Below are 72,089 nucleotides of genomic sequence, written 5' to 3'. Positions count from 1 at the left end.
TCTTCGTTGAGGTCTCCTGTGTGGGAGAAGACAGGTGACAATGCTGCAGATAAGGCGACACATCTCAGTGACTTAAGTGAACGCACTTACCGTACTTGAGAGTCTTTAGACACACCGCCAGGGAGGGGCTGCCCATCGGGAGCAGCTCACAGAGCACTGAGTAATGATCGTACCTGCAGGGACAGACAATGGGCAATCAGTGACATGAGCACTATAGGTCTGTAGGTAGAACACCTTCATCTCAGCCATAATGTCATCAATCCAATACAGCGAATCAAACCATTATACTCCTCAATGCAGGTAGTGAATGCACAGACCACTGAGCAGTAGAGTAATCCCAGGACAGCATTTACATTGACTGACGTACCCCAGAATGGCAGAGGAGGTACATGCCGTAGATGTGGATGCATTTACAGTATGGGGTCTCTTACAGCAACTGTAAGTAGCCCGAAGCTCTGCAGCCGTTCTGAAGCTTTAAGACAATGTGATGCCACTCTCCCTTATTATACAACTAGCTGATATACCCGGCTTCGCCCGAGTTAATTTGGTACTGGTGTTTATCTGGTGTTCACACGGAAAATCTTATGAAGTCGTGGTTACTTTAGAGATACCGAGGAAAAAAATATGTTCACCATTTTGCATGGTTCTTTGCGTTACCCAGAAAACACCACGTGGAGGTAACCATGCAACGTTTCCTTTATATAAAATGACATCAGGAAGTGAGAGAATTAGATTATATACATAAAATTTGGACGCTAATTCTTTTGCGCTTAGAATTGAATAATCGAGTTGGGACCCATTAACTTTTCCTATTTATGACAAAATCAATGCTCATGCCAAATTTCAAGTTTCTATGACATCGGGAAGTGAGAGAATTAGATTCCGTACGTAAAATGTGGATGCTAATTCTTTTGCGCTTAGAATTGAATAATCGAGTTGGGACCCATTAACTTTTCCTATTTATGACATAATCAATGCTCATGCCAAATTTCAAGTTTCTATGACATCGGGAAGTGAGAGAATTAGATTCCGTACGTAAAATTTGGATGCTAATTCTTTTACGCTTAGAATTGAATAATCGAGTTGGGACCCATTAACTTTTCCTATTTATGACATAATCAATGCTCGTGCCAAATTTCATGTTTCTACGACATCAGGAAGTTGAAGAATTAGTGGCGAGTCAGTCAGTGAGTCAGTCAGTGAGGGCTTTCGTCTTTATATATATATAGATATGCAGCTGAAGCTGACAACTGCATGATTTATAATAACTGCTGCCCCCTGCCTGTGACTTTTGAAACTGCAGTTGTAAATTTACTCATAGATAGTCCAAGGGGATGTGAGGTCAGAAGACACATTTAGAAAGTGTTCCTTTTCCAGCTGAATTGCGCTGCGTACTGCGCATCTCCTTGTGTATTGTGTGCCCATTTGCACCCCCTCCCCCCATAGACTTCTATGGGGGCATTTGGTGCGCACAAAAATAGAGCATGCTGCGATTTTCCACCGGATTGACATCATACTGTTCACGTACATTTTGCACACGAGCAAATATGCCCGAGTGAGGGAGCACTTAACCTGACTCTAAAAAAATGCCCCAGTGAAGAGGGGCCGAGCTGCAATACCAGATATTGATTCTAATGGACATCCCATGTTACTAATTTAACTACATGGATTTTTCCTCCTGCAGACTTGGAAAAAAAGGGACTTATCACTTCTTGATGTTAGTTTGGTGCCAAATTGTCTCATTAAACTCATTGGAAGCTCAAAATTCGCATCAAAATCTACATACAACATTGAAAACCGTGTTAAAAATCCCTATTTAGGATGCATATTTAAAACGTGGTTCCATGTTGGACTTTTCTGGTTCAAATGGGCAATTCCGATCCATGGAAAAACTGACCAATTTTCCTTTTGATTTTCATGTGTTTTTGCTTTTCTCCACACAAGAGTGTCATCCAAGTGTCATCTGTGTTTTCTGTGCATTAAAAAATGGAAGGTGGCTCAACTGATCTAATTGAAAAGTTCTATTAAAATCAATGGGTGCATGAAAAAAAATCAGAACGCACTCATATGTCATTCCGTTTTTTTAATGCACTTGTTGATTTGAATGGACAATTCTTGCCCAAGAATCAGACCAAGATAGGACATGCTGCATTTTTTTTGCTCAGACTGTCTGATTATGAAATCAGTGCGTTCTATTTCCGTACAATTGAAAATCGGACCATACTCGCACGGAAAAAAACTCTTGTGTTAAAAAGCCCTTAAATCACCACTGCCAACAATCTAATACATGTACGGGGTCTCCTGACTGACCCCCAATGGAGAAATCTTATGCATGGCCTGCTCATAGATCTGGCATCACTATCCCTTGCTCCTACCACTACCTTTAAGGGAACCTGTCAGCAGAATATAGGTATATTACCTGGCCCCACAGTGTAAAACAGCATAGCAGCAGGATAACATTGATGTTTTAAGCAGAATAGAGCAAATCAGCAAAAAAAGTCAAAATCCTACTTTTATTGCAGAGCGCCTGTTAAGTCAAATGCCCTGCTTCAAGAGGCGGCGCCATTACAGCTCTAAGTAAAAATGTCACTTGTTAAATCCCTCCTCTTCAGCCTCTCGCTGCCACCCACTTTCCTTCTGACGTCAGTACAAACCAGGCTGAATCCCATGTAAGTGACGTGCTCCTCTCATGTCTCATCTTCCAGCACATACACCGTAAAGCGAGGCTTAGATGACTGGAATTCACCTGAGGATTCGGCATGGCAAGCGCTGACTATCCATGCATATTAATGCACAGTGTGCCTCAGGTAGTCAGACCAGCGGTGCGGCCATCTATGTTTCTTCAGGACCGGAGGGTCACTTTAAATCATGTCTATGGCCTTCTACTTGTCTCCACTTTGCTGACACATCACATTCCGTCCTGTCCTCACTAACACAACCACAGATCACTTCCTGATCTAAGATACTCTGTGCTGCTGTAGCTTCTTGTAACCTTTTGTATGTCCCCCTCCGTCACTGCTACTGTCTTACTAACATACCAAAGAAAGTGGACAGGTCATTGCCCCATATGCTCAGCATACTCATCTGCTGCTACTCTCATCACTGCCAGGATCTGATTGGCTACACTGTGTTATAGCCCCACCCCACCTACTGATTGGCTACCGTTTTTGCTAAAAGGAAACAGTAGACAGACGGCCACTCACCTAGTATGCTCTCTCTGCTCAGCTTTCTCAGCCTGTCATCCCACATCAGCAGTTTCTTCTCGGGGAACTCGGTGTGGAGGAAGCCAACCACATTCTCCAAGTGAGAGAGGAACATCTTGCTCAGGTCTCCTTTGTTATTGTTTAGCCAGGACGTGGAATCCTGACCCTCACCCAGGTGGTAAACCTACAATTATGGAGGACATCGAGACAAGATAAAGCACAGCTCCACTTACCAATATCTCTTTATATCTTATACGTAAGAATCTGTTCACATTTCCATCATAGGAACAGAAAAACTTTAGTAACGGTGTGACAGATCCGTCATATGAGGGACATCAACGGAGCCAGACAGATCCCATTGACAAGAATGGGTTCCGTCAGGTTTTCATCATGGTGTTTGTCATTTTACCAGAAAAAATACCAGTGTACTAGTATACTGTTCTAATGGAAACCCTGGACAGAGGCTCCTAATGTAAGTCTGAGTAGAGTCTAACATTGATACATCGTATTAATACTTTTTTTACATTATACTCCGTGCATTTCCATTTCCCTCATCCATAAGGCTCTCCACAGACCTATATCTCCTCCCTCTTCTCTGTCTACCACCCTACCCATGCTCTCCGCTCTGCTAATGACCTTAGACTAAATTCCTCTCTAGTCTGGACCTCCCACTTCCGCTTCCAAGATTTTTCCTGAGCTGCACTAGACAATCAGGTTAATTCCCAACGCCCACAGCTTTAAAAACACATTATTTAGGGAGGCCTACAATACAACCTAACCTAAACTCTTTTCCATCTACATTGCTATACTCTCCTTTGGAAGGAAAGCTGCGCTCCTTCTCACTTCAACCCCCACGCACCCCACATCACCTCTTATCTGCGTATTCACTAACAGGGCTGGGGATCAACTCACACACCTTTAGGCTGGGTTCACATAGGTGACAAAGTCTCATGATTTTGTAGCGTTGCTATGATGCTACAAATCACAGGTATGTGAAGCCCATGTTTTCCTATGGGTTAATTCACACGTGCGATGTTTTGTAGAATGCAACAACCCGACACAGAAACCTTGCAGGTCCGGCGATATGCCCGCGACATGCAAGGTTTTGTACCCCATGTTTCCTTATGGAGCCTTTCTCTCTGTTGCATTGCAGGAAACTAGATTTTCGACGGTGCGATGCAACTTTGACATTAGGAACTCCTACTGTCAAAGCCCTAATCTAAGCCCTGGCTGCAAACCCCCCCCCCCCCCCCAAAAACATACATCACCTCTCTGGTGCTGTCAGCCCAGCTGCATCTTCTCCCGGGGTCCTCGGCACTATTCTCCTTCATCTCTTCTGGCCAGGGATTGAAAAAGTCCTCGAAGTGCTGGCTGTGATTGGCTGACGCTTAGCCAAGCACAGCAAGCACTCGATGAAACAATCACAGCCATTCATCGAGCGCTGGCTGTGATTGGCTACACATCATCCAATCACAGCCAGCGCTTCCGGGAGGCAGGGATTTTCAATCCTGGCCAGAAGAGATGAAGAAAACAAGTATCAGGGACCCGGAAGAAGCTGTAGCGGAGCCCTGGACAGCGCTTCTAGGTGAGGTATGCTTTTTTTAAATTTTAAATCGTTAGATCTGACTGCATCTGTAAGAAATCCCCAGCTGTGCTAAATAGGAGTTACCATATAATAGTAAAGTCCTCAGAGTAACGCTTGTAGGGAGAATGCAACCGTAATATGGTGTACCGTGGCTAGTTGTCCTGCCGATCCTGTAAAAGACATAAGAAGGGGCAGGACGGCGAGGATCTATAATTATAATTAGCAGACCCCCATTACCATCAGCAATAAGACCCCCGGCTCGTACTCACAGTTTGCTGGGTAAGGGGTTCTGAATCTCCAATATTCCTGATTGCGAGCTGCTTGATGCTGAAAAACACTGGCCAAATCCAGAGAGAATGTCAGAGAGGGGTGATATGGAGGCATTATTACTACTGGGGTCACTATGGGAGTATTATTACTATTAGGGTCACTATGGGGGCATTATTACTACTGGGGCCACTATGGGGGTATTACTACTACTGGGGACACTACGGGGGTGCTTTTACTACTGGGATCACTATGGGGGTATTATTACTACTAGGGTCACTATGGGGGCATTATAACTACTTGGGCCGCTATGGGGGTTTTACTACTACTGGGGACACAACGGGGGTGCTTTTACTACTGGGCTCACTATGGGGGTATTATTACTATTGAGGCCACTATGCGGGTATTATTTCCACTGGGGACACTATGGAGTTTATTCTTGCTTTTGGGACCACTTGGCACAGTACTGACAACTGTAGCATCTCATTTGTAGTCACAGGAACCTGCCACTTCAGTCACAAGAGAACAAACTGTACGTCCTGAATAGTCTCTTTCCAACAGAAGGGAGTGGCCATATTTGCTGTTACCAAGCCGAGTTATCAATGGAAGAAAATTACAACAAAATGGATGAGCAATGTCCTCCTACCAGACCAGGCATTACCAGTGAGACTGGAACCTTCTGGAAGCTCTAAGGGGCCGTCGGAGCGGTCAGGCTGGCCCAGTCCAAAGTGAGGAGATGACAGGAGGGCAGGAGGCTCCCTGAGTGCAGCAGACTGTCTCTCCTGCTGTGTCCCGTCACCTCACTGTCCTTCCTGCTGTGTCCCATCACCTTACTGTCCCCCCTGCTGTGTCCTGTCACCTCCCTACCCCCCCTGCTGTGTCCTGTCACCTCACTGTCCCCCCAGCTGTGTCCTGTCACCTTAGTGCCCCCCTGCTGTGTCCTGTCACCTCACTGTCCCCCCTGCTGTGTCCTGTCACCACACTGTCCCTCCTGCTGTGCCCTATCACCTCACTGTCCCTCCTGCTGTGTCCTGCACCTCACTGTCCCTAGTGCTGTGTTCTGCCCCTCACTGTCCCTTGTGTTGTGTCCTGTCACCTTACTGTCCCTACTGCTGTGTCCTGTCACCTTACTGTCCCTCCTGCTGTGTCCTGTTACCTTACTGTCCCTCCTGCTGTGTCCTGTCACCCCACTGTCCCCCTGCTTTGTCCTGTCACCCTACTGTCCCCCTGCTGTGTCCTGTCACCCCACTGTCCCCTTGCTGTGTCCTGTCACCTTACTGTCCCTCCTGCTGTGTCCTGTCACCCCACTGTCCCCCTGCTGTGTCCTGTCACCTCACTGTCCTTCCTGCTGTGTCCTGTCACCTTACTGTCCCTTGTGCTGTGTCCTGCCCCTCACTGTCCCTTTTATTGTGTCCTGTCACCTTACTATCTCTCCTGCTGTGTCCTGTCACCTCACTGTCCCCCCTTCTGTGTCCTGTCACCTCACTGCTCTTCTTGCTAATATGTCCTGTCACCTCACTGTCCCTCCTGGTAGTGTTTCCTGTCACTTCAGTGTCCCCCTTCTGTGTTCTGTGACCTCACTGTCCCTCCTGCTGAGTCCTGTCACCTCACTGTCTCTCCTGCTGTGTCCTGCCACCTCATTGTCACCCCTGCTAATCTGTCCTTTCACTTAACTGTCCCTACTGCTGTGTCCCTTCACCTCACTGTCCTTCCTGCTGTGTGCTGTCACCTCACTGTCCTTCCTGCTGTGTCCTATCACCTCACTGTCCCTACTGCTGTGTCCTGTCACTTAACTGTCCCTACTGCTGTGTCCTGCCACCTCACTGTCCTTCCTGCTGTGTCCTGTCACCTCACTGTCCCTACTGCTGTGTCCTGTCACCTCACTGTCCCTACTGCTGTGTCCTGTCATCTCACTGTCCTTCCTGCTATGTCCTGCCCCTCACTGTCTCTACTTCTCTGCCCTGTAACCTTTCTGTCCCTCCTGCTGTGTCCTGTGACCTCACTGTTCCTCCTCCTGTGTCCTGTCACCTCACTATCCCACCTGCTAATGTGTCCTGTAACCTCACTGTCCCCCCTGCTGTGTCCTGTCACCTCACTGTCCCTCCTGCTGTGTCCTGCCACCTCACTGTCCCTTCTGCTGTGTCCTGCCACCTCACTGTCCTTCCTGCTGTATCCTGTCACCTCACTTTCTCCCTACTTTGTCCTGTTACCTCACTGTCCCTCCTGCTGTTTCCTGTCAACTCTCTGTCCCTCCTGCTGTGTCCTATCACCTCACTGTCCTTCCTGCTGTGTCTTGTCAATTCACTATTCCTCCTGCTAATGTGTCCTACCACCTCACTGTCCCTCCTGCTGTGTCCTATCACTTCACTGTCCCTCCTGCTGTGTCCTGCCACCCCACTGTCTCTCCTGCTGTGTCCTATCACCTTAGTGTCCCTCCTGCTGTACCCTGTCACCTCACTGTCCCTCCTGCTGTGTCCTATCACTTCACTGTCCCTCCTGCTGTCCTATCACCTCACTGTCCCTCCTGCTGTGCCCTGCCACCCCACTGTCTCTCCTGATGTGTCCTATCACTTCTCTGTCCCTCCTGCTGAGTCCTGTCACCTCACTGTCTCTCCTGCTGTGTCCTGCCACCTCACTGTCCCTCCTGCTGTATCTTGTTACCTCACTCTCCCTCCTGCTATGTCCTATCACCTCACTGTCCTTCATGCTGTGTCTTGTCACTTCAATATCCCTCCTGCTAATGGGTCCTATCACCTCACTGTCCCTCCTGCTGTGTCCATTCACTTCACGATCTCTCCTGCTGTGTCCTGTCACCTCACTGTCCCTCCTGCTGTATCTTGTTACCTCACTCTTCCTCCTGCTATGTCCTATCACCTCACTGTCCTTCCTGCTGTGTCTTGTCACCTCACTGTCCTTCCTGCTGTGTCTTGTCACTTCAGTATCCCTCCTGCTGTGTGAGGTCATTTCACTGTCCCTCCTGCTGTGTCCTGCCACCTCACTGTCCTTCCTGCTGTGTCCTGTCACCTCACTGTCCCTACTGCTGTGTCCTGTCACCTCACTGTCCCTCCTGCTGTGTCCTGTCACCTCACTGTCCCTCCTGCTGTGTCCTGTCACCTCACTGTCCTTCCTGCTGTGTTTTGTCACTTCAGTATCCTTCCTGCTAATGGGTTCTACCACTTCACTGTCCCTCCTGCTGTGTCCTGTCACTTCACGATCTCTCCTGCTGTGTCCTGTCACCTCATAGGAGTATTGGGAGGGTTACTAGTGAGCTACCACAGGGGGTAGAATTAGAGGGGTCATTGTTACTAGTGGGGTACCACAGGGGGCAGTATTTGGCCCTCTTCTTTTTAGTATATTTATTAATGACCTGGTAGAAGGATTGTGCAGTAAAATACCCATATTTGCAGATGACAAAACTATGTAAAGAAATGAACACAAGAGAAGACAGAATGTGGTGACAAGAGGATCTGGATAAGTTGGGGGCAGAAAAGTGGGAAATGAGGTTTAACATTAATAAATGTAAGGTTTTGCACATGGAAAGGGAAATATGTGTCACAATTACACACTACATGGGAAACCACTGGCTAACACTGATGTGGAAAAGGACTTGCGGATTTTAGTGATCTCTAAGCTAAAATGAAGCAACCAGTGTCAGGCAGCTGCTGCCAAGGCAAATAGGATCATAGGGGGCATCAATAGAGGTCTAGGGGCACATGAAGAGAACATTGTTCTTCCTCTTTACAAGTCACTGGTCAGAGCACACATGGAATGTACAGTTGTGGGCATCGGTAGTCAAGAAGGACATCAAAGCTGGAGCGGGTACAAGGGCGGGCAACTAAAGTAATAAACGGAATGGGCGGACTACAATACAGAGATTTTTCCCATCATTTATTTATGCCCAGGACTGTCACAAAGGGGCGCTCTCTACATCTAGAGTAGTGGTTCTCAACGTGGGCGTTATTGCCCCCTTGGGGGCGTTTTTACTTCTCAAGGGGGGCGGAGGAACGAAAAGGCACAACTGGGGGCGTTGGAACAGAAAAGGGCCGGTAGGGGGACGTTCTCTGTTTGTTTTGTTGATTTTTTTGTATAGTAATTACATTTTTCTAAAAATTAGTAGCAAATAAACTGTCCGAAATCAAATCGGGGAAATCTGAAACCAACAAAAACTGAGGCAATGACTTCCATATGAATCACTTCCAAGTAATGGGAGTTGTGTGCAGCCTGCGCGCCTCTCATATAATGTATGACTTTATAAATGTATACTTACAGCTGCTGCAGGTAGGTATCAGCTGTGAAGGACTGCCGGCGAGTATGAAGCTAGATCGACTTCTGATCCCGCTCCGTACAAAGTCTGCACGCTCAGGACGTAACTGTATGCCGTGGAGCATGAAAGGGGTAAGATTTTCATTTTAGCTGATACTCAACCATTATGTGGTCTTGTGACCGTGAAAACTGCGATAGACCTTGTTCACACAATACTGAAAGCGTCGCGTCCGTGTTGGAGAAATACAAGGCTGAGCCGCAGCGTTCTGCCACAGATGTTCATGCAGACCCACATGGAGATTTGGCTCCAGTCAATGGGGACAGCGTGTGTGCGGCCGACTGACGCAGGTGTTTCCCCAGCAATGTGTATCTCAGAACTCAGGCACGGAAAATCTGCCCCGTATGAACTGCAGCACAGACTTACATAGTATTTCATAGAATGCTAAAATGGTGTGAATTTCATGAGGATTTGGTGCAGAATCAGCAGCAAAAAAACACCATATGAAGGAGCAGTAGGAGAAAATGTAGTGTTTTCTTTCAGGGATGCCTACTTTAGGTTTTTTCTCTTTTTTTATACGTCCTTCGTGGGCTGCATTCCCACGAACGTATATCGGCTCGGTTTTCACGCCGAGCCGATATACGTCGTCCTCATGTGCAGTGGGGGGGGGGGGGAGGATGGAAGAGCCAGGAGCAGGAACTGAGCTCCCGCCCCCTCTCTGCCTCCTCTCCGCCCCTATGCACTATTTGCAATGGGGAGGGGTGGGGCTATTCGCGGAACTTAGCCCCCCCTCCCGCCTCCTTTCATTGCAAATAGTGCAGAGGGGCAGAGAGGTGGCGGGAGCTCAGTTCCTGCTCCTGGCTCTTCCATCCCCCCTCCCTGCAGAGTAGGACGACGTATATTGGTTCGGCGTAAAAACCGAGCCGATATACGTTTGTGGGAATGCACCCTTAGGGTGCATTCATATGGGCGAGCGTGATAATGCTCTGAGGAACTCACACCGCTATCATGCTTGTTAAATTGCGATGTTCACTGCAAGTGCATTACGATTGTGCAACGGCCGACCCTGGCGTGCCAAAGTGAGGGAGACCATGAGGTTTGCAGAATATAATATAATAATAATCTTTATTTGTATAGCGCCAACTTATTCCGCAGCGCTTTCAGGCATGGATAAATGCAAAACAATACAACAATTACAATGTGAGATACGTTGGGTTAGACACAAATGGGTTGGGGGTAGTACAGGAGGTGCAGGGGTTGGGGAACACAGGCAATAGGAAATTTCATGTACAGATCATTTATTAGAAGGCAAACAGGGTGGGGCACCATAGGGAGGGGCGAGGGACTAGGTCAGGAGATTTGGTATGCTTCCCTGAAGAGGTGCGTTTTTAAGGCACGTTTGAAATTTCGTGCATCGGGAATTGTCCGGATGCCTTGGGGTAGAGCGTTCCAGAGGATGGGTGCTGCTCTGGTGAAGTCCTGTAGGCGAGCATGTGAGGTTCGTATTACAGGGGTGTTTAGTCTGAGTGTGTTAGCCGATCGGAGTGAGCGGGCTGGGTGGTGTACTGACAGTAGGGAGGCGATGAAGTGTTGTCACAGGTGGCTCTGTGGTCCCTCTCGACATTGGCACCAAAAGTGCTCTGCTCAGGGGTTGTGCAGCGACCCAGAGAACGTACCGCGGTATGCTTAACAGGAAGGCCTGTTTTGTCACGCGTGACGTCAGTACTCCAACCAGACTCTCAGGATGGAATGCCGATGAAATAACTGAGACGAGTCCAGTAACTTGTGGTAGTAATCTGGGAGTATGCAGATTTACTAAACTTGGAAATGGCACAAGAAGATACAGCAGTATGCAGTGAATTGAACAGGGTGAAGAATACAGCAATATTTACTTAACAACTGACTTAAACGTTCTCTCCTTTCCTTTCTCTGAACTGATTTGAAAGACAATTTCCCCCACTAGTTCCTCTAGCTGAAGGGACAATTAACGTTTAATAAAGTGTAGGTGAAGCTGAGTGAAAAGTGCCTGAGGAGATCGCGTCTCATCCTCCTGACCATATATTTGAGTACTGTAGCTGATTTAGGGGATTATAGAAGGTAATGATAATTAAACTTTCTCCTTAGCAGGTAGAAATGCTATAGCCTCAGCTAGTGCCTCATGGGATAGATGTGGAAGCAAAAAACCTCAGCCTCCAGATGGTGCCTGATGAGCATCGGACAGGGGGCTGCACTGCATGGAAGTGGCTGCAATACATAGAGGAGACCTCCAGAGTGTCGCAGGCAATCAGGTGATGGGGCAGGGATGGGAAATGTGTTTTCACCGGAGTGGCCCTTTAATAACACTATCCAATGCGAGCATCTAGTAAGATCAACCATCGTGACCATTTAGTGGTACCAAACACATTGCCCATATAGCAGTGCTAGCCAGCAGTACAAGCTACAGTGCCCTAATAGCATTGTCAATCAACAATGCCAATACAGTAATACCAACTACAGTGACAATATATCAGTGCTAGTCACAAAGACCATGTACCGGTAGCAATAGCAACCAACGGGGCCACATAGTAATACCAACCACATTGAACCTTAGTCATTCCAACCATCAAGACCGCACTGCTTGCCAGCCATAATCACCAAATAGTAGTAATACCAACTACAGTGACCATATAGCAATAGTAGCCACAGTTACCATGTAGCCATACCTATCTTTGTGATTGTATGTCTATGCCTGATCATGAAGGAAGAACACAGTGTGACTATGCGGCCATCATCCTATTCCTTCTGTGGCTAATGTACCTTTCATTTGGGCATAGATGGGTATTTCCACTCCCTCCTGTAGGTATTAATGATGACATCCCGAGTCACATCCTCGCCTGTTAATAGGGCAGCACTATAGTACAGGGCTTCTGTAAACTTCTCCTAACACCCCTCATGACTATCACAGGGCAAAATGTACCCCAACTACAGACACGAGGGGGCTGAAAATGTCTATGGGCACCGTACCGTACTGTAGTGACTGCCCAATGAAGATATTTCAGAGCATTATCAGAATCTCCCCTATAGACAGAGCTCTAAAGGGTTGCCATCCATTAAATTCAGTGTGTTGGAATTCCTGACCAGTTCAGGATCTCTGCTTGCTGTCAGTTAAGGACAAGATATTTTTTTATTTACATCCAGAGGCTGAAAAATCTGTGAAGACCTCCTACTTCTCACAGCTGAGGGTCTGCATCCAGTCTAGAAAATCCTCTGTGAGGCTGTAGTCATGCGGACAAGAGCGATATCAGTCTGTGAAACTCGGACCAATATCACGCTGGGAAATATGCAATCTTCCAGGAGAGTGCGATACGCTTTTATGTAGTCCCATAGAAAGTAATGAGCGAGATCGCCAAAAAATAGGACATGCCGCAGTCTTTACCGGCTCACATCATGCAAGAAAAATCTCTCATGTAAATAATGGCTTCAGATAGAAAGCTTAAGCTCCAAACTGATACATTTTATCTGCACTGATACAATGTAACAAACCATCAGGACAGGAGAGAGTTGTGCTACTCATGTGTTAGGATCATAGAGTGTTCTTCATCCCCGCGAGGACACAGCACAGGCGGACAGGTAAGTTTTTTTGTTTGTTTGTTTGTTTTACACTAAAATTGTTGTTTTTCAGGGAAGGGCTTATATTTAAAGCCCTTCCCTGAAAAAACAATTACGGGGTGCTGGCAGAATGGAGCTGCCGGCAGCAGTCACGGCTCCATTGAAGGCAATGCACGGACCTGCATTCACGTGTGTTTTTGCACGTACATGGGTGCACAATTATGTACGCACAAAAACATGCTCGTGTGAAGCCACCCTTATCATGATGTATGATTTTTACCTCCATCGTTATAAAAAGGATAGAGCCATTTAAAAAAAGCACAGGTCGGAACGCTGGAGCACTGGATGCGCTTTTGAGATTTTAAAAATCTCATCCACTTTGCTACTACAGCTTCTGTAAACTCCACAGCAAATCCACCCCATGTAGTAATAGTGACCCCCTATATTGGTGGCCCCAGTAGTAATAGCGTCCCTTATACTGGCCCCAGTAGTAAGTGTCCCCCAAAGTGGCCGCAGCAGTAAAAGTTTCCGCTGTATTGGTTGCCCCAGTAGTAACAGTGTCTTCTAAATTGGTGGCCCCAGTAGAAATAGTGACCCTTATATTGGCTCCAGTAGTAATAGTGACCCCCTATATTGGTGGCTTCAGTAGTAATAGTAACCTCTATATTTGCCCCAATTGTAATAGTGACCACTATTGTAGCCCAAGTTGTAATAGGTTCCCCCATTGAAGCCCCAGTAGTAAGTGTCCCCTATTATGGCCCAGGTAGTAATAGCTCCCCCTATTGCGGTCCCAGTAGTAATAGTGTCCCCTATATTGGCCTCAGCAGTAATACTTTTCCCTACATTGGCCTCAGTAGTAATAGTGACCCTCACAGTGGTCCCAAAGTAATAGTTACCCCGATATTGGACCCATTAGTAATAGTGTCCCCTATTGTGGCCCTAGTAGTAACAGGCTCCCCCTATGTCAGCCTCAGTAGCAATAGTGACTCCTATTGTGGCCCCAGTAGTAATAGTGACCCCTATTGCAGCCCCAGTAATGATCTGCCATTGGTCAGATGTAGTAATTATGACCCATATCATGGTCCCAGTAGTAATAGGCTTAACCTATTGCAGCCCGAGTGGTAATAGTGACCCCTATTGCGGCCCAAGTGGTAATAGGCTCCCCCTGTTGGAGCCCCAGTAGTAATAGTGACTCCTATTGTGGCCCCAGTAGTAATAGTGACAGCTATTGCAGCCCCAGTAATGATCTGCCATTGGTCAGATGTAGTAATTATGACCCATATCATGGTCCCAGTAGTAATAGGCTTAACCTATTGCAGCCCGAGTGGTAATAGTGACCCCTATTGCGGCCCAAGTGGTAATAGGCTCCCCCTGTTGGAGCCCCAGTAGTAATAGTGACTCCTATTGTGGCCCCAGTTGTAATAGTGACCCCTATTGCAGCCCCAGTAATGATCTGCCATTGGTCCCCGCTTTACTCACCCCTGTAGCGGTGTCCCGACAGCCTGTACAGGCGAAATGAATGTCTAGGACACCTAATACACAGGCCCTGCGGTTGGCATAGCAGCGAGGATCATGTGATCGGAGTCAGCTGATGTGATCTGCATTGCTATGCTGACTGCAGGACTGCATATTAGGTGAGGTGAGCGGGGACCTAGATCCTCCGTCCAAGCCCTGATAATCAATCGTGGAGCTCCATGGGCTCCGCGGAGCACACTTTGGGAAACCAAACTCCTCACTGTGGAAGATGCAATAAACCCACAGGGAAAAGGAGAGGGAACATGGGAACCCCGTTCTTGGGATTACTGGGGGTCTTAGCGGTAACACCCCTACTAATCAGACTTTTATCACCTATCACCTAGGTAATAGTGGATTTTGGTACTTTCAAAGGGTTTTCCTATTAAAGACATTTATATCCTATTTGCAGGTAAGGGTCATAAATGTCTGATCGCTGGGGTGCCAAATGCTGAGACCACCGGCATTCCCAAGACCAGCAGACCCGAATGCACCATGTTAATGGATTGTCAGTGACCACTCCATTCACTTTCTATGGGATTGAGGGAGATTACTGAGCACATCAATCTCCGCCTGCCAATAGAACTGAACTGAGCAGCGGTCGAGCCTGCACACTACCGCTCCATTCACATGGGGCATCTGGGAGCACTTGTTTCGGTATCACTGAGGGTCCGAATGCTGGGGCCCCCAGTAAATCAAACATTTATCCCCTATCCTGTAGTTAGGGGATAAATGTCTTTCTTGTGAAAATCACCTTTTACACGTGCAGATGATCGTGAACGACTGTTTGAAGGGTCATTCCAAGACAAATCACCCAACGGGTAACACCCGACCATCTACCATGTTTAGGAAAATATGCACATTTGTTCATTACTAGAATTTCTATAGAAATGTCAGTTTTCAGTCCCATCAGGTTATGGCGTGATTTGTCCTATAATGGCCACACTATAGTTCCTGTCCGACAACAGCTGTCACCGTGTGGTTAGGAGATGAAACACTTTATTATGTGCAAGATACGTCTACTGGACTATTGGGCGGCATCCCATCATGGTCGCTGTGTAAGGAGAAATCAGACAAAAGACAAACACCACGATGTAGATGATAGAATTCTGCTTTATTAGAAGAGCAATAAGCAACATTGTAATTAAATATTACCGGCCCTTTAATAAATGACACAATGATCACAGTGACTCTCAGGTTAGGACCGCTGGAGACCACAGAACTCGCTGCGGTCCTTCTGACCAGTCCACCAATGTCCTAAGATGAGAGCCGCCGGATCCAAAGATCCAGAGGAAGGCGAAAAACCCCTGGAGAGTTCTACCTCAGGGGGGCAAAAAATTCCTTCCTGACCCCAGATGTGGCGATCGGCTATCACCCTGGATGGAATCGGTCCTGCTGCATATTGCTGTATACATATTTGTATGTAATTCCAGGCTCAGGAGAGCTGATGCTGTAAAGAAAGAGATAAATACAACCTGCTGCTAGGAGCTTCCAATCTATTAGAATACTTGATATCCTGCTACTTAGGTATATGGGCACCGTTAGATAGCTGTGCCCTGTCTTGGCGCTGGTCATTTTGCCTATGTCTGCTGTGGTGTGCGGCTTTGCAAGAGCTCAGTCTGTCCGCATCCTGCTGTCTGTTCTCAGCTCTGTCAGTCTGGATGCAGTTTGTTTTTGAGGAGGCCCTTCAACGGAATCGACCCTCAGTGTTTCTTCCATTTTTTATTTTTTTTTTTTGTTTTACTTTTTTTTGCTTTATGCTTTTATAGCACATTTTTTTTACATTTTTGCTCTTTTTGTGTTTTTTTCTGTCCTTTTTGAGGGGCCCATCCATAGGCTGACCCTCAGAGCTTCAACAAGCTTTCTTTTTAAGGAAACTAAATTTTGTGACATCCTGAGCCACATGACAGACGAGCCAAGTGACAACCCGAGCCACATGACAGCCGAGCCAAGTGACACCCGTTGTTTTTTTTTGCTTGCTTTTTCTTTCTGTGCTTTCAGGCACGGTTTGTTGCACTTTTTGTGCTTTTTGAGTAGACCCGTCTAGAGGCTGACCCTCAGGGCTCCATCAAGCTTTCAGGCTTTGTTTTTAAGGAGGCCCTTCAACGGAATCGACCCTCAGGGTTTCTGCTTGTTTTTTTTTTTATTTACTTTTTTTTGCTTTATGCTTTTATAGCACATTTTTTACATTTTTGCTCTTTTTGTGTTTTTTTCTGTCCTTTTTGAGGGGGCCATCCATAGGCTGACCCTCAGAGCTTCAGCAAGCTTTCTTTTTAAGCAAACTAAATTTTGTGACATCCTGAGCCACATGACAGACGAGCCAAGTGACAACCCGAGCCACATAACAGCCGAGCCACGTGACATAACGGAGCCAAGTGACAACCCGAGCCACATGACAGCCGAGCCAAGTGACACCCGTTGTTGTTTTTTGCTTGCTTTTTCTTTCTGTGCTTTCAGGCACGTTTTCTTGCACTTTTTGTGCTTTTTGAGTAGACCCGTCTAGAGGCCGACCCTCAGGGCTCCATCAAGCTTTCAGGCTTTGTTTTTAAGGAGGCCCTTCAACGGAATCGACCCTCAGGGTTTCTGCTTGTTTTTTTTTTGGTTTACTTTTTTTTGCTTTATGCTTTTATAGCACATTTTTTTACATTTTTGCTCTTTTTGTGTTTTTTTCTGTCCTTTTTGAGGGGGCCATCCATAGGCTGACCCTCAGAGCTTCAGCAAGCTTTCTTTTTAAGGAAACTAAATTTTGTGACAACCCGAGCCACATGACAGCCGAGTCAAGTGACATCCCGAGCCACGTGACATAACGGAGCCAAGTGACAACCCGAGCCACATGACAGTGGAGCCAAGTGACACCCGTTGTTTTTTTTTTTGCTTGCTTTTTCTTTCTGTGCTTTCAGGCACGTTTTCTTGCACTTTTTGTGCTTTTTGAGTAGACCCGTCTAGAGGCCGACCCTCAGGGCTCCATCAAGCTTTCAGGCTTTGTTTTTAAGGAGGCCCTTCAACGGAATCGACCCTCAGGGTTTCTGCTAGTTTTTTTTTTGGTTTTCCTTTTATTTGCTTTATGCTTTTATAGCACATTTTTTTACATTTTTGCTCTTTTTGTGTTTTTTTCTGTCCTTTTTGAGGGGGCCATCCATAGGCTGACCCTCAGAGCTTCAGCAAGCTTTCTTTTTAAGGAAACTAAATTTTGTGACATCCTGAGCCACATGACAGACGAGTCAAGTGACAACCCGAGCCACATGACAGCCGAGCCAAGTGACATCCTGAGCCACGTGACATAACGGAGCCAAGTGACAACCCGAGCCACATGACAGCCGAGCCAAGTGACACCCGTTGTTGTTTTTTGCTTGCTTTTTCTTTCTGTGCTTTCAGGCACGTTTTCTTGCACTTTTTGTGCTTTTTGAGTAGACCCGTCTAGAGGCCGACCCTCAGGGCTCCATCAAGCTTTCAGGCTTTGTTTTTAAGGAGGCCCTTCAACGGAATCGACCCTCAGGGTTTCTGCTTGTTTTTTTTTTTTTGGTTTACTTTTTTTTGCTTTATGCTTTTATAGCACATTTTTTACATTTTTGCTCTTTTTGTGTTTTTTTCTGTCCCTTTTGAGGGGCCCATCCATAGGCTGACCCTCAGAGCTTCAGCAAGCTTTCTTTTTAAGGAAACTAAATTTTGTGACATCCTGAGCCACATGACAGACGAGCCAAGTGACAACCCGAGCCACGTGACATAACGGAGCCAAGTGACAACCCGAGCCACATGACAGCCGAGCCAAGTGACACCCGTTGTTTTTTTTTGCTTGCTTTTTCTTTCTGTGCTTTCAGGCACGTTTTCTTGCACTTTTTGTGCTTTTTGAGTAGACCCGTCTAGAGGCCGACCCTCAGGGCTCCATCAAGCTTTCAGGCTTTGTTTTTAAGGAGGCCCTTCAACGGAATCGACCCTCAGGGTTTTTGCTTGTTTTTTTTTTGGTTTACTTTTTTTTGCTTTATGCTTTTATAGCACATTTTTTTAACATTTTTGCTCTTTTTGTGTTTTTTTCTGTCCTTTTTGAGGGGGCCATCCATAGGCTGACCCTCAGAGCTTCAGCAAGCTTTCTTTTTAAGGAAACTAAATTTTGTGACATCCTGAGCCACATGACAGACGAGCCAAGTGACAACCCGAGCCACATGACAGCCGAGCCAAGTGACATCCCGAGCCACGTGACATAACGGAGCCAAGTGACAACCTGAGCCACATGACAGCCGAGCCAAGTGACACCCGTTGGTTTTTTTTGCTTGCTTTTTCTTTCTGTGCTTTCAGGCACATTTTCTTGCACTTTTTGTGCTTTTTGAGTAGACCCGTCTAGAGGCCGACCCTCAGGGCTCCATCAAGCTTTCAGGCTTTGTTTTTAAGGAGGCCCTTCAACGGAATCGACCCTCAGGGTTTCTGCTTGGTTTCTTTTTGGTTTACTTTTTTTTGCTTTATGCTTTTATAGCACATTTTTTTACATTTTTGCTCTTTTTGTGTTTTTTTCTGTCCTTTTTGAGGGGGCCATCCATAGGCTGACCCTCAGAGCTTCAGCAAGCTTTCTTTTTAAGGAAACTAAATTTTGTGACATCCTGAGCCACATGACAGACGAGCCAAGTGACAACCCGAGCCACATGACAGCCGAGCCAAGTGACATCCCGAGCCACTTGACATAACGGAGCCAAGTGACAACCCGAGCCACATGACAGCCGAGCCAAGTGACACCCGTTGTTTTTTTTTGCTTGCTTTTTCTTTCTGTGCTTTCAGGCACGGTTTGTTGCACTTTTTGTGCTTTTTGAGTAGACCCGTCTAGAGGCTGACCCTCAGGGCTCCATCAAGCTTTCAGGCCTTGTTTTTAAGGAGGCCCTTCAACAGAATCGACCCTCAGGGTTTTTGCTTGTTTTTTTTTTGGTTTACTTTTTTTTGCTTTATGCTTTTATAGCACTTTTTTTTACATTTTTGCTCTTTTTGTGTTTTTTTCTGTCCTTTTTGAGGGGGCCATCCATAGGCTGACCCTCAGAACTTCAGCAAGCTTTCTTTTTAAGCAAACTAAATTTTGTGACATCCTGAGCCACATGACAGACGAGCCAAGTGACAACCCGAGCCACATAACAGCCGAGCCACGTGACATAACGGAGCCAAGTGACAACCCGAGCCACATGACAGCCGAGCCAAGTGACACCCGTTGTTGTTTTTTGCTTGCTTTTTCTTTCTGTGCTTTCAGGCACGTTTTCTTGCACTTTTTGTGCTTTTTGAGTAGACCCGTCTAGAGGCCGACCCTCAGGGCTCCATCAAGCTTTCAGGCTTTGTTTTTAAGGAGGCCCTTCAACGGAATCGACCCTCAGGGTTTCTGCTTGTTTTTTTTTTGGTTTACTTTTTTTTGCTTTATGCTTTTATAGCACATTTTTTTACATTTTTGCTCTTTTTGTGTTTTTTTCTGTCCTTTTTGAGGGGGCCATCCATAGGCTGACCCTCAGAGCTTCAGCAAGCTTTCTTTTTAAGGAAACTAAATTTTGTGACAACCCGAGCCACATGACAGCCGAGTCAAGTGACATCCCGAGCCACGTGACATAACGGAGCCAAGTGACAACCCGAGCCACATGACAGTGGAGCCAAGTGACACCCGTTGTTTTTTTTTTTGCTTGCTTTTTCTTTCTGTGCTTTCAGGCACGTTTTCTTGCACTTTTTGTGCTTTTTGAGTAGACCCGTCTAGAGGCCGACCCTCAGGGCTCCATCAAGCTTTCAGGCTTTGTTTTTAAGGAGGCCCTTCAACGGAATCGACCCTCAGGGTTTCTGCTAGTTTTTTTTTTGGTTTTCCTTTTATTTGCTTTATGCTTTTATAGCACATTTTTTTACATTTTTGCTCTTTTTGTGTTTTTTTCTGTCCTTTTTGAGGGGGCCATCCATAGGCTGACCCTCAGAGCTTCAGCAAGCTTTCTTTTTAAGGAAACTAAATTTTGTGACATCCTGAGCCACATGACAGACGAGTCAAGTGACAACCCGAGCCACATGACAGCCGAGCCAAGTGACATCCTGAGCCACGTGACATAACGGAGCCAAGTGACAACCCGAGCCACATGACAGCCGAGCCAAGTGACACCCGTTGTTGTTTTTTGCTTGCTTTTTCTTTCTGTGCTTTCAGGCACGTTTTCTTGCACTTTTTGTGCTTTTTGAGTAGACCCGTCTAGAGGCCGACCCTCAGGGCTCCATCAAGCTTTCAGGCTTTGTTTTTAAGGAGGCCCTTCAACGGAATCGACCCTCAGGGTTTCTGCTTGTTTTTTTTTTTTTGGTTTACTTTTTTTTGCTTTATGCTTTTATAGCACATTTTTTACATTTTTGCTCTTTTTGTGTTTTTTTCTGTCCCTTTTGAGGGGCCCATCCATAGGCTGACCCTCAGAGCTTCAGCAAGCTTTCTTTTTAAGGAAACTAAATTTTGTGACATCCTGAGCCACATGACAGACGAGCCAAGTGACAACCCGAGCCACGTGACATAACGGAGCCAAGTGACAACCCGAGCCACATGACAGCCGAGCCAAGTGACACCCGTTGTTTTTTTTTGCTTGCTTTTTCTTTCTGTGCTTTCAGGCACGGTTTGTTGCACTTTTTGTGCTTTTTGAGTAGACCCGTCTAGAGGCTGACCCTCAGGGCTCCATCAAGCTTTCAGGCCTTGTTTTTAAGGAGGCCCTTCAACAGAATCGACCCTCAGGGTTTTTGCTTGTTTTTTTTTTGGTTTACTTTTTTTTGCTTTATGCTTTTATAGCACTTTTTTTTACATTTTTGCTCTTTTTGTGTTTTTTTCTGTCCTTTTTGAGGGGGCCATCCATAGGCTGACCCTCAGAGCTTCAGCAAGCTTTCTTTTTAAGCAAACTAAATTTTGTGACATCCTGAGCCACATGACAGACGAGCCAAGTGACAACCCGAGCCACATAACAGCCGAGCCACGTGACATAACGGAGCCAAGTGACAACCCGAGCCACATGACAGCCGAGCCAAGTGACACCCGTTGTTGTTTTTTGCTTGCTTTTTCTTTCTGTGCTTTCAGGCACGTTTTCTTGCACTTTTTGTGCTTTTTGAGTAGACCCGTCTAGAGGCCGACCCTCAGGGCTCCATCAAGCTTTCAGGCTTTGTTTTTAAGGAGGCCCTTCAACGGAATCGACCCTCAGGGTTTCTGCTTGTTTTTTTTTTGGTTTACTTTTTTTTGCTTTATGCTTTTATAGCACATTTTTTTACATTTTTGCTCTTTTTGTGTTTTTTTCTGTCCTTTTTGAGGGGGCCATCCATAGGCTGACCCTCAGAGCTTCAGCAAGCTTTCTTTTTAAGGAAACTAAATTTTGTGACAACCCGAGCCACATGACAGCCGAGTCAAGTGACATCCCGAGCCACGTGACATAACGGAGCCAAGTGACAACCCGAGCCACATGACAGTGGAGCCAAGTGACACCCGTTGTTTTTTTTTTTTGCTTGCTTTTTCTTTCTGTGCTTTCAGGCACGTTTTCTTGCACTTTTTGTGCTTTTTGAGTAGACCCGTCTAGAGGCCGACCCTCAGGGCTCCATCAAGCTTTCAGGCTTTGTTTTTAAGGAGGCCCTTCAACGGAATCGACCCTCAGGGTTTCTGCTAGTTTTTTTTTTGGTTTTCCTTTTATTTGCTTTATGCTTTTATAGCACATTTTTTTACATTTTTGCTCTTTTTGTGTTTTTTTCTGTCCTTTTTGAGGGGGCCATCCATAGGCTGACCCTCAGAGCTTCAGCAAGCTTTCTTTTTAAGGAAACTAAATTTTGTGACATCCTGAGCCACATGACAGACGAGTCAAGTGACAACCCGAGCCACATGACAGCCGAGCCAAGTGACATCCTGAGCCACGTGACATAACGGAGCCAAGTGACAACCCGAGCCACATGACAGCCGAGCCAAGTGACACCCGTTGTTGTTTTTTGCTTGCTTTTTCTTTCTGTGCTTTCAGGCACGTTTTCTTGCACTTTTTGTGCTTTTTGAGTAGACCCGTCTAGAGGCCGACCCTCAGGGCTCCATCAAGCTTTCAGGCTTTGTTTTTAAGGAGGCCCTTCAACGGAATCGACCCTCAGGGTTTCTGCTTGTTTTTTTTTTTTTGGTTTACTTTTTTTTGCTTTATGCTTTTATAGCACATTTTTTACATTTTTGCTCTTTTTGTGTTTTTTTCTGTCCCTTTTGAGGGGCCCATCCATAGGCTGACCCTCAGAGCTTCAGCAAGCTTTCTTTTTAAGGAAACTAAATTTTGTGACATCCTGAGCCACATGACAGACGAGCCAAGTGACAACCCGAGCCACGTGACATAACGGAGCCAAGTGACAACCCGAGCCACATGACAGCCGAGCCAAGTGACACCCGTTGTTTTTTTTTGCTTGCTTTTTCTTTCTGTGCTTTCAGGCACGTTTTCTTGCACTTTTTGTGCTTTTTGAGTAGACCCGTCTAGAGGCCGACCCTCAGGGCTCCATCAAGCTTTCAGGCTTTGTTTTTAAGGAGGCCCTTCAACGGAATCGACCCTCAGGGTTTTTGCTTGTTTTTTTTTTGGTTTACTTTTTTTTGCTTTATGCTTTTATAGCACATTTTTTTAACATTTTTGCTCTTTGTGTGTTTTTTTCTGTCCTTTTTGAGGGGGCCATCCATAGGCTGACCCTCAGAGCTTCAGCAAGCTTTCTTTTTAAGGAAACTAAATTTTGTGACATCCTGAGCCACATGACAGACGAGCCAAGTGACAACCCGAGCCACATGACAGCCGAGCCAAGTGACATCCCGAGCCACGTGACATAACGGAGCCAAGTGACAACCTGAGCCACATGACAGCCGAGCCAAGTGACACCCGTTGGTTTTTTTTGCTTGCTTTTTCTTTCTGTGCTTTCAGGCACATTTTCTTGCACTTTTTGTGCTTTTTGAGTAGACCCGTCTAGAGGCCGACCCTCAGGGCTCCATCAAGCTTTCAGGCTTTGTTTTTAAGGAGGCCCTTCAACAGAATCGACCCTCAGGGTTTTTGTTTGTTTTTTTTTTGGTTTACTTTTTTTTGCTTTATGCTTTTATAGCACATTTTTTTTACATTTTTGCTCTTTTTGTGTTTTTTTCTGTCCTTTTTGAGGGGGCCATCCATAGGCTGACCCTCAGAGCTTCAGCAAGCTTTCTTTTTAAGGAAACTAAATTTTGTGACATCCTGAGCCACATGACAGACGAGCCAAGTGACAACCCGAGCCACATGACAGACGAGCCAAGTGACAACCCGAGCCACATGACAGACGAGCCAAGTGACATCCCGAGCCACGTGACATAACGGAGCCAAGTGACAACCCGAGCCACATGACAGCCGAGCCAAGTGACACCCGTTGGTTTTTTTTGCTTGCTTTTTCTTTCTGTGCTTTCAGGCACGTTTTCTTGCATTTTTTGTGCTTTTTGAGTAGACCCGTCTAGAGGCCGACCCTCAGGGCTCCATCAAGCTTTCAGGCTTTGTTTTTAAGGAGGCCCTTCAACGGAATCGACCCTCAGGGTTTCTGCTTGGTTTCTTTTTGGTTTACTTTTTTTTGCTTTATGCTTTTATAGCACATTTTTTTACATTTTTGCTCTTTTTGTGTTTTTTTCTGTCCTTTTTGAGGGGGCCATCCATAGGCTGACCCTCAGAGCTTCAGCAAGCTTTCTTTTTAAGGAAACTAAATTTTGTGACATCCTGAGCCACATGACAGACGAGCCAAGTGACAACCCGAGCCACATGACAGCCGAGCCAAGTGACATCCCGAGCCACTTGACATAACGGAGCCAAGTGACAACCCGAGCCACATGACAGCCGAGCCAAGTGACACCCGTTGTTTTTTTTTGCTTGCTTTTTCTTTCTGTGCTTTCAGGCACGGTTTGTTGCACTTTTTGTGCTTTTTGAGTAGACCCGTCTAGAGGCTGACCCTCAGGGCTCCATCAAGCTTTCAGGCCTTGTTTTTAAGGAGGCCCTTCAACAGAATCGACCCTCAGGGTTTTTGCTTGTTTTTTTTTTGGTTTACTTTTTTTTGCTTTATGCTTTTATAGCACTTTTTTTTACATTTTTGCTCTTTTTGTGTTTTTTTCTGTCCTTTTTGAGGGGGCCATCCATAGGCTGACCCTCAGAGCTTCAGCAAGCTTTCTTTTTAAGGAAACTAAATTTTGTGACATCCTGAGCCACATGACAGACGAGCCAAGTGACAACCCGAGCCACATGACAGCCGAGCCAAGTGACATCCCGAGCCACGTGACATAACGGAGCCAAGTGACAACCTGAGCCACATGACAGCCGAGCCAAGTGACACCCGTTGTTTTTTTTTGCTTGCTTTTTCTTTCTGTGCTTTCAGGCACATTTTCTTGCACTTTTTGTGCTTTTTGAGTAGACCCGTCTAGAGGCCGACCCTCAGGGCTCCATCAAGCTTTCAGGCTTTGTTTTTAAGGAGGCCCTTCAACAGAATCGACCCTCAGGGTTTTTGTTTGTTTTTTTTTTGGTTTACTTTTTTTTGCTTTATGCTTTTATAGCACATTTTTTTTACATTTTTGCTCTTTTTGTGTTTTTTTCTGTCCTTTTTGAGGGGGCCATCCATAGGCTGACCCTCAGAGCTTCAGCAAGCTTTCTTTTTAAGGAAACTAAATTTTGTGACATCCTGAGCCACATGACAGACGAGCCAAGTGACAACCCGAGCCACATGACAGACGAGCCAAGTGACAACCCGAGCCACATGACAGACGAGCCAAGTGACATCCCGAGCCACGTGACATAACGGAGCCAAGTGACAACCCGAGCCACATGACAGCCGAGCCAAGTGACACCCGTTGTTTTTTTTTTGCTTGCTTTTTCTTTCTGTGCTTTCAGGCACGTTTTCTTGCATTTTTTGTGCTTTTTGAGTAGACCCGTCTAGAGGCCGACCCTCAGGGCTCCATCAAGCTTTCAGGCTTTGTTTTTAAGGAGGCCCTTCAACGGAATCGACCCTCAGGGTTTCTGCTTGGTTTCTTTTTGGTTTACTTTTTTTTGCTTTATGCTTTTATAGCACATTTTTTTACATTTTTGCTTTTTGTGTTTTTTTCTGTCCTTTTTGAGGGGGCCATCCATAGGCTGACCCTCAGAGCTTCAGCAAGCTTTCTTTTTAAGGAAACTAAATTTTGTGACCTCCTGAGCCACATGACAGACGAGCCAAGTGACAACCCGAGCCACATGACAGCCGAGCCAAGTGACATCCCGAGCCACTTGACATAACGGAGCCACGTGACAACCCGAGCCACAGGACAGCCGAGCCAAGTGACACCCGTTGTTTTTTTTTGCTTGCTTTTTCTTTCTGTGCTTTCAGGCACGTTTTGTTGCACTTTTTGTGCTTTTTGAGTAGACCCGTCTAGAGGCCGACCCTCAGGGCTCCATCAAGCTTTCAGGCTTTGTTTTTAAGGAGGCCCTTCAACGGAATCGACCCTCAGGGTTTCTGCTTGTTTTTTTTGGGTTTACTTTTTTTTGCTTTATGCTTTTATAGCCCATTTTTTACATTTTTGCTCTTTTTGTGTTTTTTTCTGTCCTTTTTGAGGGGCCCATCCATAGGCTGACCCTCAGAGCTTCAGCAAGCTTTCTTTTTAAAGACACCCATTTTTGTGACATCCTGAGCCACATGATATATCTTCTGATATATAAGGCACTTGTCAGGCCTCATATGGAACACCGTCTACAGTTCTGGACAGTGGTGCTCAGGAAAGCTGTTGCAGTGCTTAAAATGGTCCAAAGTAGGGCAACTAAATCAATAAATGGACTGAGAGGACCGGAATACTCAGTGAGGCTATCAAAATTAGGATTATTCACCCTGGAAAAAAGACGGTTAAGAGGCGACCAAATAACTATGCATAAATACATTGAGGGACAATACAAGGATCACTCCCATCTGTTTGTAAACTGAGAAAAAACGTAATAGAATGAGAGAAGACACTTAAAGGAGAGAATTGTACTATCCATGGGTTCTACATTTTCTGATATTTTGAAATCGCATTATTTCAAAGGGCTAGTATTTTCTCGTATAAACTATGTTCTAAAATCAAGCTAATTAGTAGAGATGAGCCAGCACGCTTGTTTAAGGCTGATGCTCAAGAGAGCATCAGTCTTTTCGAGTAACTGCTTACTCGTCTGAGCACCATACGGGGGTGGGGGGTGACGGGGAGCCGGGGGGGAGAAAGAGAGATCTCTCTCACTCTCTCCCCTGCTCCCCCCATCGCTTCCCCACAAGGTGCTCGGACAAGTAAGCAGTTACTCAAAAAGACGGATGCTCTCTCGAGCATCAGCCTTAAACGAGCGTGCTCGCTTATCTCTACTAATTAGATCTTTGACAAACAGTTGGGCCTCAGATTTCCAATTTTTGGAAAAAAGCAATTTGGCACCTAATAGGACATGGCCTATCAATTTTTTGTATGCTGGGTGAATTCTATTGAAACCAATAATCAGTAGAGCGAGTTTTGGGATAACAGGTACGGTTAGATTTGTAACTTTTTTGATACGTGCTTATACTTCCTGCCAATAAGGCATGATTAGTGGATAGGACCAGAAGATGTGTGACAAGGTGCCGCTGTGGGTACTGTTGTACCTTGTCGACACCGGAAGCTAGGGGTGTGACAGCACTTAGCAGGAGGGAATGCCCCTGTCACACCCCTAGCTTCCGATTGCCTGCAGCTTTGTAGTCTGTCCCGTCCCTACAGCTCCGGACTCTATGGATGGCGGCTGACAGCGGGCACACAGCAGTGGTGGGGGCAGCCTTGTGCTGCAATCTCCGGTCCCACTGCGGTCCTCCGTTGTAGGGAGTGAGCACCGGCGCGTCTCTACAGCACTTGACAGTGCCCCCGCGTTGGGCGATGTTCAGCGCTCCTCCATGTCCCCTATGCTCTGCAGAGGACACAAAAGGGGCAGCGGAGCAGTGAGTGACACCTCGCCGTGCAGGAGCCGAGGATGAAACATTCTTTTCGGTTCTTGGCATGCGGCCCCATACTTCTCTGTATGCGGCGGCGTGTCAACAAACATGGCTACGCATGTCAGTGCTGACACGCGTGTCATAGGTTCGCGATCACTGTAATAGTGACACCCTCTACCACGACAAATTACTGTGATAGCCCACCCCCCCTTGGCACATAAACAGTCACATACATAAGCCCCTCATTCCAAACTTACCCTTCAGCAGGGGGACGGTCGGCAGGTGGAAGCTGCTGTTCTGTTTATTTTCAGGTCCGTACTGTCAGCGGGAGCCGTGGGGTGAGCGGACTGCGCGTTCTCGAGGACCCAACCAGCCGACAAGCTCTACTGCGCTGCGGGATGAGAAGAAGCTGAGACCCGGCTGGATTTGTCGTATCCAAAGACAACGGACAGGTAAATACTAAAAATTTCTAATTGGGGTGAAATATAAAAAAATATTCCACTATCTTTGGGGGTGGGGGGACTTATTTTTACGGCATGCACACTTTGACAAAAACAAAATAACTTTATTCTATGGGTCAGTACGATGACGACAATACCAGGCTTATACGGTTTGGTTTGTCTTTTTGAGGGGTGTCCTGTACTTCCTATTGGCTCCATTACGGAGCACATGTGACTTTATGATTTACTTTATTTTCATTTTTCTCTTGGAGACAATTTGACCAAAAATATGCAATTCTGATGTTTATTTTTTTTTCTGACGACGTTCCATCATGTGAGATGAATAATACATTTCTTTGATTGGACTTTTACGGACGCAACCATATCTCTCACACACACACACACACACACAATTTTTTTTTATATTGTATAAAAAAATTACAAAGGGTTTTATTTTAACTTTTAATACCTTTTAGTTTTGCAAATTAATACAACTTTTTTAAACTCCTGTTTACATTTTTTTAGTCACCATAGGGGTTTTGAACTTGCGGTCTTTAGCTCGCTCATAGAGTATAATAAGATATCATAGTATTGCATTATACTATGTTTTGACAGGCAGTCTTTTCAGCGACACTACAGGCATGCCTTCGCAGCCATGCAATCAGATGGCGCCTCATGATCTCATTGCAGGGGGGAAGTGGAGGGGCGTTTGGGACCCCGGAATAGTGATTGGGGCATTTAACCCCTTCCTGCTCCATGAAGTACCGGTACGTCATGGAGCCGTGTGGCGACCTCTCTTCATACAGTGCGGGCGTCAGCTGTTAATAACAGCTGACACCCGCGGGCAATAGCCGTGCGGCCGATCGCAGCTATTAACCATTTAAATGCCGCTGTCAATTCTGACAGCGGCATTTAAATCCCCCAAACGATGTTCGAGGGTCCCGCATTACGTCATACTGCAGGAGCGATCAAAGTATCGCATGTTAAAGTCCCCCAGGGGAACTTCAAAGTAATTTTTTAAAAGATCAATAAAGTTTTTTTAATTGTAAAAAGAAAAAAATTGTCAAAGTTTAAATCACCCGCCTTTTGCCATATCTATTATTAAAAAATCTAAATCATACAATAAAAATATGTATTTGGTATCGCCGCGTCCGTAAAAGTCCGAAATATCAAAGCAGTGTATTATTTTTCCCGCACGGTGAACGTCGTCCGAAAAATAAAATAAAAAACGCCAGAAATGTACTTTTCTAGTTACCCTGTCTCCCAGAAAAAACGCAATAAAAAGCGATCAAAAAGTCGTATGCATTCCAAATTGGTACTATCAGAAACTACAGAACATCCCGCAAAAAATGAGCCCTCGCTCAACGACGTCGATGGAAAGTTATCGCGCGCACAAGATAACCGCAGAAAATAATTGAAAAAAATTAAATGTCTTTGAAAAAAAAAAAAGAGTAGTATAGTAAAAACAAAAGCTATCCAAGTTTGGTATCGCAGTAATCGTACCGACCCATGGAATGAAGTTATCATGTCGCTTTTGTTGCCGTTTGTGCGCCGTAGAAACAAGACGCACTAAAAGATGCCGAAATGTCATTTTTTTTTAGACTTTATTGGGTGATTTTGGTCCATGAATATGGAATATAGTAGGACGTATTTCGATTTTATTTATTTTTTTGCGCAACATAAGTCCACATTTAAAAAATACCCCCCAAAAACCGCACATCTGAATACAACAAATTAGGGGGGTTTGTGCGCCGTCCATATTCAGTCAGTAAAAAATATGGACCGAAAATGCGCTCCTGTGAATGGGGCTTTATGTCTGCGCATGCTAAAATAACATCATAGAGGGACTTATACGCTGACAGACACGGCGATCCAGCGCTGCAGACCCCCAGTCCTCCTGATCCTTGTTGTGAAACAACTAACACCTGACCGCTGCAAGGGCCAGCTGTTGTTCTCCTGGCATATCCACTACCAGCATCTATGCCAGGAGAAGGACACCGGACTACTGAGGCCTCTAATTGGCTACAGTGATCAGGTGGTAGCCGGTCCAAAACAAAGACCGGAAGGACTGTGGGGCTGCAGTGTGGGATCGCCGGGCCCTATTGTGGATGCACTCAAGTGATTTTTCTGCGCATGCGCTGGTTTGTGGCCACGGCGCATGCATCAGATTCGGACAGTGCTGTGGATGATGTAGGAGATGTCATCCACATCACCGATCGAGAGGGGCTGGATTATGCAATGCAATGGGGGCAGCATAGACAGTACGGGACTGGGGGGACTTCCCCATCCCTTTAACTCGCTCCCCAATAATAATGAGAAGACCATAAAAGTTGCTGGCATAAATTTTGTGGGAAGGCCACAGCTTTATTTAAAATTTTTTATATATAACCGAACATTTAAGTTTCACTCCTATTTCTTCCCATGCCTACAGACGTCTTGTTAAACTCACTGATAGTCCAATAACTGTAAACAAGCGTGAGAAAGCCCATAATGGCCTGTAAACGCCTTCCTTCCCCAGCTGGCATGGAAAGTCCAATTTCTACCGCTAAGAAGGATGCAGCGTAAACCTACGCTGCACTCCGCCCCCCACATGCCAGCGACAGAGCCGCCTCGACTCCGTCCTGTAGCCCTGAAAGGAATGTATCCATTCCTATATCGCTGAGGTGCACCCCGTCACACCTCATCATCCCTGGCTCCCTCCTTTCTAGCTCCCAATGCCTGATAGCTACTCCACCTAGCGATCTTACGAATTTAGACATCTTACAATTAATGCTTCTTCTCACCCTCTCGATGGCTTCTGCATCCCTTGCTTCCTTCCAAAATCTCCTTGCAACAATATCAGACCACACTAATATAACTTTTCTAAAAAATTTTTTAAAACGAACCATATCCTCCTTCATTAATGTTGTTAACTCCGCTACCTTCACCCTTCCTAAATCGTTTCCTCCGGCATGAATAACTAGCACCACCTTTTCGGGAGACCACCTGCTGATGCATAAGACTTTGTGGAGCAGCCTGGCCCATTGCAAACCCCTGATGCCATGCCATCTCACTTGGGCATCCTGTATTCCTAGGTTCGCACCAATGGGCCTGGACCCTGCTCGTTTTTCGGCCCAATAGACATACGAATGGCCGACTACCCAAACTGTCCAGCCCGATTCTGTAAAAGGAAAACAAAAGAAAGCACCAACACGGCACACAATCCCCATTTGTTACGGGGTTATCATAACACTCTCAGATCAGGTCGGACGTACGACATGTACACCTCCAACCTCCATCGGCCCACCCTCTTAACCTCTTCCCCTTTTAAGCCGCAAGCAAAAGCCGACGTCGCTGCGCCGATTCTAAAGGAGTGAGGCAACCCAGTAAATGGAAACAGTCAGGGTGCACCGGGAGCAGACGAAAGGCCGATTCAATATCCGCCTTTGCCAGAAGGGCTCCGGGACCCGCCTGTTGGACTAAGTATATCGCCCTATCGAAAGACGTATACGACACCGCCGTTTGGTTTTTTGAAATCCCGTCGTTGACTGAGTCGCCCGTTGGAAAAGACAGATGATGGATAAGCCGAAACTTGCCTGTTTCCCTCTTTGGAACCAAACCCAAAGGAGAAACCCGCAAATTCTCGAACGGTGGCTCCAGAAAAGGACCCGCCATGCGACCCAGCTCTACTTCCTTTAGCAGCTTATCCATCACCAACTCCTTGTTGTCGCGCGCGGATTTTAAGTTGCAGCTAAGCATAAGTGCCGAACCCGGAACATGGGGAATGACGAAGCCTGAGGTGAAACCCGCTTTAAGCAGATTTGCTTACTCGTCTGAGCACCATGCGGGGGTGGGGGGTGACGGGGAGCCGGGGGGAGAGAGAGAGATCTCTCTCACTCTCCCCCCTGCTTCGCCCACCGCTTCCCCACAAGGTGCTCGAACAAGTAAGCAGTTAATCAAAAAGACCGATGCTCTCTCGAGCATCAGCCTTAAACGAGCGTGCTCGCTTATCTCTACTAATTAGATCTTTGACAAACAGTTGGGCCTCAGATTTCCAATTTTTGGAAAAAAGCAATTTGGCACCTAATAGGACATGGCCTATCAATTTTTTGTATGCTGGGTGAATTCTATTGAAACCAATAATCAGTAGAGCGAGTTTTGGGACAACAGGTACGGTTAGATTTGTAACTTTTTTGATACGTGCTTATACTTCCTGCCAATAAGGCATGATTAGTGGATAGGACCAGAAGATGTGTGACAAGGTGCCGCTGTGGGTACTGTTGTACCTTGTCGACACCGGAAGCTAGGGGTGTGACAGCACTTAGCAGGAGGGAATGCCCCTGTCACACCCCTAGCTTCCGATTGCCTGCAGCTTCGTAGTCTGTCCCATCCCTACAGCTCTGGACTCTATGGATGGCGGCTGACAGCGGGCACACAGCAGGGGTGGGGGCAGCCTTGTGTTGCAATCTCCGGTCCCACTGCAGTCCTCCGTTGTAGGGAGTGAGCACCAGCGCCTCTCTACAGCACTTGATAGTACCCCCGCGTTGGGCGATGTTCAGCGCTCCTCCGTGTCCCCTATGCTCTGCAGAGCACACAAAAGGGGCAGCGGAGCAGTGAGTGACACCTGGCCGTGCAGAAGCCGAGGATGAAACATTCTTGTTGGTTCTCGGCATGCGGCCCCATACTTCTCTGTATGCGGCGGCGTGTCAACAAACATGGCTACGCGTGTCACTGTAATAGGGCACCCTCTACCACGACAAATTACTGTGATAGCCCCCCCTCCCCCTTGGTACATAAACAGTCACATACATAAGCCCCTCATTCCAAACTTACCCTTCAGCAGGGGGACGGTTGGCAGGTGGAAGCTGCTGTTCTGTTTATTTTCAGGTCCGTACTGTCAGCGGGAGCCATTGGGTGAGCGGACCGCGCGTTCTCGAGGACCCAACCAGCCGACAAGCTCTACTCCGCCTGCGGGACGAGAAGAAGCTGAGATTTGTCGTATCCAAAGACAACGGACAGGTAAATACTAAAAATTTCTAATTGGGGTGAAATATAAAAAAATATTCCACTATCTTTGGGGGTGGGGGGACTTATTTTTACGGCATGCACACTTTGACAAAAACAAAATAACTTTATTCTATGGGTCAGTACGATGACGACAATACCAGGCTTATATGGTTTGGTTTGTCTTTTTGAGGGGTGTCCTGTACTTCCTATTGGCTCCATTACGGAGCACATATGACTTTATGATTTACTTTATTTTTTTCTCTTGGAGACAATTTGACCAAAAATATGCCATTCTGATGTTTATTTTTTTTTTCTGACGACGTTCCATCATCTGAGATAAATAATACATTTCTTTGATTGGACTTTTACGGACGCAACCATATCTCTCACACACACACAATTTTTTTCTATATTGTATAAAAAAATTACAAAGGGTTTTATTTTAACTTTTAATACCTTTTAGTTTTGCAAATTAACAACTTTTTTAAACTCCTGTTTACATTTTTTTAGTCACCATAGGGGTTTTGAACTTGCGGTCTTTAGCTCGCTCATAGAGTATAATAAGATATCATAGTATTGCATTATACTATGTTTTGACAGGCAGTCTTTTCAGCGACACTACAGGCATGCCTTCGCAGCCATGCAACCGGATGGCGCCTCATGATCTCATTGCAGGAGGGAAGTGGAGGGGCGTTTGGGACCCCGGAATAGTGATTGGGGCATTTAACCCCTTCCTGCTCCATGACATACCGGTACGTCATGGAGCCGTGTGGCGACCTCTCTTCATACAGTGCGGGCGTCAGCTGTTTATAACAGCTGACACCGCGGGCAATAGCCGTGCGACCGATCGCAGCTATTAACCATTTAAATGCCGCTGTCAATTTTGACAGTGGCATTTAAATCCCCCGAACGATGTTCGAGGGTCCCGCATTACGTGATACTGCAGGAGCGATCAAAGCATCGCATGTTAAAGTCCCCCAGGGGGACTTCAAAGTAATTTTTTTTTAAATCAATAAAGTTTTTTTAATTGTAAAAAAAAAAAATTGTCAAAGTTTAAATCACCCCCCTTTTGCCATATCTATTATTAAAAAATCTAAATCATACAATAAAAATATGTATTTGGTATCGCCGCGTCCGTAAAAGTCCGAACTATCAAAGTAGTGTATTATTTTTCCCGCACGGTGAACGTCGTCTGAAAAATAAAATAAAGAACGCCAGAAATGTACTTTTTTAGTTACCCTGTCTCCCAGAAAAAACAATAAAAAGCAATCAAAAAGTCGTATGCATTCCAAATTGGTACTATCAGAAACTACAGGACATCCCGCAAAAAATGAGCCCTTGTTCAACTACGTCGACGGAAAGATAAAAAAGTTATCGCGCGCAAAAAAGGACCGCAGAAAATAATTGAAAAAAATTAAATGTCTTTGAAAAAAAAAAAGAGTAGTATAGTAAAAACAAAAGCTATCCAAGTTTGGTATCGCAGTAATCGTACGACCCATGGAATGAAGCTATCATGTCGCTTTTGTTGCCGTTTGTGCGCCGTAGAAACAAGACGCACTAAAAAATGCCGAAATGTCATTTTTTTTTTATTTTACTCCACTTAGAATTTTTTTAAAGTTTTTTAGTATATTATATGGTATATTAAATAGCACCATTGAAAAATACAACTCGTCCCACAAAAAACAACAAGCCCTCAAACAGTGACGTCGATGGATAAATAAAGGAGTTATGATAAAGGGGGGAGGAAAAAACGAAAATGGAAAAAGAAAAAGGGGCCGCGTCACTAAGGGGTTAAATGCCATGGTCAGGAGTGATAACGGCATTTAAAGGGTTAACAGCCACGCTCAGTGTTCACGCTGTCTCCGTCTGACGCATTGTATGGCGTGGGATCGCCTCCATACAAACCACAAACTGTATTTAGGGCTTTTTGGGGGCAGATTTACTCAGCGACGTCGTACGCCGGTCTAAGGAAACATCGTGCCGGCGGGAAGCGTCCTAAATGTACAGAGCGCTCGCTCCTCCTAATACAGTTGGGGTATTTTCCGTCTGTCTGTGCGCCAAAGATAAATTTACACCAGTTTCTGGTGTAAAAACAAATGCGATGGCCGTGAGCAGCCCCGCCCCCTCATGTGAAGCCACGCCCACTCTCTTAAAAGTAGTGTGGCCGGTGTAAGAAAGTGTAAAAAGTCCCCCGCACGGCGCACAAGATGCGGCGCAACATCATGTCCAGCTGTTGTACGCCGAAACACTGAAGGCCTTCAGTAACTCTGCCCCACCACGCCCAGATGTGCCCATTTTACCAGCTACGCCATGTGTGGGCGAGGCCTCAGTGCTGAGGGAGGAGCTACATACCTGCACTTGTCATCTGCATGCTGTGCAGCTCAGCCGACACAAGATGGCCGCCGGGTGAGATCTCTGGACATTCTGTTGCTACGGTGATCTGCCATGTGCCGTCTCCAGGGCTGCCAGTGTTGTAGTGCATCAAGTTAAAGGCATTAACCCCTTAGTGACACAACCTAGTTTAGGCTTAAGGGGGCGACGATTTTGGGGGGGATTTTCATCTCCGCTCTTTAAAAGCCATAACATTGAGTCATATTTGGAAGGTCTTCGTTTTAGAGCGCTGCATTCAAAATCACATAACTTTATTTTTGATCAGTGCGGCTCGGTGACGAGGTGCAGTTTTCAATGGGACCACTTTGGGCTCCATGTGTTTTTTTATCACTTTTATTGTGTTTTCTTGGGGAGGCAAAATGACCCAAAAAGAATTTGGGCTCTGTTATTTTTTTGTGCGTTCATTTTTTTACCCCGTTTGCCGTGCGGGATCAGAAGTCGGTTCCGTTTATTGTACAGATCATTACGGATGCGACAATACCGAATGCGGGTTTTTATTTATTTAACAAAAGAGGAAAAGTGCGCAAAAGATGTTTTTTATTACTTTTTTTAATTACGGATTTTTATTTTTCTCCCATTTTTTTCTGCCGCTTTACTTTACTGCCATCCAGTAGAATTCACAGCTGATCGTCGGCTCTGACTGCATCTGTAACAAACCCTCAGCTGTGCTAAATAGAAGTTACCATATAATAGTAAGGCCCTCAGAGTAACGCTTGTAGGGAGAACGCGTCCGTAATATGGCGTAACGCGGCTAGTTGTCCTGCGGACCCCGTAAAGGACATAATAAGGGGCAGTACGGGCCAATTCCTTTCTTTGGGGGCCGTACGGTGGGGATCTATAATTATAATTAGCAGACCCCCACTACCATCAGCAACCAGACCCCCGGCTCTAACCTCGGACTCACAGTTTGCTGGGAAGGGGTTCCAGATCTCCAGTATTCCTGATTGTCAGCTACTTCATGCTAAAAAACACTAGCCACATCCAGAGAGAACGTCAAAGAGGGGTGATATGGGGGCATTATTACTACTGGGGTCACTAAGGGGGCCACTATTACTATTGGGGTCACTATGGGGCCACTATTACTACTGGGGTCACTATGGGGCCACTATTACTACTGGGTCACTATGGGGCCACTATTACTACTGGGGTCACCATGGGGCCACTATGGGGGTATTATTACTACTGGGGTCACTATGGGGGCCACTATTACTACTGGCGTCACGAAGGAGGTATTATTACTACTGGGGTCACTAGGGGGGCCACTATTACTACTGGGGTCACTATGGGGGTATTATTACTACTGGGGTTACTATTACTACTGGGGTCACTATGGGGGTATTATTACTACTAGGGCTATTATGGGGGCATTATTACTACTGGGGCCACTATGGGGGTATTATTACTACTGGGGTCACTATGGGGTCCTTATTACTACTAGGGCCACTATGGGGACATTAAAACTACAGGGTCCACTATGGTGGCCATTATTACTACTGGGGCCACTATAGGGGTATTATTAGTACTAGGGCCACTAGGAGGGTATTACTACTGAGGCCACTATAGGGGCATTATTACTACTGGGGCCACTATAGGGGCATTATTACTACTGGGGCCACTATAGGGGCATTATTACTACTGGGGCCACTATAGGGGCATTATTACTACTGGGGCCACTATAGGGGCATTATTACTACTGGGGCCACAATGAGGGCAGTATTACTACTGGGGCCACTATAGGGGCATTATTACTACTGGGGCCACTATGGGGGTATTATTAATACTGGGGCCACTATAGGGGCATTATTACTACTGGGGCCACAATGGGGTTATTATTACTACTGGGATCACTATGGGGGCCATTATTACTACTTAGGTCACTATGGAGTATTATTACTACTAGGGCTACTATGGGGGCATTATTACTACTGGGGCCACTAGGGGGTACTATTACTACTGGGGGTGTTATTTTTACTGGGACACTATGTGTTTTTCTCTGGGACCCATTGCCTCCAGACTGACATCTGCCGCATCTCAATGCGGTGCAATTGGCTGCATGTGGTGAACAAAAAAAAGGTGCCCGCAGTGCGATTGGCCGTGTGTAGCGAACTATAAAAAAGGTGCCCGCAGTGCGATTGGCCGTGTGTAGCGAACTATAAAAAAGGTGCCCGCAGTGCGATTGGCCGTGTGTAGCGAACTATAAAAAAGGTGTTCGCAGTGCGATTGGCAGTGTGTAGCGAACTATAAAAAAGGTGCCCATGGTGCAATTGGCCGTGTGTGGCAAACGAAAAAGAGAGGTGACAATGGCGCGATTGGCCGTAAGGTGCCCAAGGTGCGATTGACTGTGTGTGGTGAACAAAAATAAGGTGCCCATGGTGCAATTGGCCGTGTGTGGCGAATGAGAAACAAAGGTGCCTGCAGTGCGATTAGCCATGTGGGGAAATGAAAAAAAGGTGTCCGCCTTGCGATTGGCCAAGTGTGGCAAAAAGAAGTTCCCGCGGTGCGATTAGCCATTTGTGGCAAAAAGCTGCCCCCCTTTTTGCGGCTTTATGTGTGACTGGAGTATAAGACATGATATAACTCAGGAATTATATGTAAGGGGTAAATTATACTCAAAGGGGTTTTAGCACTTCAGAGCTCTATTCCCTGTCTACAGAATAGGGGATACATGTCTGACTGCTGGGACCCTCAGCGACTCTGAGCCTGGTGCACCCAGATGCCTCACATGAATGGAGTGGCGATGGACAGGCATGACTACTGTCTCATTCACTTCTATGGGACAGAAGGAGATTGCCAAGGACATCCATCTCCCTTCTTCCCATAGTAGCAGGGAACGGGGGAGCGGTTCAACATATGTACTGCTGCTCTATTCATATGGGGCATTCGGATGAGCTAGTCTCAGGATCGCTGGGAGTTCCAGCAGTTGGACCCCCAGTGATCAAACATATATTGCCTTTCGTGTAAAAAAGTGAAGAATGTCATTAATGGGAAAGACCACATTAAAGGAGATTTCAAATTTGGCACTGTGTGAATGAAAAATACATATGCATTTGGGTCATGGTCCCTTTAAATGAGTCATTGCTGTAAAGCTGATTCTGCACATGTTTATGGCTAATTCTACTCCTATTGTCTGCAGCTGATTCACCGAGCAGCATCGCCCCCTGAGGAGAAAGTGGAAGAGAAAACCATAGAAGAAAGCTGGAAGTAAGCCGTTCCGATGAAGGCCTCCCCCAAACGTCTGTGAAAAGCAACCTGCCCGGACTTGAGCAGTGCATTAGCAGCACCCGAGCCCGACCCGCCTGTCACAGGTCAGCAGAGGAACCGAAAGTGTCCTCACCAGTGGATATAATATCATATATAATATGCTATATCACATTTCTACTCCAGTCATACCCAAAGCTGCTAACAGAAATCTCCTGGTTTATTTCTACTTCAGACTACAACACCGGGGAAATCATTATTAAGCCCCGTATTTCAAGTGCTGGTCTTAATATTTCCAGCGGGGCATGACGCACCTAATACATGAGTAGGAGCACAACTCTTCATATATTAGGCACATCTCAGCTCCTCCATGCACCTAATCAGAAATGTATGCAGGATCCGATCTGGGGTTCATTTCTGGTATAGTTTACACCGGCGTATATTATACATAAATGGCTGTCTGTGCTAGCCACGCCCCCTTTCTGACAAGCCACGCTCTTTAAAAAATAATTGGTAGTCGTGACATAGAAAGTGAAAAAGTTGCACATTTTTGCTCAGATCCCCACGTGCAAAAAATTGCTGCTTTTTTGTGTGAGAAACTGTCGTCTAATCTTCTATGAATGTCCCTTAGGGAGCGTGAACGCTACATATTCCTAAATGCTACGCCCCTGAGAATCTGGGGGAGGCACAGCAGTTTGAAAAGAGTCAGATTTTTGGACGGATCGTGGACACCTTGGGAGAGTCAAAAAAATGTGTTTTTCTCTTTGACCCTCCTGCGGTGTCCAAGCTCTTTTCAAACTGCTGTGCACACGCTCTCCCCTGGAAGCCTATGGGACTGTGTTCGCACAGCGGTCTGAAAATGGTCCTATTTTTTTGACTGCGTGCGGACTTTACTAGGAGCAGGTGAGTGGAGCAGTGCAGGAGTAGGTGAGTAAAGGTAATACATCCCCCCTGACTCCCGCCGCCTCCCCACACACTATAACTTAGTGTTCAGTGCCGTTCGGAGTTGACCGGTTCCTTTTATAGCAAGAGATGGAGCGAAGGAGAGCCTGATTCTTTTCTTTCCATCCTTCCAGATGTCGCAGCTTCGAGCAGTGATCCTCCACAACCCCCTGCTGCTGAGAAGACCCCTATGTGCCTCACCGTACAGGAGACCCTCCTGCATTACTACACCCACAAAGCAGTTGTGCCCGACGACAAGACACAAGTGGCCAGACAGCTGCTGATGGACTTTGTTAGCGAGCTACAGGACTTTCTGAAGGCAAAGCACCCCGAAATGCCTTTGTTCGCCATGCAGTTGGGGGGGCTCCCTGGGTAATGGCCTCCCCGTTACCAGTTTGGACCAGGCTTACGTATTGCTGCCTCTAATACTTGAACCGGCACTGTGGATCATCTCAATGACGCTCTATTTTGGATAATTAAAAGGGTTATTCTGGAGCATACAGTCTGGGGGCTTAGTCCATGGGACAGGTATATGTTGGGGGGCTACCTTTCTACCAGGATAATCGTGGAGTCCTTGCAGAAGACCATCACATCGTCCATTAACTGGCCATCGATCGGGACGGTCCTTGAGTGCAATGTTTGGCCGGTTGTTGTGCTCATGACCTTAGGCTGGAGGCTGAAACCAAAGACATTATCCTGCTGGCATACCCCCACTCTACCGCCCCGTCCGAAAACCCCTGGCTAAGGACCTTTTACCGCGAGGAGATTCTCCGCCTCCAGGGCCTAGACAGCAACGATTCAACAGAAGCGCCCACACATACTAAAGAATATCGGCCATCAGCGCTCAGGACTTGGCCAACTGTCTTTAACCCATCCAAGACGTGTTCTTCTCCATGTCAGTAATGACTCATCTGATTGGTCAGAGTCTAGTATAGCCGACCGCTTACTACAGGTCATAGAGGCGCTCATCGGGTATCTGGGCAGCAGGACCCTCCCTTGCTATTTTAACGAAGTCAATTTATTCTCGCCCCTGATGGAGGAGGAGATCGGCTTTGGACTGTATCAGATTTTTTTTCTGATCCCAGCTCCTTGCTGAGAAAATGGGGTTGTTTAAAGCCAACTGACGGCCGCCATCGGGTACTTAATGCTGAGTGCATCCTGCCAGAGGTCTCTACAGAATTACTCTTGCTACTGTATAATGAAAAGGTCTACAACTGCTAATATACATGTGTATTACTTGCTGACAATTTTCAAAATCTCTGCTTGCTTTCAGTGAATGCAAACACAGAGTTTGAAAATGTATCCTGCTCACACAGCTGCACCGCCCACTGGAAGGGAGAGCTCTGATACATTGTAACATGCCAGGAGCAGCACATGATCAAGGGCAGGTTTATAAGCCTTGAGGTATAAACAATGTTTCTATTCACTGACAGCAGGCAAAGATCTTGAATATTTCAAATTGAAATGCAAACTATATTAGAAAGTTGCAAAACTTTTCCTTACACTGTGATGTAAGCTTTACTTGTATCTGTGCTTCTCCAGGAACATTCAATAAAGTTAGTTGATGGCCTTGTTTGTGGATTTTGTGTCCCACAGTCTCACTGCTCTTACAGTAAAGAACATCCTTCTGTGTTGGTGATGGAACGGTCTTTCCTCTAACAGTAGAACGTCCCGTTCTTGCTTCAATTAACTTTATGTACACAAATGGAGAGCCCCTTTAATCTCCCTAAGCAGGACTAGAATTCCTTTTTTTGCTGCCTTTCCATTCGTCTCTCATCTGCCAGTGTTCTATACTGAAGCCGACCAGCGGACTGATATGGACGGGCGCTGCGCTCACATACTATTGAGTTATACTTCTAGACAATTCTTTTGATGTTGTCTGGTTGAATTATGCTTTTGATTATAAAAGTTTCTGTATCTTTAAAATTCAGATCGGTGTGCGATTAGTCAGACTGTCGGTCTGGCAATGCCTGCTGGGAACTGTAGTTTAGGACAATAACTAGAATTCCAGCAGAAGCGATGTGTGTACATAAGGTCTCATTCACAAGGGGTCTTGTCACCCCGTATTTTGCACCCCTTTTTCCCGTGCGTAACACGTGGTGAATGGAGGCAGTGAAAGTCTATGGACTTGAGTCATTCTGTTTCTGGGAAAGTTGGGTCACAATCAATATGGCCGCCACTACAACTCCCATAGTGGTCACCGCCCAGATATCACTAAGAATCATCTTTCCATAAGAGGATGACTCAAGGATTTGCGGAGACCTTTTACTGACCGGTGTATACAAGCCTTGGTGTTGTGCACTGTGGTGTTACTGGTGGGTGCAGCCATATAACCCGGCACTAGGCGCACCGCTGTGGGGTCTATCTGTGTCTAGACCGCGCCGCTGGCCTCTCGCGGTTTCGCCTCGGCTGCTGCTTTCCATTGTAGATTTTGCTGCTTCAAATTCTATATTTTTTTTTAATAGGTTGTGCTGATAAAGTTTTTCTCCTGACCGCGGCGTGCGGAGGTTATTGGTGCGTAGGAGGATGTATGTATCCAGTGTGTCAGTGCAGAGATAACCCCGCTATATATATATAGGGCGGGCGATGCCATGTGGTCAGACGGGCAGCCATTCAGTTAGGCTGGCTTCACACCGCAATATGCAGAGAACAGAACCCGCTGATCTCAATGACTTCATTTACATTTCGCTTCCGCAAAAGAAAGATAAAACATTGCTCTATTTTTCTGCACATTTGCGCACCACAGGTCCCCATAGAAGTCAATGGGGGCACACAATACGCATGGAGATGCGTGAAACACTGTAATCGCACTGGAAAAAGAACACCTCGGGAACTAATTAGCCATTTCAATTGGGGTGTTTTTGTTTCCCGCACACAAATGAACATGTCCTGAGGGGCCAAATATATAGTACGATGCTTCAATGTGCGTGCAAAAAAGCATTGCTCATTCCGCAAATTCACAGTGTTCCATCGCTTGCAAATATGTGTTCGCCCGTGTGGAGCCGGCCGTACAGGGGTTGTCCGTGTGTGTTTTATTCTTATGCCCATGCTGCATCCATGTGTCAGCTGTTTTTCATGTGTGGGCGAAAAAAAAGCAAGAAGGCCCATGTGATGTCCATTTTGTCACAATCCACAGAAAACGGAGCGTGCAAAAAATGTTCTTTATAGACTTTATTGGGTGATTTTGGTCCATGAATATGGAATAAAGTAGGACGTATTTCGATTTTATTTTTTTGCGCAATATAAGTCCACATTTAAAAAACCGCACATCTGAATACAACAAATTAGGGGGGTTTGTGCGCCGTCCGTATTCAGTCAGTAAAAAATATGGACTGAAAATGCGCTCCTGTGAATGGGGCTTTATGTCTGCGCATGCTAAAATAACATCATAGAGGGACTTATCCGCTGACAGACCCGGCGATCCAGCGCTGCAGACCCCCAGTCCTCCCGATCTGTGTTGTGGAACGACTACCACCTGACCGCTGCAAGGGCCAGTTGTTGTTCTCCTGGCATATCCACTAGCAGCATCTATGCCAGGAGAAGGACACCGGACTACTGAGGCCTCTAATTGGCTACAGTGATCAGGTGGTAGCCGGTCCACAACAAAGACCGGAAGGACTGCGGGGCTGCAGTGTGGGATCGCCGGGCCCTATTGTGGATGCACTCAAGTGATTTTTCTGCGCATGCGCTGGTTTGTGGCCACGGCGCAAGCATCAGATTCGGACAGTGCTGTGGATGATGTAGGAGATGTCATTCACATCACCGATCGAGAGGGGCTGGATTATGCAATGGGGGCAGCATAGACAGTACGGGTCCGTCTATGGAATATCCTGCAGCTATTCGCATAGTGTGTGAGAAACTTGAATTCTCTTTTAGGGCTCATGTCCCAGGATCCACGCGGGGCACTTGCGCGGATGATTCGGAGTTCAAGCCGCCCATAGGCTATTCATGGGCGCCCGCAGCTTAATTAAAGCATGCGGGTTTGTTTTCTGGACCTTTCTAGTTGAGCCTCCCCTCTAGTAGTCGGAGCCTCAGGATTGGATTGCTCTGTCTGATCATATATCACAGCCTCATCCTTTCAATGGAAGTTGTATGTTGGGAAGTAGTTTGTATTCAGACCCCATATTCAGTGTTTTGCAGCATGCTAGATTGTTTCTCCGTCCTGTACTTTACCACCAAACCCATTCCACCAACTGGCACCAAAGCCACATTTCTTCATACCTAGCAAAATTGGTTGTGGTTGGACCACTAGAACGAGGGTCAACAGCTTTGATGTGAAAATGGCTTCTCCTAAATAAAAAAGGAGTATAGATGTTACGACTGAGACGCAACTCTCTCGTGTATCAGATGACACGGCCATGTGAGGGCGAGATGTATTTTACAAGGGTGCCATAAAATGAACTGAAAAAACATAATCCCACTGTTCTTAAGGGGTCTTGTTTTCATGACGTCAATAGTACAGAAAAAATGACATTTACTTTATTTTGTGGATCAGTATGAATACGGCGATACCAAATTTCCATGTTTTTAAGAAATAAGAACATGACTGCCCCCATCTTTTGAGCTCCATCACGTTATTTCTCCATCGATGCAGCTGTGTGACGGTGCGGTTTTTGTGGGGCAGCCTGAAGTTTCCGTTGGTACTGTTTTGGGCCACATACAGCTTTGTGATCACTTTGTATAACATTTTTCTTGCAGACTGGGTGACTAAAAAAGTGGAACTCGGGCACGGTGTCTGAAGACGGTCACTGTGTGGGAGAAATTGTGGGTTATTTTAATAAATCAGACTCTTACAGGATCAGGGATAACAAATATGTTAACCACTGAAGTCAGTACAGCTCCAATATCGGAAGATGTATGCTTGTTAGACAGTGTATACTTATATTATTCTGCCGGCCACTCGTCGGGCTGCTCCGAAACATTCCATCATGTAGTTACTTAATTTAGTCAGTAGATGGCGCCGTTATATAAAACGGCAGAAATCACAAGCCCTCTAGGAAACCCTCTATCCAAAAATTGATTGGAAAGGGTTAATGACCTATCCTCAGAATAGGTTGTCAAGGGTTGTTTGACCGCCCACTAACAGCACTGATATACACTGGGGTTGCAGCAGGAGCCGCTGCTCCGACATCTGTGTAGTGGCCGGCGCTTGCAACTGCAGCAACAGCCTTTATTGAAATCAATAGGAGCTGCTCCTGCAATTCCAAGCGCCGGCCAGTAGGCAGGGGATGGAGCAGTGGCTTCACCTGCGATCCCAGTGTATACCAGCGGGCACCCGATCACCTTCCTACAAATGGCTGAGTGGTCACATGCACAATGAATGACACATGACCGCCCACTGCTTCCGCTGGGTTCCGAGTGGCAGATACTGAGACTGCAGCGATGGATGGGGTGCCACCAGAATAGGTGAGCAATTTTTTTTTTCATGTCACCCATATGAAGGAAGCCTAAGGTCCCCATACATATTAAAGTTTAGTCATCCAAACCTGCTGATAACGGCAGGGCCAGACGACTCTCTAATGGGTATTAGGGTAGCTCAACTGTCACCTGACTGATGTCAAGGAAAAGACGGATAGGGATGTTCATTTTTCATACCCCATCCTTTTGTTCCCAAGGAGATTAGCCACCACCAGAGCCTGATTGTGGATTGAAGGGCTTTTCTGGGCTATTTTTATTGATAACCTATCCTCATTTGATCGACTGGGGTTTTCCCACTCAGGACCGCCAAGAACTGATATCTGAGGTGGTATTCAGGTACGGTGTACCAGAGATAACAGAGTGACCGAGGTACTCCCTCCACAGGAGAAGTGATACAGAAAGTAATGAAAGCCTTGGGGGTAGAACAGGCCTTTTATGCCCCGTACCATCCACAAAGCAGAGGTAGAGCAGAGAGCTTAAATGGTACCTTAAAAACCACGATCCAGAAGGCCATGGCAGAGCCCAATAGACCATGAACCGGGTGCCTCCCCCTGGCAGTCTGCTCTGTAAGGTACATACCTAACAGAATAGGCCCCAGCCCATATGAGGTACTTTTTGGGTCGGCCCCAGGGTTAGGATTGTGTAGTGGCCCAGTACATGCTTTCCTGGTTCACTCCATAATCTCATACATGTCCTGTCTTATGTTGGTGTACTGTGCAAATCTGTCTAGTCATGCTCTTATGTGTATTGCACAGCTGCAGCGTGTGATGGGTTAAGTGTTTGCAAGGGCCTGCAAATTGCCTGTAAATGTATCCATTTAGGTCCTGTCACGTGGTATGAAGCTATAAATGTGAGTGTCTGAGAATGGGAAAGGAGTTCTGAGAGGTCCATTCTTCAGAGGTTGAAAAGAAATGTGTATCAAGGAGAGCGCCTTGCACCTCAAGAAACTCACTATTTTAAAGTAAGTAGAATAGTAAATATCAAACTCACCCGATGCTCAACATGTCACCTGCAGGTGACCATATCTGCACCAAAGATCCAAGTGGGCAATTCCTTTATCTGGGGTTCGTCCAAAATCCAGTCAACTGGAGAGCCGCAGGCCAAACCAATACTCTGTTCCTTGTATAAGGCTGGGTGTCAATGAAATACTCTAAGGCCTCATGTCCACGGGGAAAATCAGGCCCGCTACGGATTCTACATGTAGAATCTGCAGCGGGTCCCTCCTTCCCCGCGGACATGAGGCCTAAAAATAGGAATTTAAAAGAATTAACTCACCCGCAGCGGGCCGGGAGGGTCTTCTCTTCCTCGCGGCCGGATCTTCTTTTTCGCCTGGCGGATGAACTCGCCATGCCGGCGGCACGTCGCTGGCACGCCGGGCACATCCGCCGAGCCGAAGCAAGAAAGATCCGGCCGTGAGGAAGAGAAGACCCTCCCGGCCCGCTGCGGGTGAGTTAATTCTTTTAAATTCCTATTTTAGGTCTCCCGCAGATCCGGACGGCTTCCATAGGCTTCAATAGAAGCCCGCGGGAGACCCGCATGAAAATGGAGCATGGTCCAGATTTTTTCATGCTCCATTTTTTTAAAAATGCCTTTTATTGACCATCCGCGGGTATTTATCTACCCGCGGGTGGTCAATGCATCCCTATGGGGTGCGGATCCGCGTGCGGGAGACGAGTTAAAATCCGCTGCAGATTTTAATTCTTCTTTTGCCCGTGGACATGAGGCCTAACAGTAAAAAGTTGCCTCTGCGCTACTTATATGATTCCCCCGTTCAAAACGACATAAAACCTCAATCATATATCAGGAGGTTTATTCTATTAAAATCAGGAGAGGTAGCATGCTTCTTTTTAAAAAAACAAACAGAATAAATGCAAATGCCATGCGTTTCGGCGTAATAAACGCCTTTGTCAAGCAGAAGTCATCACAAGTTTTCATCGCTATATATAGGGTAAATTACAAACAACAAAATTTCATACCATGGGGTAAGAAGGGAACGAATGCAGACAGTGTGTTCCGGTGCAGGGTGCCATCTTTGGCGTGAAGTGATGACGTGTCCCTGATGTCTGCGTCATCAGCAGAGAATCCCATGCAGGAAAAAGTGTCATCCACGCTTGCTTGCAGAATAAAATATATAATCTTCCTTTATTTAGACATATTTAATATTGCCAGGTATACACATCTCTGGACCAGACGTGTATCGGCTGCACAGAGCCTTCGTCAGTGGGATGATCTGAATAGAGTGTGGGACCAGCTTAAAGGGGTGGAACAGAACAAATAATTACAATGGCGGTCAGCTGTACAGGCTATAGGGCAAAAGGGAAAATATACAAAAAACATCAAACTATTGCTGGTAGGATAATGCTTATAAATGAAACTTGTAATAAACACATATCGCACACATAGCAATATAACGCAAAATGGGGCGCTCTGCTAAGGCTTCATATATTTCAATTGTTGCGAGATTAACCCCTAGTTGCACTATGTTTGTATCTGTTGAGTTAAACGTCACAATTGAGTTGATAAAAAATATATATATAGAGGACCATAAAGATTTCCCTTGCTATGCGATGGCATTATACTGAGCTCCCCTTTATAAAGAAGTTAGCCTGCATGTTCAGGAAAAACAAAACACTCATATTGGTTTTCTGCATATGTGATGTTTCTATATATATGGTGCAGATTTGACTTACAGTGTAACCCCCCCAAAAGGGGTCTAGTTTACATGTACTTTCTTCTCTATGTTTGATCCCTGTATATGCAATGCAGGTCTCACTTATAATTTAACCCCTGAGGGGATCTAGTCCCCAGTTTATGGATCCAAAAGGACTCTCTGATCAGTATATCATTGAACGTTGCCTTGCCACGCCTGTTATTGGTTACTTTCTCTATACCAAAACATGTGAAACTAGCGGTACTGCATGAGTGTGAATTGATGAAATGATTGGCCAGATTTGAGCTCCCAGTTTGGCCTTTTGCTAATGTGAGGGGTTAATTCACGTTTATGCCTTTTAAATCGATAAGTGTATTTCACAGAATACTTATGTGTTTATAATTTGTGTCTTCTTACAGGGACTCCATTTTGTATCTTTTTGCTTGTATTGCTTCAATCATGTATCTGTATTAATTTCACCTCTCATACCTAGAGAATGTTAGACCCAATTATAATAATGACTTCGAGTCCTTATCAGCTTCCCCTCTCTCACATGCATTCTTTCCCTTGAGAGAGTTCACTCCTTTCTAGCAGATGTGTCCAGGAATGTTTTGTTTTGTTACAGGTGTCACCGGACATTGATACATTGTTCGTGTAGGAGATTTCTCTAAAAGATGTGTAATGCTAATTAAAATCTGCAGATGCTATGTAACCTTGGGCATGCGCAGTAATCAAATCGATACGTCAGCAAACCTTTCCTATATCATCTGTAAATTCTTTGAATAAACTTACTTCACTCTGGCAATCTCATCCTGCATGTGGTTGTCCATTTGTGTCGTCTATGGGTACCCATATCTAAAAGACTAATTTGAAAGCAGACAGCATCCACTCAACGGTCAGAGTTTGATTGACCCCCTACATTACTTGGCGCATCAACGAGGGGCAGAATTTAACTCCTTACCTGCAGCCGATATCTGACAACCCTGCCTGCCGACCATCCGGACTAGGGGACACGGGACCTCAGATCTACAAAACACCGGTGTAAGGTAAGCCATTTGACTTACCACTCAAAGATCTGAGCCCCCCTGTCTTCAAAAGCCACGTGTCGACAGAAAGGTTTGTTGCTGTATGTTTATAGGATACTTCTGCCTGTGTTATTTACGGTGTTCTTGATAACCGTGCTAGACGGAAGAACCCACATGTGTATATTGCCATGCTGTCTGCTGTAAGCATTGAACTGATAACTTTCTGTTGTATTTTGACTGCCGCACTCATTTTCCTAGCTGTCATTTGTTATAAGATTACAGAGGCCGCGTATAGAGGTGAGACGTGGTCTTCTCTCTCTCCATAAAAAGGTCTACTAATAAAGATACATTCGTGTCCTGCCAGCCGAGGCTTGGCAGAAGGGACTGTCCTGATCTACCCGAAGGACTGATGTAGAAACAGCGGACATCAAGTCCATAGAAACATTCGTGTCCTGCCAGCCGTGGCTTGGCAGAAGGGACTTAAAAGGTCATCGCGACCCGCCAGATTTACCGGTGAATCAAAAATGGCAAGTCCAATTATTAGTATGGGGTCCAGACAGTCTACGACTTTCTTGGCCCCTATTGAGATAATCAGGGAGAGAGAGGGGGAGGACAGTTATAAACAAGCCCGTAAAGTTTACAAGCTGATAGGGCTTAAAAGAGCAGGAACTTTCAACTATGAGCTCTGGCGGCAGTACAGAACAAAACACACGAAAGCTATCAAAGACGCCGGTCTAGATAAAGGAATAGAGGCCATAATCAAATATAGTAGAAAGGCAAACGTAGAACGGTGGGATTGTGAGCCGAGGTTTGAGGGCATACTTGTGTATGCACCCCCGGTGCGTGATCCGGCCAGAATGCACCCGATTTTACCAACTGCAAGCAGCTCTGAAATTCTTCCTGAGTATCAGAGTTGTACCGCTGCAACTCCGCCACAAGAGCCCCAAAGAGAAAAAAAACCTTATTGGCATTGTCCCAGATGCGGACAACAACACCCTTTACGAAAAAACAGCTTTAACTATGTGTAAACAGGAAAAGAATGAAACCGTTGAATGCTATTTTGGCAGACTAGAAACAAAGGCTAGAGACATGGGTCTCACCCTCCGTACAGATGAAGTGTACTACCCAATGATGTGTGAAGCGTTCATGCAAGGCATTGGCCCATCATTGGCAGATAAAATAAAAGCATGTACCCCTGATTAGCAACAAGCCAAGCCCAGAGACTTGTATAAAAAGGCAGTAGGGTTTGCTATGGATGAGAAGCGACCTGCAGTGGTGGTTAAATACTATAGCTACCAGGAAGGGAAGGTCCAGCTCCGGGACAGGCCCCATAGAGAAAAACGCAGGTGTTATAATTGCGGCAAGGTAGGCCACCTGGCCAAGAATTGCCGTTATCCCAAAGGGTCCCGTGACCAGGAGACAGATCAGGGCGCCACTCCCAGCAACAACGCCGCGTCGCCCGAATCCGTCCCAATGAAGTCCCGGCGATCCAGCCCCAGTATCCCTACCGTGGAAACAGAGGATAGAGGCACTCAGACTCTCGAGCCTGTTTCCATATGAAGTGAGGAAGTGCCCTTCCTTATAGACACTGGGGCTACAAATCCTGTCTCAAAAATTCATGTGAAATAGTAGAAATGTTTAAGGCAAGGAGTATGCCTATATGGAAAAGCAAGTTAGAGAAATAACAAAGGACAGACAAAGCAAGTTAGAATTTTGGGGATCTGAGACCCACAAAGTCTCAAAGATTCAGAGATAAGCAAAAGTTGGGGAAAGTATGTTAGAATAGATGGATTGAGAAACGTGTAGATACGTTAATTATCAGAAAAAAGGGAATTCTTTTATAGCTTGTGTCCCTTTGGGACATAAAGCAAGTTCATGTAGAATCTGTGGATAATTATGTGTCAAATAACCAATATTGTCTGTGTGTCTTCATGTTATGTAATCTAATTTTTGTTATACGTTTAGTCTTTTGTCCTTTCTTTTATGTATTTAACTATTCCTCTGCTGTCTGGGTTTGATAGTCAGTGCAGAGAAATATTAGGTTTTTTTTTTTTTGTTGCTTGGAGCCTGGATATTTCTGGCTGTTTGCCAAAAATATAAGATTGTTCTGTTCCAGAGAGAGATGAGAAATTCAAAGTCAGAGAGGAAAGACAGACATTGAATGTATTGTGTGAATTGTATGGTTTTGGAAATGGAAGAGTACGAGAGAGACAGAGGAATGTGTGCTTCTTGTGAAAGCCGCAGCTGCAAGTCGCCCCCACCCCTTGTCTCCAAAAGGGGGGGGGGGTATATTGAGAGTTTACAGAGAAGGAATGCGTTCCTCTCAAGGCCAAAAAGATTAGAGCGGAGAACACTGGACGAGTAACTCTGCTTGCTTGAATAGAATGAAACCCGTAATGAATCCAGTGAATCTTACTGTTTTTGCTGTTCTTTGTGTAAATGTTAGTTCTGTCACTGGCCGGACGTGTGCATAATTGCTAAATGTGTGTTCCTTTCATTAGTTTTGCAAAGTGGTTGTTGTGGAATGCATTTGTTTGCAAGATGAGGACAGTTGAATCATATGCGTTACGTCCTGTGTGAACTCTTACTAACATTTGAATGAGACTTGACTGCATGAACGGATGAGAATTAATGTGTGATGTAGGTGCTGTGTGCTGATAATTTGGAAGCCTGCCAACAAGTCATAATTATACTGTTTCTGAGAATGCTCTATAGAAGAAACGTGCGGACGGCCATACCTGTACTTACACCTGCTGCCAAACTCCGCACCTTTCTGGGCCTTGTTTTCATACTGCCCCCATTGGTCCATTTTGTTTTCGCTCTTATACAACTACTCATTCTTTTCTCTCACCCTTTTATACTTCATCCGTTGTTCTTTTCTGTACTGAATTTTCTGGCCAGGTGACAGTATTGACACAAAAGTCCAGCGGACGACCACGGCCACCTGGATGCTACTAAGCTGTATCCAGTGGCTCGAGGAGCTCCCTCATGTGTTTGTGCGGTGGCAGCAGTACAGGCAATGGTTAACAAATCTTCGGAGTTGGTCTTGAACCAACTCCCCCTAGTGGTCCTCACCCCCCCATGACACCCGGAGCATATACACGCAAGTGCAACCCAAGCACTTATTTCTGGCCCGTCAAATCCAGCTACAATGTGCTCTTGTCATTTTTCTACTACCTTGAACTCGGTTACCCTTCCAATTAAGTACCCTAGTTCAAAAGGGGGGGAGAGAAGATATAGGTGATCTAGGTATTGCAGGTCAGCTATTTTTTTTTAAAGCTATTTTTAAATTTTTAAATTTTTTCTTTTTCCTTTTTACAACAAGGTTATGATCTATTTGAAATAGAATACCAGCCTGATTGTCTAGCGGTAATCGGTGCAAGGGGCTTCAGAAGTGCCAATTCAGCTGGCAGAAACTGAACCGCTTGAGGTAATGTTTAAAGGGTCACGATGCCTCACGCGCTTCCTTATGCTGGAAGGTCCTGAAAGCATATTGAGAATTGCGTGATGGGACCCTTGGGAGGTTGTATCAAACTTCACCTGTCCGGTGAGGCTCGTATACACCCCGGGTCTGAAAGTCACCCGACCTTATGTCGGATGGCAGCAGACCAAGCGACACCTCTACCTGTCCTCACTTTTACGTACGCAGAGGACCAAGCTCTTAGCCCCCTTGGTCCGTTAGTACCCCCTGGCACATGTCCAGGAAGATGCAATTGCAGACACTGTCTCTTCTTTATGTTAATTTAAAGCCCTTAAGAAATGTGTCTTCCCAGCCAATACCCCTTTTTGTTCCCCATTAGCAGAAAGAGTTTAAAGGGCCAGCCAGACTGTCAGCATTTGTTTGCATTTATTTTCAGAGGAAAGCAGTACTGTTGGACAGTGCTGCCATAAGGGGCACAGAATAGCCCAAAACCAGTTTACCAGATGCATGAAGCTGATATTAGACGCCTGGCCAATTCCTGAGGGCACCACCCTCTTGTAATATGTTGATGATTTACTTTTTTTATGTACTCCTGACCCAAATAGTTACCTCAATGTATCACTAAGCCTTTTGTGTTTCCTCCATCAAGAATAGAAAAGTTGTAAGTTTACTAATGGAAGACATCATGTTGCCAGAACAGGTGGCCATAATAAATGTTAACTGAAAACCCTTGTTAATAATGTATATTCTGAGTTGTTTTTGTACATGGTACCAGGGTAATTGACGACTCCACGCTGGATATGCAGTGGTCACGCAACAAGATGTCCTAAAAGCAGAATGCCTCCGCATGTCCCAGAACAGGAAGCGGAAGTACAGGCCCTCACTGAGGCGTGTGGAGTGGTAGAAGGTAAAACGGCAAACATTTACACTGACTCCCAGTATGCATTTGGCATAGCTCATGATTACGGCCTAACATGGAAGGCCAGACAGCTTGTTACCTCAGCAGGACAACCAGTTAAGAATGGTGCAGCGGTGACAAAGTGGAAAGCTCACACCAATTCCTACAGCAGAGAAACAAGAGGCAACGCCATCACAGATCACACAGCAAAGGCAGCGGCCCTTAAGCCGTGGAAGAAAAGAAGAAAAGAAGAATTTAACAATAACTTTGGACTTTGATATAAACCTTGGACTTTGAATACTTTGATATGAACTTGGACTTTGAGATGCTAAAGACTTTACAGTTACAAGCCAGCAATAAAGAAAAAGACAAATGAACTAAATAGGGGAGCAGCAGAAATGGGACGGTGAATGGCGAACAGTCAACAGAACTTGCCCGCCAAGGTCCCTGTGTTCCATGATGGCCCAGCGAATGCACGGAAAGACACACCTACCGGGGGTCCAGAAGTCCGCCTTGAGGTCGTGTCCTCTGGCCTGCTCCGTCGCCTCCGGTGCCGTCCGGCATGACGTGCCCACAAGGGTCTTTCTGACTTTATTCCTGACAATGTTGCCTCCTGTGGCTAGAAATGCACTGACGCCGAAATCTGCGATCTGCACGGAGCCGTCTTCACCCAGAAGGATGTTTCCAGCCTTAACATCCCTGAGGATCTGGCCGTTCTTATGCAGGTACTCCAGGCCTTCTAGCACCTCCTTCAGCATGGTGGCGATGCTTGCCTCATCCAGCACCCCGTTCAAAGCAGCAATGATGTCGACGCTTGAACAAGGACGGGTGGCTCCTGGGTTTCCTGTAGTTGCTGCATCATCACTTGTCCAATTTTGCATGACCTTTGCCGTAAGCAACAGGGCAGAAGTAAATTTGCCACATAACACTTGCCTAGACCACTCTACCCATTTCAGGGATTGCAATTTGACTACACTCAGCTCCCACTTATTGGGAAGTATGAATACGTGCTTGTTGTTGTTGATGTCTTTCCAGGTCGGAGACCTACCCTGTTACCAAGGTAAATAAGCAGGTGATCATACAGGAGCTGATGAATGAGGTAATCCGCAGATACGAGGTTCCGGAAGTGATTGACTCAAACAAAGGTACACACTTCACACCTGCAGAGTTTAGACAAAGTTAACAGACTAAATGGTACGCTTAAGTTAAAAGAAGTGTTGTTTGGCTTTATGCCAAAATTGGGGCTGTATCATCCACAGGCCCTACAGCAGGGCTATGACATAGTAGCCGGATGTGTAAAGCACCTGTGTGACCAACTAATGGTAACCCAGAATCTAGTCTTTTTCTCCCATTCCAGGCCCAGACAACCTAGGGGAATCTTATTCCCTACTACCTGGAGATTGAGTGGTCGTAAAGAGAGGTGTCCGGAAATCCCTAGGGCCCAGAGTCAAAGGGCCCTGTCAAGTCCTGCTGACCACACCTACTTTAGTAAAGTTGAAAGAACTGTTGTTTGTTTTAGGACTAATGGACTTTTCACGCCCTACCTTTGCCCCCCCCCCCCATGAGAAGGAAAATGAAGGACATTTTGTTTATTGATGGACCTTTGGACTCTTCACTCCATGCTTCGCCCTTGTGAGAGGGTGCAAAGGGACAATGCCCAAAACCACCTTGTTAGGCACCACCAAGTACTGTTGGACTTGTACACACACCTGGTGCCACTGGTTTTCCTTTCTTGGCTGTTCCTGTTCCGTCAAAAGAACTGTTTGCATGGACAAATGAAAACTCAGAAACCAGAGATAGCTGGTGGGGTAACACATTTAGTTCTTTGAACCCTGCCAATTGGTTTTCTGGTTTAGGAGGTTGGTTTATGGGGATCCTACAAAGTATATTACAAGTTGTGATTATTTTATTATGCATTTATAGAGCAATTAAGGTTATAATTTCATGTATTTCTAAATGTACTGAAAAAGCTTTCTTTTCGCCGATATGAATCACGTGTTTATGGACTAGGAGTCATACTTGTCTTGACTCCATGTCCAAAACGGGGGAATGTGAGGGGTTAATTCACGTTTATGCCTTTTAAATCGATAAGTGTATTTCACAGAATACTTATGTGTTTATAATTTGTGTCTTCTTACAGCGACTCCATTTTGTATCTTTTTGCTTGTATTGCTTCAATCATGTATCTGTATTAATTTCACCTCTCATACCTAGAGAATGTTAGACCCAATTATAATAATGACTTCGAATTCTTATCAGCTTCCCCTCTTTCTCATGCATTCTTTCCCTTGAGAGAGTTCACTCCTTTCTAGCAGATGTGTCCAGGAATGTTTTGTTTTGTTACAGGTGTCACCGGACATTGATATATTGTTCATGTAGGAGATTTCTCTAAAAGATGTGTAATGCTTATTAAAATCTTCAGATGCTATGTAACCTTGGGCATGCGCAATAATCAAATCAATACGTCAGCAAACCTTTCCTATATCATCTGTAAATTCTTTGAATAAACTTACTTCACTCTGGCAATCTCATCCTGCATGTGGTTGTCCATTTGTGTCGTCTATGGGTACCCATATCTAAAAGACTAATTTGAAAGCAGACAGCATCCGCTCAACGGTCAGAGTTTGATTGACCCCCCACATTACATATTGTAGATGGTCTGATATTCTGATGCTCAGTTTGCGTGTGGTACATCCAATATATTGTAACTTACATGATGCACAGCCTGCCATATAAACAACTCCCGTGGATTTACAATTTATATATGATTTGATTGCATATACGGTACTGGTATTGTCACTACCAAACTCCTTAACACTTCTTGGTGCAAATTTACACATCGGGCACCGTGATTGCATGCATCTATAAAAGCCATTGTTTTTTAGCCAATTGGTGTCTGTCAGTTTGTTACTGTTTTTGTTTGGGTGAACTCTATTTTGCCTGAACATGAAATCAATCGATTTCACCCTTCTAGACACACATCTGGTGCCTGACTCCAATATAACTTTTAATTTGGGATCTTGTTTTAAAATGGCTAGATTGTTGAAAAAAATCTTTTTGATCTGTGTGAATTGTCTGCTAAACGGGGTTGAAAATGTGATGCATTCTCTGCTTTTTAATTTGTCTGAATACTTCTCATTTGGACTGGTTTCTCTTGTTTGTCTAGAAGCTACTGTTTTTTTTGCCCGTTGTAGAATGCGTTTTCCGTATCCCCTGTTTTGTAACCTATCACAGATTTCTTTTTCTGCATGTTGGTAATCTGTACTTAAAGTGCAAAGGCGCTTGGCCCTCAATAGCTCCCCCAATGGGATCGCTTGTATAGTTTGCATCGGATGGCAATTTGATGCGTGTAAAATCGTATTGCCAGCATCTTTTTTTCTGTACAATACACCGGTGATGGACCCATCCTGACTATTTCCCTTAATAAGAAGATCTGTTTGTAATCAAAGTCCATGGTAAATTCTAGATTGCAATCATTTTCATTGATATAAGTTAAAAAACTGGTTAGTTTGATCTTGTTTTTTGTTTCGTATTCGTCTCTGTTCATGCCATCACTAGTCATGTGCCATATTATAATTACGTCATCAATGTAACGCCCACACCAACATATATTGTCGATAAGGGGGTTACACTGATCATAAATATATCTGGATTCCCACCATGACATATACAATATTGCTAAAGAAGGGGAGAATCTAGAGCCCATTGGCGCCCCCACCAATTGTAAATATTGTATAGAATTGAACTTGAAAACATTATGTGTCAGTAGGAATTCAGTTACTTCCATCAAAAAAGCTCTTACAAAATCATTATATTGTGCATGAGACCTTAAGTGAAATGCAAGTGCCTGTAGCGCCAAATGGTGTGGGATAGAGGAATACAGTGCTTTAACATCGCAAGTTACCCAGGTTTTATCTGCCCCCCATTTGTGTCCTGCCAATATTTGAATGACTAGAGATGAGCGAGCGTACTCGTCCGAGCTTGATACTCGTTCGAGTATTAGCGTGTTCGAGATGCTCGTTACTCGAGACGAGTACCACGCGGTGTTCGAGTTACTTTCACTTTCATCTCTGAGAAATTTGCGCCCTTTTCTGGCCAATAGAAAGACAGGGAAGGCATTACTACTTCCCCCTGCGACGTTCAAGCCCTATACCACCCCCGTGCAGTGAGTGGCTGGGGAGATCAGGTGTCACCCGAGTATATAAATCGGCCCTTCCCGCGGCTCGCCTCAGATGCATTCTGACATAGTTCAGGGAAAGTGCTGTCTTGCTGTAGCTGCTATAGGGAGAGCGTTAGGAGTTATTTTAGTCTTCAAGAACCCCAACGGTCCTTCTTAGGGCCACATCTGACCATGTGCAGTACTGTTGAGGCTGCTTTTAGCACAATTTTTTTTTTTTTTTTGTATATCGGGCGTGCAGACCATAGCTCAGTTTGCAGTCATTTTACAGAGTATAGGGGCAGTACTGGTGAGGCAGGGAAAGAAGTATACTGGCTATATAGGCAGTGAGCGTTTTCCCAAAAACTTCCAAAAAATACTGTATTAGGCCTGCTGTCACTGCCTTCAGTTTACTGCGTCTCTGCTGGGGGTAATAGTTGTTGAATTAATACCCAGCCTTGCGCATAATTGTTGCCTGCCTCTGCAGTGCGTTACGTACGCGAAGTCAGCCTCCAACAGGGAAATCGAAATACAGTGTATATCAGAGGCAGTGTGGTTGTTCACAAAAACTTCCAAAAAATACAATATTAGGCCTGCCTGTCACTGCCTTCAGTTTACTGCGTCTCTGCTGGGGGTAGTAGTTGTTGAATTAATACCCAGCCTTGCGCATAATTGTTGCCTGCCTCTGCAGTGCGTTACGTACACGAAGTCAGCCTCCAACAGGGAAATTGAAATACAGACTATATCACAGGCAGTGTGGTTGTTCACAAAAACTTCTAAAAAATACAATATTAGGCCTGCCTGTCACTGCCTTCAGTTTACTGCATCTCTGCTGGGGGTAGTAGTTGTTGAATTAATACCCAGCCTTGCGCATAATTGTTGCCTGCCTCTGCAGTGCGTTACGCACGCGAAGTCAGCCTCCAACCACAGGCCAATAAGCGGCACATTTAATTACAGCGTTCTGTTTCTGCTAATCTCGTAATACACCATGCTGAGGGGTAGGGGTAGGCCTAGAGGACTTGGACGGGGGCGAGGACGCGGAGGCCCAAGTCAGGTTGTGGGCACAGGCCGACCTCCTGGTCCAGGTGTATCGCAGCCGACTGCTGCGGGATTAGGAGAGAGGCAAGTTTCTGGGGTCCCCAGATTCATCTCACAATTAATGGGTCCACGCGGTAGACCTTTATTAGAAAATGAGCAGTGTGAGCAGGTCCTGTCGTGGATGGCAGAAAGTGCATTCAGCAATCTATCGACCACACAGTCTTCTAGGCCGTCCACAGCTGCAACTCTGAATCCTCTGGCTGCTGCTCCTTCTTCCTCCCAGCCTCCTCACTCCATTACAATGACACATTCTGAGGAGCGGGCAGACTCCCAGGAACTGTTCTCGGGCCCCTCCCCAGATTGGGCAGCAATCGTTCCTCTCCCACCAGAGGAGTTTATCGTGACCGATGCCCAACCTTTGGAATGTTCCCGGGGTCCGGGGGATGAGGCTGGGGACTTTCGGCAACTGGGTGAGGAGGACGATGACGATGAGACACAGTTGTCTATCAGTGAGGTGGTAGTAAGGGCAGTAAGTCCCAGGGAGGAGCGCACAGAGGATTCGGAGGAAGAGCCGTTGGACGATGAGGTGACTGACCCCACCTGGTGTGATAAGCCAACTGAGGACCGGTCTTCAGAGGGGGAGGCAATTGTAGCCGCAGCACAGGTTGGAAGAGGCAGTGGGGTGGCCAGGGGTAGAGGCAGGGCCAGACCGAATAATCCACCAACTGTTTCCCAAAGCGCCCCCTCGCGCCATGCCACCCTGCAGAGGGCGAGGTGCTCAAAGGTGTGGCAGTTTTTAACTGAGAGTGCAGACGACCGACGAACTGTGGTGTGCAAGGCTTGTTGTGCCAAGATCAGCCGGGGAGCCACCGCCACCAGCATGCGGAGGCATATGATGGCCAAGCACCCCACAAGGTGGGACGAAGGCCGTTCACCGCCTCCGGTTTGTACCACTGCCTCTCCCCCTGTGCCCCAACCTGCCACTGAGATCCAACCCCCCTCTCACCTCCGCTGTCCTCGGCCCCATCCAGCAATGTCTCTCAGCGCAGCGTCCAGCCGTCGCTAGCGCAAGTCTTTGAGCGCAAGCGCAAGTACGCCGCCACGCACCCGCACGCTCAAGCGTTAAACGTGCACATAGCCAAATTGATCAGCCTGGAGATGCTGCCGTATAGGCTTGTGGAAACGGAGGCTTTCAAAAACATGATGGCGGCGGCGGCCCCGCGCTACTCAGTTCCCAGTCGCCACTACTTTTCCCGATGTGCCATCCCAGCCCTGCACGACCACGTCTCCCGCAACATTGTACGCGCCCTCACCAATGCGGTTAGTGGCAAGGTCCACTTAACAACGGACACGTGGACAAGCACAGGCGGGCAGGGCCACTACATCTCCCTGACGGCACATTGGGTGAATTTAGTGGAGGCTGGGACAGAGTCAGAGCCTGGGACCGCTCACGTCCTACCCACCCCCAGAATTGCGGGCCCCAGCTCGGTGGTGGTATGTTCGGCGGTGTATGCTTCCTCCACTAAAGCACCCTCCTCCTCCTCCTCCTCAACCTCTGTCTCGCAATCTAGATGTGTCAGCAGCAGCAGGACGTCGCCAGCAGTCAGTGTCGCGCGACGTGGTAGCACAGCGGTGGGCAAGCGTCAGCAGGCCGTGCTGAAACTACTCAGCTTAGGAGAGAAGAGGCACACGGCCCACGAACTGCTGCGGGGTCTAAAAGAGCAGACCGACCGTTGGCTTGCGCCGCTGAGCCTCCAACCGGGCATGGTCGTGTGTGACAACGGCCGTAACCTGGTGGCGGCTCTGCAGCTCGGCAGCCTCACGCACGTGCCATGCCTGGCCCACGTCTTTAATTTGGTGGTTCAGCGCTTTCTGAAAAGCTACCCACGCTTGTCAGACCTGCTCGTAAAGGTGCGCCGGCTCTGCGCACATTTCCGCAAGTCCCACACGGACGCTGCCACCCTGCGGACACTGCAACAGCGGTTTAATCTGCCAGTGCACCGACTGCTGTGCGACGTGCCCACACGGTGGAACTCTACGCTCCACATGTTGGCCAGGCTCTATGAGCAGCGTAGAGCTATAGTGGAATACCAACTCCAACATGGGCGGCGCAGTGGGAGCCTCCTCAATTATTTTCAGAAGAGTTGGCCTAGTTGGCAGACATCTGCCAGGTCCTTGGAAAGTTTGAGGAGTCTACCCAGGTGGTGAGCGGCGATGCTGCAATCATTAGCGTCACCATTCCTCTGCTATGCCTCTTGAGAAGTTCCCTGCAAAGCATAAAGGCAAATGCTTTGCGCTCGGAAACGGAGGCGGGGGAAGACAGTATGTCGCTGGATAGTCAGAGCACCCTCCTGTCTATATCTCAGCGCGTTGAGGAGGAGGAGGAGCATGAGGAGGATGAGGAGGAGGGGGAAGAGACAGCTTGGCCCACTGCTGACGGTACCCATGCTGCTTGCCTGTCATCCTTTCAGCGTGTATGGCCTGAGGAGGAGGAGGCGGAGGAGGAGGAGGATCCTGAAAGTGATCTTCCTAGTGAAGACAGCCATGTGTTGCGTACAGATACCCTGGCACACATGGCTGACTTCATGTTAGGATGCCTTTCTCGTGACCCTCGTGTTGCACGTATTCTGGCCACTACGGATTACTGGGTGTACACACTGCTCGACCCACGGTATAAGGAGAACCTTTCCACTCTCATTCCCGAAGAGGAAAGGGGTTCGAGAGTGTTGCTATACCACAGGACCCTGGCGGACAAGCTGATGGTAAAATTCCCCTCCGACAGCACTAGTGGCAGAAGGCGCAGTTCCGAGGGCCAGGTAGCAGGGGAGGTGCGGAGATCGAGCAGCATGTTCAGCACAGGCAGTGCAACACTCTTTAAGGCCCTGGACAGCTTTATGGCTCCCCACCAAGACTGTGTCACCGCTCCCCAGTCAAGGCTGAGTCGGCGGGAGCACTGTAAAAGGATGGTGAGGGAGTACATAGCCAATCACACGACCGTCCTCCGTGACGCCTCTGCCCCCTACAACTACTGGGTGTCGAAGCTGGACACGTGGCCTGAACTCGCGCTGTATGCCCTGGAGGTGCTTGCTTGTCCTGCGGCTAGCGTCTTGTCAGAGAGGGTGTTTAGTGCGGCTGGGGGAATCATCACAGATAAGCGTACACGCCTGTCAACCGACAGTGCCGACAGGCTTACACTCATAAAGATGAACAAAGCCTGGATTTCCCCAGACTTCTCTTCTCCACCAGCGGACAGCAGCGATACCTAAGCAATACGTAGGCTGCACCCGCGGATGGAAGCATCGTTCTGTATCACCATCCAAAACGGTGACATTTCTGCTTCATCAATCTGTGTATAATATTCCTCCTCCTGCTCCTCCTCCTGAAACCTCACGTAATCACGCCGAACGGGCAATTTTTCTTTGGGCCACAAGGCTCACTCATATAATTTTTCCAAACAATTTTTATACGTTTCAATGCTCTTACAAGCGATGAAACTTTAACTTGAACCAATTTTTCGTTAAACTGGGCTACCTCCAGGCCTAGTTACCACTTAAGCCACATTAACCAAAGCGATTAATGGGTTTCACCTGCCTTCTTGGTTGGGCATGGCCAATTTTTTCTGAGGTACATTAGTACTGTTGCTACACCAATTTTTTGGGGCCCTCACCTACAGTGTAATCATTGTAATTTCTATGTTCTTCGCCTGCACTCATGGTACAGAAAGGTGTGTGGGGTTGGCCTACACTTTTGCTACATAAATGTAACTGGGGCCTTGTCTATACTGCAGCTACTGAAATGTGAAAGAGACTGTTATCTCCCTAAACTGCTGCAATGGGAATTGTTACTGGGGCTTGTCTTGAGTGCTAGTATTACTGAAATGGAACTAAGACTGCGCTCCTCCTATACTGCTGCAATGGGAATTGTTACTGGGGCTTGTCTTGAGTGCTACTATTACTGAAATGGAACTAAGACTACGCTCCTCCTATACTGCTGCAATGGGAATTGTTACTGGGGCTTGTCTTGAGTGCTACTATTACTGAAATGGAACTAAGACTGCGCTCCTCCTATACTGCTGCAATGGGAATTGTTACTGGGGCTTGTCTTGAGTGCTACTATTACTGAAATGGAACTAAGACTGCGCTCCCCCTATACTGCTGCTAGTGATATGTTAGTGGGGCCTGTCCCTAATACTACCGCTGAAATGTTAATAATTCGGGGCTCTGCCTATACCGCAGCTAATGGTATGTCACTGGGGTGTGGAAACAGAGGCTTCACAAAGACATGATGGCGGCGAGGCCATTTCCCACCAACGCTGTTACTGTTAAGGTGCATATAACCACGGACACGTGGAGAGGACACATAGTGCCTCCAAAACATCCCCCTCCTCCTCCAACAATGAAAACATTCTTGGCAAATACCTTTGCATTGGTCCGTCTGGTGGCAGTCCAAGAATTTCACCTTTAACGACACTACAAGAGAGCACCACCACCATCCCCCCGCCACGGCCCACTTAATCATGGCCACATTCCGAAAACCAACTACATAAAACCGCGCTACTAGGTCCGCAGTCACCACCACATTACCACCAACGAGGTTACTGTTAAGGTACATATTACCAGTCTGACTGGGGCATGCAGTGTGGGCCAAAGCCCACCTGTATTGTATCTGACGTTAGCTCTGCTGAGTAGGGCACTGCAATGGGATATATTTATGTACCACCGGTGGGTTCCAGGGTGCCACCGATGCTGTAGGTGCACACGGAGTTTAACCTACATCTGTCCACTTGTAAAGAACCCCAGTCTGACTGGGGCATGCAGTGTGGGCCGAAGCCCACCTGCATTAAGCACGACATTACCTCAGCTGTGTTGGGCAATGCAATGGGATATATTTATGTACCGCCGGTGGCTTCCTGGCACCCACCCATGCTGTAGGTGCACACGGAGTTTAACCTACATCTGTCCACTTGTAAAGAACCCCAGTCTGACTGGGGCATGCAGTGTGGGCCGAAGCCCACCTGCATTAAACATGACATTACTACCTCAGCTGTGATGGGCAATGCAATGGGATACATTTATGTACAGCGGGTGGGTTCCAGGGAGCCACCCATGCTGTGGGTGCACACGGAATTCCCATTGCGGAGTTGTACCTGCCTGTGACTATTTATAAAAAACTGCGGTCTGACTGGGGCGTGCAGACACCTTGACAGAATGAATAGTGTGTGGCACATAGGTTCCCCATTGCTATGCCCACGTGTGCAGCTCCAGATGGAGGTGGCACAGGATTGGATTTCTCATTGCTTCTGTACAGCATTGTGGACTATCGGCCCGCCCCTTTTATGGGGGGGTCGCTGCCTAGCCATGCCAACCCTCTGCAGTGTGTGCCTGCTTTGCCTCTGGCAGACGCACTTATAAATAGATATGAGGGTGGCGTGGCATGAGGGCAGCTGAAGGCTGGGCAGGGACAGTTTGGTGTGCGCTGTGGACACTGGGTCGTGGGGGGGGGATTTGGCAGCATGTAACCCAGGAGAAGTGGCAGCGGAGTGTCATGCAGGCAGTGATTGTGCTTTGTTGCAGGTAGTGTGGTGCTTAGCTTAGGTATGCCATGCTAATGAGGGCTTTTCAGAAGTAAAAGTTGTTGGGAGGGGGGGGCCCCACTCTTGCCGGTATTGTGGCTTAATAGTGGGACCTGTGAACTTGAGATGCAGCCCAACATGTAGCCCCTCGCCTGCCCTATCCGTTGCTGTGTCGTTCCCATCACTTTCTTGAATTGCCCAGATTTTCACACATGAAAACATTAGCAAGCATCGGCGAAATACAAAAATGCTCAGGTCGCCCATTGACTTCAATGGGGTTCGTTACTCGAAACGAACCCTCGAGCATCGCGATAAATTCGTCCCGAGTAACGAGCACCCGAGCATTTTGGTGCTCGCTCATCTCTAGTGGTGAGGTCTCATGTGGTCTATAAAAGTCTATGGAGAGGGGAGGGCAGGCGGAAGGAGAGAGATTCACCCAGACGCTGCTGCAGCTAATACTAAGTGATTTACAGCAACTGTCTGTGTTAGAGAATTAAGGAGAATAAACTGCAGTTTTCTCTATGTGCAGAGTATGGAGACATCATAGCAGCTACTCTGTATCCACCAGCTCAGAGAAAACTGAGAATTAGGCTGGCTGCACACAAACGGGTCGCATTCCAGATGCGGGATTCCACACCGTAATCCAACCCCATTCCCGGCCGGTGGCCCCGCGTACCTGTCTACTTTCTTCTTTATCTATATTGAGGATGGTCTGGATGGCTTTCCATCAGACATGTGCAGTACAGATTTTCCCACGATGACGTGGGTCCCGCGACCATTCCGTAATATTAATTGGGGAACGGCTGCAGGTCGGACAGCTTCTATTGACTTCAATGAAAGTCGTCTGTGTGGACACCGCACATAAATAGAGCATGCTGTGATTTTTTTCCTCCACAAGCGGAAAAATCGCAGTTGGTTTCTGCTCATGTGCAGGAAAAAGCGCTTTTTCCATAGCATGATGCGGAAGGTATTTGCTGCGGAACCCGGTAGAGGATGCCAGCCCCAGATTCAGCAATGCAAATATGCCCTATGTTGGAGAGGGAGGTTGGAAGGAAGTGTGACTGTATGACTGGGCTGCTCAGAGTTTGTTTAAAGTCTGTAGCCATGAAGACACATAGGTCTGCACAAGAGCTGTATACACAAAACGGTAAGAGATTTCTAATCCAGATTATTTGCAGAGGTGCATTGTTTTTTGTTAGATGCACTGGAACAAAGGTTGGCCAAAGGTTGGCAAATTCTCTCTCCCAATCCAAGCTTTGCTGATTCACCTGATTTCTTGGAGATTAGTTCTCATTGGTGAATCTATTCCTGCTCTACAAATATTCACTGGGTGTATCCCTTAAAATATAACTTTTATTGACAAATATATATAAAATGTTTGGGCCTCACAAAAAACAGACAAAACAAAACAAAACAGAAACAGAGCAGGAGATAGAACCCTGGAAAAGAACCGAGAAAAAAATCTACGAAGCTGATCCCTCCAAGGTGGTACAGGAGTGTACTGATGGATAAAACATGTTTTCTCTTTGGTTAACAGGGACATACCCCCAAGTGGGGCTTTAGGCTCTTTGCCTCATTTAAGACATGCTACTCCTGTGAGTCATCATTTCCCTCCTGTCTACCATCAAGACAGGAGTTGCTGTTCTTTCTCTCTTCTTCCCACTTTGCTCTATCTCTAACCGGATTGGTTTTTTTTTAACCTTTTGTTTTGGAGCATTCTCCATTTATTGTGGAGACCCTGTTCTGTTTGGGATATTGTTTCCAGGATATCACTTTATCCTAGCACCTTCTAGTGAGGAATCAGTGTAACATTTGTCATTTTCAGAGCTCTGGGGCTTCTACTGGGTCGCTTGCTCATTTTGCTCCTGGTCTAGCTTATGGGACATAGGGCGAACCCAGGGGCTCGCCACCACTAGAAGCTGACTCTAAACCACCCACTTGGTGGAATTTTGTTCCGCTTCCACGCTTTCTATAAGGGTAGACCTCGATATGGTCCTCTAAATAGATTTGAATTGATTATGGAGCGGTTGATATAGTGAGTCGGTAGTGTCTTATCCATCAATCTTTGGCTAGCAGAGGCTAACTCTGTCTTTTCTGATAAGACCTTTCATCCACAATTACAATCCACCACCATCAGAACGACTTTTAAACACCTGACAACAGCTTACAGGGAATATACTAGGAGCTGGTGGGAGATCCAAGGCCTCCAGAAATATCTTGAACATAATATTGTTCCCAGAGGCCTTCGATCCCCACTTCTCCCACCTCCCAGATGCCACACACCTGAGTTCCTTGCCAAATGGGAAAAGGAAGTGACTGATAGTTCTTTGAAACTGATCGGCCTTCTCCTTGAAGAAGAAAGAAGCACATACGAGAAGAGCTCTAGAATACTGACAGAAGCTATAGAGAAAGCTAAGTCCTTCGCTACAGATCCCGAATTCTCAAATAAAGAAAAAGCGCTACAAGAAAATATAGAGAGATACACATTGCTCATCAAAGAGAGGAAACACTCCAGAGATCTACAGGACTTTAGGGAAAGAAGAGCCTATAAAATCTCGTACAATAAATCGGACACAGAGATTAGCTCCTCGGAGGGTGACTTCTCAGAAGGGGAAACCACTAAAAGAGCTCAGCAACCACCTTTTTTAGGAAGGGGCAAGGGGAGGTATCCCCCCAGAGCGCGAGGCAGAGGTCGCCCACAAACAAGTCGAGGCACGGGCTTCTTAGGCCAGCCCATCGGGCATTATTTCATGAGGGAACGGCGAGACCCCCAATGAATTCTAATCATCTTAGCCCGACGATGACAGTAGCACCTCTCACGTCCCCTCCTGGTGAGGCTATAATCTTGCCTGCTCCAACAACTTCAGATAGATTACAAGTGATCAATCTATCTTCCCATGTCCTATCTCCAAGTGAGCTCGCACTTTTGGAGAGGGGCCTGTCCTTCATCCCGACATGCCAATTCAACAGGTTTGTCTGGACGAAGGACATGGCCCTCTTCTTGAGGAAACTGAGGTGGAGGAAGCATTTTGCCCTGGCAGATCGCAAGTTGGCAACCAGTTTAGGGCTTGAGTCTAGTGACATAACAATAGTAAGGGATTTGGAGGCTCTCGAACATGATCAATCTAGAGGTAGGGGGGAAGGACCCTTTACTGATCTCAAATTGACCAGTACGAAATTTCCACCACAGGGACAGTCGCCACACATCGATATTGTCGAGAAAATCATTCAGAACGAAATAAAAAATAGTTCGGTATCTCCGATAAAAAAGAACAATCTGTCCCCCAATGAATTGAGAGCTCTAAAAAATCTCGAGACTAACCATGAACTAATAATCAAGTCATCGGACAAAGGGGGGAATATAGTCGTCCTATCGCGAGATGACTATATTGCTATGTGTAATAGAATATTAAATGACAGGGACACATACAGAATCTTACCCCATGATCCGACAGATCCATTCAAAAACTCTTTGAGATCCCTCCTGGACCAAGCTCTAAATGATCATTGCATTGATCAAATTGAATACGATTTCCTCCTCCCCTCGAGTCCACAGGTAGCCACCTTTTATTCTCTATCGAAGGTGCATAAGGGCCTGCACCCCCTCAAGGGAAGGCCCATAGTTTCCGGGGTGGACAACTTATCACAGAACTGTGGCATCTATCTAGATAAAGTACTGCGCCCGTTTGTTCTATCTTTACCCTCATTTGTTCAGGATACTCCTGACGTTCTTCGTCACATCGAGGGCATACAAATTGAAGAAGGAGTTTTTCTAGCTTCCCTGGACATAGAGTCGTTGTACAGTTCCATCTTACACGACATTGGTCTTAAGGCGGTCTTTCATTTCCTCCAACAAAGGGGGTGTGATTTCACCAGACACAACCAGTTCATTCTGGATCTTCTTCATTATGTTCTTACCCATAATTTCTTTTTGTTTAACGGCAAGATCTTCCACCAGCTCAGGGGCACCGCGATGGGGAGTCCAGCTGCCCCATCTTACGCAAACCTGTTCCTGGGCTGGTGGGAGGAACATCTTGTCTTTTCGGAGGGCAACAGCAACTGGACAAAAGACATACTAGTCTGGTATCGATACATCGACGATGTTTTTTTGCTGTGGTCCGGGACCAAAACCGATTTTTCTGTCTTTGTCCAGCGATTAAATGATAATGACATCAATTTGAAAGTCACTTCTGAATTACAGGAGCAATCCCTGGCTTTCCTCGACATCAGTATCTCCAAATCCCCACAGGGATATCTCTCCACGACACTCTTTAGGAAGCAAACGGCTACCAATAGCCTGTTGTCGTGGCAGAGTTATCATCCCTTTCCCCTATGTCGGGGAATTCCGAAAGGGCAATTCTTAAGATTAAGAAGAAACTGCTCTTCGGAGTCTGATTTTCGGAGGGAAAGCGACAACCTAAAAGACAGATTCCTCCAGAGAGGCTATCCTAAAAATGTGGTTGATCAAGCCTTCGATTTCGCTGCAAAACAAGACAGAACAGTCCTTCTTAAACGACAAATTAAAACACCAGACAACAAAGTACGGGTAATCGGAACATATGATGACGGAGTACCATTTATGCAAGGTTTGCTGCAAAAATATTGATACATCCTGAAAGAAGATCCAGACATTAGAGACATCATTCCAGACAGGCCCCTCTTCACTTTTAGGAGGGGAAAGAACCTCAAAGATCACTTGGTCAAAAGCCATTTGGACTCCTCTCTCAATACACGCACTTGGTTAGGCCAGGCCCGACCAAGAGGCACCTTTCCGTGTGGAAGATGTGAAGCTTGCACATTTATTGGAAAAGACGACAAATTCCATAGCGTGTCAACAGGTACCTCGTATGTGATTAAGGATTTCATAAACTGTAAATCCTCTCATTTGGTTTATGTTGCCACATGCCCATGCCCCAAGAATTACGTCGGTAAGACAATCCAGCAATTTCGCAGACGTATCTTGGGGCATGTGGGTAATATCAGCAGGGGAGAGAGCACCCCGGTGGCAAACCACATGCGTGAGGTACATGCGGGTGATGAACTCAATATTAAGTTCCAAGGGGTGGAATGTATACGCTCCTATGGAAGAAGGGGTAACGTCAACTGTAAAGTCTTACAGAAGGAATCACAGTGGATTTATCGGATGGATTCTGTGTCGCCAAGGGGTATAAACGAGGTGCTACCCTTTGGATGTTTCCTTTGAACCTATTCAACTATACATACTTTACCTTTGTCGATTCAGCTATCTGTTTTGGTCTTATCCGCCGTCCCTGTTTTTACATGGTCCCTCAATGAATTGTTAAATATGCATTAGGCAGCTTTTTCTATGAATTTAGGCATTCTCCCTACTTTCCATCTGTCATTTTTTGAGCTATGCATTACATTATATTACTGATGCAGTTGACATCGATCTTTATATGTATTGTTGCAATACTATCTACAGCATCACATATAATCAACTGTTTTATTAAAATCATTGCAGTAATTGCAGCCATTAATTTATTCAATGCATATTTTTCACATTTGGCATCTTTGTCACCTATCATAAGTAATCACTGATACAATATCTTAATCATTTATTACCTCGACCGGCATGAACTGCTGCCTATTTGACTTTCATCATATAGTCTATTGGCACCTAGTAACCAACAAATATAACGTCCGGGTCTCCATGGCTACGGATACTTGACAGTCAATCAGCTGGTAGGATGAATTCCTCTCTGCGGGATAACTCCTCCCCCCTACGTCATTACGTTGACGCTCTGTCACATGTTGAGTGGGCGTGGCAGCGCTATTCGGCACTGCGGCTCCACCTAATTTAGTGACGTCATCACGGCACTATCCGGCCACTCCTCCAGTCGGCGTCACGTCACCCTGGCAACACAGGGACGCCGATGTGCCTTGCGAGGAGTATTACCATCACCAATCTTTTTAGCGATCCCACCCGCAGATAGGCACTACCATTCATTTGTATGCCGGACAGACGTTTTAAAAGTTTTAAAAGCCATTTTCCATACTTCCCCCTCTCTGGGGAACAGGAATGAACGGACGGCTGGTGGGAGGTGTTACAGATCCCTCCCTCCCCCCTCCCCACTATGGTGACAGTGGTTGGATTTTTTCAAACATGTTTTCTCATTGGTTAACAGGGACATACCCCCAAGTGGGGCGTTAGCCTCTTTGCCTCATTTAAGACATGCTACTCCTGTGAGTCATCATTTCCCTCCTGTCTACCATCAAGACAGGAGTTGCTGTTCTTTCTCTCTTCTTCCCACTTTGCTCTATCTCTAACCGGATTGGGTTTTTTTTTAACCTTTTGTTTTGGAGCATTCTCCATTTATTGTGGAGACCCTGTTCTGTTTGGGATATTGTTTCCAGGATATCACTTTATCCTAGCACCTTCTAGTGAGGAATCAGTGTAACATTTGTAACGCTCATTTCTCCATAGGTGTTGCAATCATCCCGGTTAGTTTTATTTCTATGAGCATACTCCTTATTTTTCTGGGAGTCTTTCTATTATTGGGGGAAGTGGTATTTTGGTACAATTTTTCTGTTATGGGCAATTTATCATCTATTCATTTGCCCATACGGATAGGTACCCCCTATTTTACTATATAACAGCATAGCTTACAGCATAGGGCATCTGCTTAGGTTAATCCAATTATACATGAGATAGATATTTTACTATCAAGGACAACTATTCTTTTTCCGTGTCTTATGACACTATCAAGCATTAAGGTTCCTGATGAGTCTGTATGAGACAGAAACGCGTTGAACCAGTCTGAACCAACCTTGAAACAATTTTTCAAAATATCCCATTTTTTGCTAGGAGAACCCAGTCTGATTGTCCACTGGTGTTCTGAACTTGTCTTTTATTGGTCTTTGAAACCACACGTTGCATGAGAACCCATCATATCATTGAATGTGGTTCTCCTGCTGTTTCATTAGAATCTATTGTATTTCTGGATTGATAACCTGTGGCTTATAGTCTATCAGCCACTTGTGTTTATCTCTCGGAGGTACTCAGCGGAAGCATTGATTGGTGTCCGTGTATTCAGAACTAATTTTCATCTAGTTCTGTGGATAGAAGCCAATCATAGACTTCTGCTGGTTTCTCGTTCTGGGATTACTTCTTGCCCGCTACTATTACTTGAACAGGGCATTCCTCTGGATAGAACCGCACTTGTCTCTTACCGGGACGTCATTTTCAGAGCTCTGGGGCTTCTACTGGGTCGCTTGCTCATTTTGCTCCTGGTCTAGCTTATGGGACATAGGGCGAACCCAGGGGCTCGCCACCACTAGAAGCTGACTGTAAACCACCCACTTGGTGGAATTTTTTTCCGCTTCCACCCTTTCTATAAGGGTAGACCTCGATATGGTCCTCTAAATAGATTTGAATTGATTTTGGAGCGGTTGATATAGGGAGTCGGTAGTGTCTTATCCATAAGCACACTCCTGTACCACCTTGGAGGGATCAGCTTCGTAGATTTTTTTCTCGGTTCTTTTCCAGGGTTCTATCTCCTGCTCTGTTTCTGTTTTGTTTTGTCTGTTTTTTGTGTCCCAAACATTTTATATATATTTGTCAATAAAAGTTATATTATAAGGGATACACCCAGTGAATATTTGTTGAAAAGCCTTTCCTTTGTATCCCTCTGCCTCTGTGAATTATATGTACAAGAATATAACTACTTTAATACTGCTCCCTATGTACAAGAATGTAACTACTATAATACTGCTTCTATGTATAAGAATATAACTACTATAATCCTGCCTTCTATGTACAACAATATAAGTACTATAATACTGCTCCTATGTAGAAGAATTAAGCTACTATAATATTGACCGCTATATACAAAAATATAACTATCAAAATACTGCCCCCTATGTACAAGAATATAACTACTATTACATTGTGCCCTATGTACAAGAAAATAACTTCTGTAATACTGCCCCTATAAACAAAAATATAACTACTATAATACTGCCCCTATGTAGAAGAAAATAACTACTATAATACTGCCGATATGTATTAAAATATAAATACTATAATACGGTCTCCTATGTGCAAGAATACAACTACTATAATACTGCCCCCTATGTACAAGAATATAACTACTATAATACTGCCCCCTATGTACAAGAATATAACTACTATAATACTGCCCCTATGTACAAGAGTATAACTTCTATAATACTGCCTCCTATGTGCAAGAATATAAGTACTATAATACTGCTCCTATGTAGAAGAATTAAGCTACTATAATATTGACCGCTATGTACAAGAATATAACTATTATGATACTGCCCCCTATGTACAAGAATATAACTACTATAATATTTACCCCTATGTACAAGAATATAACTACTATTACATTGTGCCCTATGTACAAGAAAATAACTTCTGTAATACTGCCCCTATAAACAAAAATATAACTACTATAATACTGCCCCTATGTAGAAGTAAATAACTACTATAATACTGCAGATATGTATTAAAATATAACTACTATAATACTGTCTCCTATGTACAAGAATATAACTACTATAAAACTGCTCCCTATGTACAAGAATATAACTACTATCATACTGCTCCTATGTACAAGAATATACTTACTATATTATTTCCCCCTATGTACAA

General features: G+C 46.0%; 1 pseudogene; it reads left to right on the top strand.

Annotated features, from left to right (window-relative positions):
• Window positions 1-31,522: 31,522 nt before the first annotated feature.
• On the top strand, window positions 31,523-66,231 carry LOC136577957 (mitochondrial dynamics protein MID49-like; annotated as a pseudogene).
• Window positions 66,232-72,089: the final 5,858 nt, after the last annotated feature.

The sequence above is a fragment of the Eleutherodactylus coqui genome, chromosome 8 (genome assembly GCF_035609145.1).
Source record: "Eleutherodactylus coqui strain aEleCoq1 chromosome 8, aEleCoq1.hap1, whole genome shotgun sequence".
NCBI lineage: Eukaryota > Metazoa > Chordata > Amphibia > Anura > Eleutherodactylidae > Eleutherodactylus > Eleutherodactylus coqui.
The sequence above is the reverse complement of the archived record's forward strand: the minus strand, read 5'-3'. Positions and strand labels throughout refer to the sequence as shown.